This window comes from Juglans regia, chromosome 10 (genome assembly GCF_001411555.2).
Source record: "Juglans regia cultivar Chandler chromosome 10, Walnut 2.0, whole genome shotgun sequence".
NCBI lineage: Eukaryota > Viridiplantae > Streptophyta > Magnoliopsida > Fagales > Juglandaceae > Juglans > Juglans regia.
Window position 1 is genome coordinate 7,178,149 of NC_049910.1, and position 72,089 is coordinate 7,250,237.

The 72,089-nt window shown below is 36.0% G+C and overlaps 6 protein-coding genes and 1 pseudogene across 9 annotated transcripts; 4 read left to right on the top strand and 3 right to left on the bottom strand.

The window, feature by feature from the left end:
- Positions 1-8,783: 8,783 nt before the first annotated feature.
- On the bottom strand, positions 8,784-9,578 carry LOC108985507 (protein FAR1-RELATED SEQUENCE 5-like). The gene has a single exon (XM_018957832.1). It carries the CDS (start codon positions 9,576-9,578, stop codon positions 8,784-8,786), a length of 795 nt encoding a protein of 264 aa, XP_018813377.1.
- Positions 9,579-12,479: 2,901 nt separating this feature from the next.
- Positions 12,480-13,880, top strand: LOC108985508 (vinorine synthase-like). The gene has a single exon (XM_035695105.1). It carries the CDS (start codon positions 12,480-12,482, stop codon positions 13,878-13,880), a length of 1,401 nt encoding a protein of 466 aa, XP_035550998.1.
- Positions 13,881-27,596: 13,716 nt separating this feature from the next.
- LOC108985511 (60S ribosomal protein L27) lies at positions 27,597-28,341 on the top strand. Its single transcript, XM_018957838.2, has one exon. The coding sequence runs from the start codon at positions 27,685-27,687 to the stop codon at positions 28,090-28,092; it is 408 nt and encodes a 135-aa protein (XP_018813383.1). The 5' UTR covers positions 27,597-27,684; the 3' UTR covers positions 28,093-28,341.
- A 2,278-nt stretch (positions 28,342-30,619) lies between these two features.
- On the top strand, positions 30,620-32,519 carry LOC108985505 (scarecrow-like protein 23). Its single transcript, XM_018957830.2, has one exon. It carries the CDS (start codon positions 30,955-30,957, stop codon positions 32,248-32,250), a length of 1,296 nt encoding a protein of 431 aa, XP_018813375.1. The 5' UTR covers positions 30,620-30,954; the 3' UTR covers positions 32,251-32,519.
- A 4,616-nt stretch (positions 32,520-37,135) lies between these two features.
- On the bottom strand, positions 37,136-45,470 carry LOC108985510 (early endosome antigen 1-like). The gene is made up of 7 exons (XM_018957836.2): positions 45,306-45,470; positions 43,211-43,329; positions 39,179-42,424; positions 38,846-39,088; positions 38,550-38,708; positions 38,211-38,369; positions 37,136-37,654 (listed from the first exon to the last, which is right to left on the bottom strand). Exons 2-7 carry the CDS (start codon positions 43,292-43,294, stop codon positions 37,403-37,405), a joined length of 4,143 nt encoding a protein of 1,380 aa, XP_018813381.1. The 5' UTR covers positions 43,295-43,329; positions 45,306-45,470; the 3' UTR covers positions 37,136-37,402.
- Positions 45,471-47,949: 2,479 nt separating this feature from the next.
- LOC108985504 (DNA-directed RNA polymerase III subunit RPC7-like) lies at positions 47,950-52,000 on the bottom strand. Of its 4 annotated transcripts, XM_018957827.2 has the most exons (8): positions 51,788-52,000; positions 51,115-51,235; positions 50,872-50,991; positions 50,682-50,735; positions 50,070-50,116; positions 49,706-49,819; positions 48,703-48,760; positions 47,950-48,552 (listed from the first exon to the last, which is right to left on the bottom strand). In XM_018957827.2, the coding sequence occupies exons 1-8, from the start codon at positions 51,875-51,877 to the stop codon at positions 48,536-48,538; spliced, it is 621 nt and encodes a 206-aa protein (XP_018813372.1). In that variant the 5' UTR covers positions 51,878-52,000; the 3' UTR covers positions 47,950-48,535. The 4 variants fall into 4 exon arrangements, 3 of the variants coding, with proteins under 3 accessions (XP_018813372.1, XP_018813371.1, XP_035550256.1); XR_001995203.2 differs by having other exon boundaries at positions 48,522-48,552; positions 48,703-49,819; XM_018957826.2 differs by having other exon boundaries at positions 47,950-49,819.
- Positions 52,001-64,766: 12,766 nt separating this feature from the next.
- On the top strand, positions 64,767-67,820 carry LOC108985509 (annotated as a pseudogene).
- Positions 67,821-72,089: the final 4,269 nt, after the last annotated feature.

Here is a 72,089-nt window from a genome sequence, read left to right on the forward strand (position 1 = left end):
CCCTTAGACTCGGTTTGGATATACAATTCAGATGAGATGAGATGAGATGTTTTGAATAGTAGTGAGATTTTTTAAGTTAAGATGAGATGAGATAGTTTGTAAAAAAATGTATGTTTGGATGGTGAAGTGAGATGAGATGAGATAGTTTTGACTTTTTGGGATTTGATAAAGGAAAATGCTAAAACCACAACTGGGTATTCCCAACTAGGATCCCGACTGGTTTTGTTTTTACTTAATGGTTAAGTAAGTATTTTTTATTGATGTAGTGAATTTTTCTTTAAAAAAATATTTTAAAATGATAAAAAAATGCATGAAAAAAAAGAAAAAAAAATAAAGAAACACACTTGGCTGGATCCCCCATGCGTGTGTGTAGAAGTACTCTTTGATAAAGAGGTGGGTCCCACAAATGATTGAGTAATAGTTATGAATATATTAATAAAAAATAAAATTTATGAGTAATTAAAAAATCTATCATAAATAAATTTAAATTCCAAAATATATTGGAAAGTTGTTGGCCGAAATTACTCTATAATTCCAAAAAATAATTTCTCTTTTTTAAAAGATATTTTTATCTATTTATTTTTCTATATATAAGAAAATCGTCATTTTTTATTCTAATTATAAATTATAATAATTTTGATTATTGTAATAAATAAGTATATGAATTATGTTGTGGATTTGTTTTAAATAATTTATTAATTTCGAATTTGCTAATAAAACCCCAAAATGCACTTCTATTCAATACTCACAAAATTATCAATTTCTTTGTGAAAATATATTATTCTAATAATGACTTATTGATTATTCTATTTTAATCACAAATGAATTTTTTATACTGTGTATGAGTTTTTTTACTGTTTATGTCATAAAGTAATGAGTTGGGTTTGAAAACTTAGAAATGAAGTAAAGATAAAATAGATATGTGAAATTAAGTTTGGATAGACAAAATTATCTCATCTGTATAAAATAGATGAGATAGTTTCATCTCATCTGGCAAACCAAACCGGGCTTAGTATTTACTAATGACCTGTAATTTTGATATTTTTTTAATTTCTTTTTCAATGATATTAAATGTGAGATTCAATAACTAATTCATTGTGTTCAATAAAATCAACAAAGGCAGCATCAAGTACTCTAGGACATAAATAATGGGCCGTCAACCACTCATTAATTTGGAAATTGGAAACTCATGAATCACATCCTAAAATGATATTAATAAAATTGGGATTCCGTTAAAAAACAAATATTGCTTTATTAGAATGCGTAATGACTCGGCTTATATATGCTTTGTCTCTCTATCTCCTTGAATTGTTAGAACATGTAAAAGTCAATGTCATAGTCCCTTTCTATATACACGTCTATATATGGAATTTTGTAAAACCCAAACTTACAAATAAAATTTATCAAGGAATTGCATTATATATACATAACGATTATTTACGACAAATTATTTATTATAAAAATGACTATTTACAACAGAAATGACTAATTTTTATATCCCAGAGAAAGTCTACAAGAAAAGAAAAAATCATTTTTATTATGAGTAATGCTAGATATAGTTGTGAAGTGCATAAGCGTTACGCAATCATTTTAAAAAAGAGTGGAATTTACTATTATAAATTAATTTTTTTCACGTGAGTCTCATAGTTACTCACTTTTTTCAAAGGCATTATGCGACATTTGTACACTTCACAACTGCAAATACCATTTTTCTCAGCAATCCTAATTCATAGCTCATGAGTCCCTTTCTTCATCAATGAATTGTTAGCACCAATTTTAAACTTTGTGCTTATTTTTTTTTCGAAGATCGTTTGTTTTTACAACTATTCTCAACTCATCTAATCAAATCATTAAAATGTTCCCAAATTTTTAAATAAAATAAAATAAATAATTCAACCTTGTCAAATTCAAAAACAAAAATAATGTTAAAAATATATATATATACTAACAATATCTTATTTAATTTTTATCTCAACTCAGCTCATCTCAGCCGATAGAAACGGTGCGTTTCACTTGAATTGTAATGAGATTTTGCTTCCGTTTCTCCCATCCTCAGTTTCCCCTTCGTGCGATTCCCCTGTCCCCACCCACGAAACTAGGGCGACCTCTCTACTTCGCAGTGGCTAAGTGCTTCACCAAGGCGACCTCTTTGCTTCCCACCCACGAAAACAGTTTAGCATTTCCACTGCAATTTGAAGACCTCTCTGGGTTTCAATCTTCTTCACCTCGAAAACAGGTTTGCATTTCGTCAACTTCATCTTCTTCGTATTTTTTGAATAATTATTCTGAATCATCGTATTTCATCTTCTCCATGGGTTAGGAGCCCGAAACCGTAATCCACGAAGAGCTTCATTTCCACTACAATGTGAAGGGATACTTGACCACGAAACCCTTCCCCCTTCCCACAACGACCTTGCCATCGTCTTCCAACTTCCCACCAAACCCGAAACCTTAAGCCATGAAACCAGATTTTCCACCTTAAAAAATTGTAACACAAATGCTGTAATATCTTAATGAAAAAAGCCTAAAATATCTTAGGGATTCACTGTGATTGTGGTAGTGTTGATATTGAGACCACGAAACCCTTCCACCTTTCCACGAAACCCTGCCATTGTCTTCCAACTTCCCACCAAACCCGAAACCTTAAGCCATGAAACCAGATTTTTCATCCAAAAAAATTGTACACGTTTCTTGGAGATACTTGATTTTTCTCCCTTATTCACGAGTTGACCTGTAGAAGAACAGTAACACAAATGCTATAATATCTTAATGAAAAAAGGCTGAAATATCTTAGGGATTCACTGTGGTTGTGGTTGTGGTTGTGTTGATACTTAAATGTCAGGTCCATCGAGGCTCCAGTGGTATTGGTACCTTTGCAATTCAGATAGGTAAATACCAAGTAGCACAAGTGTTTGTCAAAACAGGTCCAACAACACGCTCATCTCATTACATAAAGTTAGTATGATTCATTCATATATTTCAGATCTTGATCACCAGGCCCAGTGATGAAAAACTAGCTGTTTGTAAGGATCTTGGTTGCTCTGTTTAATGCATTTAGGTCTTCTACTTGCACAAATTTGGTTTAATGCATTTCAATTGGCTGACCTCAAATTGGTTTTAGGATTTGAGATTTTTGAAGTATGTTTTCACTTGGTTACAAAATCTGTGTTGGTTGGTTGACAACTAATATATTAGTAAATCTTAGTACTTTTGTATGTGCAGTATTCCATTGATAATTGACATGAGTCATTCTCAGATTGGTAATATTGTGATTGTATGGGAATGAATGAAACTTGATTTTATTTGGTAATATTATGATTATGATTTTGGTTCAAGCTAGAATGTCATTATCATCGTCATTGTCTTCTTCAAGTCAACCATTATGCTATTGTGAGCTCGAAGCCACATTGAAATACTCAAACACTAGAAGAAATCTCGGATGGCCCTTCTTAGGATGTCCAAAGTACAACAAAGAGGTAACAACATAATTTTTTGTGAAAAATGCTTAATATACCTGGACATCTAATATTTTTGTATATATATAAAAATGATCAAGGATTGACGTACTGCACATTTTTCAAGTGGGCAAATAGTACTCAAGAGAAAGAGCTCAAACTCTGAGAAAGAAATGACGAATTGTTAAGAAAGGAAAAACAAATCATGAAGATACTTGACGATATCGAGAAGATGAAGATTGAGGTTCTTAAGAGTGTGGATGAGATCAAGAAGAGAGAGATGTTGGTTCGGGATCGAGAAGCTGAAATAAGTAGGGGTGTTCATCCGGGTTCCGACCCGGGAACCCGGGTATACCCGGACCGGAACCCGGATTCCAAATCCGGGTCGGAACCAGGACCGGGTTAATCCGGGTTCCGGCCGTTTTTAAAACCCGGAAATCTGGGTTCTGGGTTGTACCTGTTTTTTTTTTTTTTTTTTTCATGTAAAGCGTTTAGAAGCCTTTTTTTTTTATTTATTTATAAAAGCCTATGATTAAAATGTTGAAAAGTATAATTCTTCTATACTTATTAAAAAAAATTTTTAATAAGTGTTGAAAATCATAATTTTTTTACAAAAGCATAATATTTTATGAAAACAATTTCTGAGTCATCATTAAATAGCATAATACTAATATTTTCCAGAATAATAAAAATATATAAAAATGAAAAACTAAAATGCATGCAATCCACTACATATTACACTATTTTGTTATTTACACATTACATTACATTGCAAAATACAAAACTATAATGATTTATATTAGTACAATCAAGATATTAATTCCTCTGTAGAAAGATAAACATCTCTTTTTCCAATTATTTTTCCGAAGTCAATATTGAGCATCCCACTATAAGGCTTCAGCTTGATAATTTCTCTTAGCAAATATTGAGATACTCTTACCAACAGGATCTACAAAGACTTTCCCTTCGGCTTGAAATGCTTTTGCAGAAGCATGTAAGTTCCTCTTCATAAGATAATCAAATATATACACATCCAACCTATCATACAGGGACCAAAACCATAACACCAGTAAGAAATTCAGAAAATCTAGATTCTTTGATAATAATTTGAAGAATAATAGTGGCACGGACCAAGAATAATAAATACAAAAATCAAATATGATACAAGAGAAGTGCCATTTAACATCCTGTAACCATGAAGGACAATAATTTCCCACCATTCAAAAACCAACAACATGAAAGACAATAATGTCCAAAGGATAAAATCATGTCACCATCGAAAGTCAGAAAATCAAAAACTTTAAACAAGTTTAGAAAAAGAGCTAAAGGAGATTTTGCTAGAACTTCATAAAGTCAGAAAATTTTCAGCTTCACTGCATTTTTAGTACAGCAGCTAGAACTTCATAATTAAAGGCAAAGAAAGGATACCCAGTAGTACTAAAGGATATTTTGCTAGATAGTAATGAACAGCAAAAACAAAGAAGTATATATATATATATATATATATATATTTATATATTTTGAACACAGAGACATCGAAACCAGTATGGCCATAAGAAATTATGTAGCTTGAGATGCTGAAAGAAATGTGAGCAAGCAGAAAACCTTGAGAATGAGAGTGTGAGCTCAAGAGACATAGAACCAAACAGAAAAAGAGCTTCCCTGCCCCAACTAAAGCCATTGAAACCGTAGACAAAGGCTCCCAGAATCAATGAGGAGAGGGAGGATTTGTTCGAATATGAAGCAGGGTCTCATCCCTTTTACGCTTTACACTATCCAAATCCAGAGAAATTGGAACACTCTCTGCCTCATCAGCTTTGCTGCAAAAAATGATAATCAAAATTCAATCACTCGTAATCATCATAGCATAACAAAATAGTCTATGTTATACACATAGGTAAACAAGTACAGAGAGGGAAAAATAGACTTACTTCTTCCTCCTCTGCTTCTCCTTCACATTGCCTTCCCCCATTCCTAGAGATTTCTCTTTACCCACTTCAAGCAAGGGCTTCCTCTCTTTCTCCCTCCCATTCACCTCCCCCAAAACCTCAAATGACTCTTTCACCTCCTTTTCCTCTACACCCCCATGTCTCTTATCCACACTCAAACTCTCAATATTCTCTCTCTCCCTCGCCCTTGTTGCCATTCTCTTCAATTCATTGCAAATCTCTGTAATCTGATTAAGTATATCCCGTCCCATTAACAAGTTCCTTGTCGAGAAGTCATTGCAGCAACATCTCTCTCTCTCTCTCTCTCTCTCTCAACAAGTCATTGAAATTTTTCATTAAAAAAACAAATAAAATCCGAAACAGTACAAGAAAATTCCAAATAACAAAACCCTAAACCCTCAATCCACAATAAAATCATCACACTACTTCTAAATCAACATCAGAATAAAAAAATTTCAAACATAATTACCTATTTCTTGAAACTCACGGCAGGATGTGCTGGTGCTGCTGCAAGTGGTGTTGCTGAAAGTCCTGAAAGCGAAGGGCCTCAACTGGTGTTGCTGCAATGAACTGGTGTTGTTGCGACGGACTGGTGGTGCTGCGACGAACAAAACCTGCTGCGACGAAACACAAGGTGCTGGACGAAGGTTTGTGAAGGAGGGGGATCGAGAAAAAAAGTGATTTCGTAGATACCAGTAGGGGATCGAAAAGGCTGTGATATTACAAAGATGGAGAAATGGAAGAAACCTAACATAAAGGAAGAAGAGGCACTGACTTAGGGTTTCTTGCAAGCGTACGAGAGAGGAGAGTGAAAGAGACGGATTCGGGGGTTTTCTTAGGAGGCGTAATTGCGTAAAGATACCGGTTAAAACCCGGTACCGGGTTTGTAACCCATATACGGGCCGGAAAGGTCCGGATTTTTCAATCTGGGTTCCGGCTCGAATCAAATCCGGGCTAGAACCAGGAACAAGAACCCGATTTTCCGGGTTCCGGACCGGGCCGGGAAAAAACTCGGCCCAGTTGAACAGTCTTAGAAATAAGACTTCAAGAACACTACTTCGAGTGTATTGGATTTTTTCAGTTGTTGTGTCATGTTACCTATTAGTGTTGTGTAGTGACAAATGGTAACTGATGGTGTTATTTTTTATTGTAAATTGAAACGTGTAATATTGTGTGAATTGAAACGTATAATGAGAATTGAAGTATGCTAGTTTAACAAAAAGAATTAAAATGAAACAAAAATGAATTATTTTTCATTTTAATTCTTTTTATCTGCTATTTGAATAGGATTTGAATATTCCATAGAGAACAAGTCTATTTCAAACCAACTATGATCCCCTAAAAAAAAGCACAAATCTCTTCCTGGAACCAAATAAAGTCCCCTAAGATGTTGTAGACTATTCTAAGTCCTGTTTGATACCAATAACTTCAAATGCTGCATGACACCTTTCAATGACCAATAAATATCAAATAACCCAGGATTAAATAGGCTTGCCACAAGCACTTCAAATGACCAATAAACAAACACAAATATGTTCATATTCATTGGTCTACAAATCTATTCATGCTCATTAGTCTACAATATTCCATAAACAACAAATCTAGTTGGAACAAACTTCATATTTCCACCCTTTTACAAACTCTCATACCATCCAAAATAATATAGTAATTTGTTCCAACTCAGAAAAAATACAAATCTACCATATGTCAATGAATTACATTGCAAAACACATAAATATTCTAAGTATCAAAATTAAACTATTTCATTATTGCCGGTTAAGTCTTATCGACCCCAAGTTGCATTGCGGAAGGCTGATCCATCCCATACTGCACCGGTTGTGAGTCATCTAATCCATATTGCATCTGTAATGGATAATATTAATTTAAGAATGTGATATCGACATTACTATAAAAATATGTAATTATTTCAGAATTCTTACACTTTATGATGTGACAAATAAATTCCTACAAGTCGCCATTGTTGGTGTATCTCCTCCATCTCGCTAAAAAGCAAATAACAAAAAATAAAACATATTTGCCAATCTCGGCAGTATTAAATTTCAAATATACATGTAAATCACAAATAAACATGTAAAGCAAAAAAAAAAAAAAAAAGTCCACCTGTTTGTGTTTCCCCTTCACTGCTGTTTTCTTTGTTTTCGCTTGAACTTTATGCATGCGTTTCTCCTTCCCCGATGCTCTCCTCAGCGATGGGGGTTTGCCTTTCCCTCTAACAGTTAGTAGATCGAGTATTTTTTGTGAGCTACCACCTATAGTTGTGTCATTTGCCGTACAACCAACATTGGAACCCGTGACCTTCATCGATGGGGATTCTTGGTTGTCACCATATAAGTCAATTATTGTAAATAACTTCCCTGTTGCATCCGCATGATGCTTGTCTGAACCCGTTACAAGGGTAATCATTTTATAACAGATATTCAATAGACTTGAATATCGGTTTGCATTTGCCCGCTGATCCCCTGCATCAAAGCTGTGTATTAACGTATATCTCCTTTTGATGTCCTTCCTCCATCACTCTAAAATGTATCTTTCTGGCACAAATTTAATCTCGTTACATTTAAATACTACCAAAATGTGCCTACACAATATCCCTATCATCTAAAATAATCCACATGAACATTTTGCGATTATATCGTCCTCACTACATAGTATGTAACCCTCTTAGTAAACTCTTCAACACAAATTTCATCATCTATATGATATGTCTTTACAACACCGTCACTCTTAAGTAACTTCGGATCCATATCAATAATGCCGGTAATTTGCTGTTGAACTTCCTTGAATTTAGCATTCGTGTACAAATTTTAGAATCTTTTCTCAATTGGAGATCTAGATATACATGGAATAGTGACACTAAATGAGTGAAAGTCTGCTGCTGTTTATTCTCAATTTTCTTTTTAAACGCATTATTAAACTGGTTGACAAACTCTTTCAAGTTTGTCTTAGTATGTACATAACCGTCGAAAAAGGCATTCATGCTCTCGCTCCGCTGTGTTGTACTCATTCCAGCCCAAAATACGTCTTTCAAGAATGTCGGTACCCAATGTTGACACTCAGCATATAAACTTTGCAGCCATGCATTCTCATGTAAGTTGTTCGTGGTGATTAGCTGATCCCAACTCACTTCAAACTCTTCAACACTTCGGGTGTTATACACAGATTTCATCAATGCAGTTTTCATCCCATTTTTATACGAAGCATGTGAGCTAAGCTTTTCAGAGATTTTCTTCAGTATATGCCACAAACAAAATCGATGTCAGCTTATTCGAAATATAATAACAATTGCATTTTTCATCGCTCTGTTCTGATCTGTGATAATAGCTCTCGGAACTATACCATCCATACACTTCAACCAGGTCTAGAATAACCAGACAAACGTCTCCATATCCTCACTGGATATCGATCTTGCACCCAACAAAATTGACTGGCCGTGGTGGTTTACACCAACAAATGGTGCAAAGGGCATCCCATATCTATTCGTCAGATATGTGGTGTCAAATGTGGTCATATCACAGAAATACTGATATCCTGCCCTACTACAGGGGTCTGCCCAAAATACATTATTTAACCTTCCATTATCATCTAAATCCATCAATGTAAAGAACCCAGGATTTTTGTACCGCATCCTTAAAAAATATTCTTGAAGCACTCCAACACCACATTTTCCTAGTCGCAGATGTCTTGCCTTGTTGATATAACTTCGACAATCCTTTTCAAAAAACGGGAGGTTCTCGAATCCACCTGCCCTAACAACAAGAGATTTGAAACTCTTATTCATCCAGATGTCAGCCAAATCGTTTGTATCTAGGATTCTTTTTACGAAGTCACTCACTTCTCTATTACATCGGAAGAAGCAGGATTTAATTGGATTGAGGCCGTGGTTATGAATATTATGAACTGTTGTCAACTTAAACTTTCCATCAACTTTTAAGTCATTAATCTTTGCCTTACATTTTGTCTTTCTTGTCGGTCGTGGTCTGGCGACATTCAAGATCTTATTACAGGCCTTTCCACCACGGGCACAACCAAGAGTGGCATATCTAACATTACCATCCTCTCCCTTCTCAATCCTTCTTGTCATCACTCCAAACTCACATTTCTTTGCATACTGCTTATAATAACTCATTACTTCTTCAAAAGAATTAAACTCCATCCCCGACTTTGGCTCCTCAATCGTACCAACTTCATCCTCTAACTGAGATGTCCCGATAGTGCCATCCTTTGTATCTCATGAATCTGGTTTATCTTCGTCTTCATTTTCAACTCTAGAGCAGGTACATAGAATATCAGTTTCCCTACACTTGGATGTTTCCTCTACACCAACTCTTCTGCTCGTAGCGGAGATTGTAGTAACGAATGGAGTCGGGTAACCAATATTCTACAAAAAGAACAAAACATTACACTTTAACAAAAAAAAAAAAAAAACTTTAAAAAAAGAAATACATGAACACAGTTGCATCACCATTTGAATATTGCTTGGATATTGGTAGCCATCTGGATATGGCAAAAAAACAGGTGATCCGTAGCAATTGGTCCATAGTAACCATGCATGTAATTTGTGAAGTTTGGACAAGTTGATGGTATATCTTTATTACTTTTTCTCATTTTTCAATAAAGAAAAGATAACTTTCCAGGACCCTGAAACAAATAGTCACTCTTAAGTAGATAATTCATCATTACTATCCATGAGTAAAATAGTCACAAATAGCTACTATTCCAGGGGTTTGGGCATATCATGTCCTCTTGAGTTATTAAAGCCGCACCAAGCATTCAATAGGTTATGCGTATTACAAGTTTAGTTTATCAATATTACAAGTTTTCATCAAACCAAAAAAATAACTCAATGGTTTGGCATTGCCAAGGTTCTTAAGGGCTGCTTTAAGAACCCCCTATCCCCACAAATTTGGGCTGCTTGCTTAATGATAAGAATGATATCATCTTTTAGCATGCATAATTTTCAACATGTCCTTTCTTCTAGCATGCATTCATCTCATGCAACATCACTGCATCTGGCGTCAAATGAAATCACTTTCACAGATTCGAATTCCAAAGCAAACAGAAAAATGAAACAACCAATTGACAAGAAAAAGAAAGCTGTTTCAAAATTCATAGTGCAAAATCACTGTTTCATGATCATTTTTTTGTCATTATAAGAGGTTGTTTACACAAAACATAGAACAACACACTTGAATAACCTAAGAACATATGTTCCTTAATTTGGTTAAACATTATCTGCCTACAATTTACATATGACCATGACCAAAACATAATCAACATAATCAACAAAAAAATTACATATCAGGTTGTGTATTACATACTAACTCAAATGAATATTACCCCTCCTGAGTGCAAACAGATTTTCTCTTAAAAATATGGAGCCGTTGAGTATTAAAATCAAATGATGATGGAAGTACTCCATTTGAGTACTCCATTCGAGTACATAAATTACATCAAACTAAATACATTTACATTTTTCATTCATATGAAGATTAGTTTTAGTTTCTGGTTAGGCTTAGATGCTCAAAACAGAGAAATGATAAAATCATTCAAGCTCAAGCACATACAATAGAGCCTTAGGAAACTGATATTCAACGATGCCCGTGACAGCCACCCCCAACGACGGCAACGACTGCTACCCACAATGACACCAACACGAGATTCGGCTCACTTGCTACCCATAACGACGCCAACAAGAGATTCAGTTCAGTGTCTACCCACAACCACGCCAAGACTCAGTCGCTATCCACAACGATGCCAAGAATCAGTCACTACCCACAATGACGCCAAGACTCAGTGGCCACCGACAACAACGCCTACACGGGATTCAGCAATGACGCCTACACTGGATTCGACAACGACGTCAAAGACTGACGGGATTTGGCTGGATTCAGTGGCTTTCGGTTGTCAAGGGATCTCGTTCCGTTCTGGGTTAGCACGGTTTCATTTTGGCTTTTGTTCCGTTCAAGATTTTGATTTCTGAAGGAGAAAATGGATTCCCGCATTTTATGTTTTGTATTTTTTTTTTTAATAAATCGGTTGACGATTCCCCACGTGTACCCATCTCGTATACCTATAGAAAAACTGTTTCAAAATATTAATTGCTATATGGCTTGCTTTGGTTACCAAGATCATATAATTATTACAATTTTATCAAATTTCTATAAAACATAAAGAAAGAGGATTTTCTAGAAGGAAAATCGTTTGTGCAAACCCGGAGAGTGCAACCTCTTTCAAAAAACTGAAGCCATACCCCCGAAATTTGTAAAACGCCCATGGTTAGGGCCGGTCTGGTCATGAGCGATTAATTTGAGGAATGGAATATATATAAAACGGCCATAGTTATGGCATGTTTAATTTGGACAGAGCTAATTAACTAAGTTATAAAGGATATAGTACGTGGATGCATGGGCGCGCGGCTTAATTGGGTGCCGGTGCTGCATGCATATTGTTATATATGCCCTTTACGTGAGAGGCATCCATCCATCCAGCTCCCAGAATAGTTAGCAGTACTGAACAAGACAGCAGGCTTGTCTTTTTCAGTTGAGTTTTGATGTTATGTTAGGTAGATTTTCTCGCAGAATCCCTCTCAATCTCCATGATAATTTTCTCTTTCCCGGCTGGACACAACCGAACGTACATTATGCCTGCAAACAGTTTGGTACGTACTAATTAATCAGGATTTTTGATATTCTTTAAAACATCCATGCCATCTCTTTCTGATGATCAATATCTCTTCCATCGCTTCCTATCGGCCTTCTTCCCCATTTTTTTTTTCTCTTTTGATCTGATCTCAAGACCAAAGTACTGCAGCTAGCTAGCTAGCTAACCAGAAATCCCACTCACAGATCATCATCGATCGCCAGTACATTCTCTCCAGATCACAATAAAAAAACCGGTGGTTAATTATCAATGATTAAATCATGTCTTAATCTATTTGTTTGATCTTCTAGCTAGCTAGCCTTTGATCTTTACCAAGAGTACTGTTACAGACCTGATCCTGATCTATATAGAGACTGCGTACATGCTTTTGCAGAAAACAATTAGCTAGATGGCGATGGAAGTTGAGATAATCTCCAAGGAGAAAGTCAAGCCATCATCTCCAACACCATATCACCGAAGATACTTCAAGCTCTCATTCTTAGACCAATTTGCACCGCCCTTTTATACATCGACTATTTTTTTCTACCATTCTAATTATCCAGGCCAGAAGTACTTCAATCCGTTAGAAAGATCTTCTTGGCTCAAAAAGTCTCTAGCTGAAACCTTAACTCGCTTTTATCCCTTGGCTGGAAAACTTAACTTTGAAGATGTCTCCGTTGATTGTAACGATGAGGGCGTCAACTATATTCAAGCACGAGTCGCATGCAAGCTATCGCAAGTGGTAGATAAAGCTGATGGGAAGGCATTGCTCCCATTGCTCCCATTTGACGCCCACAAGGATTGCACAGGGCCCGGAGAGACAGTTCTCCTAGCAATCCAATACAGTATCTTTGAATGCGGTGGAGTTGCAATCGGCGTGATCGATTCACACAAGATCGCCGACGGAACATCACTTGCTACACTGATTAATGCATGGGCCAGCACGTCCCGAGGAGCTAGTCATGAAGTTACAAATCCCAGTTTTGATGCAAGCATCCATTTTCCTCGGACAGTTTTGCCGGAGTGGTTCAGTATGGTGCCACCGATGGAAAAAGAAAGGTTGTCGTCCAAAAGATTTGTATTCAAAAAATCCAGCATTGATGCTCTAAGAAAAGAAGCCTCCGTCGCGTTTGGTGCAGACGATAGGGGTCCGTCACGGGTGGAGGCTGTTTCAGCATTCATATGGTGGCGTTTGATGACGATAGCTCGGTCGAAACCAGGAGGCAAAGCAAAGCAATATGCAGTACGTCACGCCGTGAACTTGCGCCAAAGGATGGTTCCACGACTTTCGGAGCACTCCTTTGGGAATGTTTGGAATCTTGCGATCACAGCAGTACCGCCGACGGATGTTGAGAAAGATTATCCTTCTTTGACGAGACAGATCAGGAATTCTTTCAGCCAAGTCAGTGAGGAATACGTGAAGCATCTACAAGACGCAGATGCATTCTTGGAGACCACGAAAATGGAATTCATGGAGATGTTGAAGTTTGAGACAGAATTCTGCAACTTCACCAGTTGGTGCAGCTTTCCGGTCTACGATATAGATTTTGGGTGGGGGAAGCCGACTTGGGTGGCTTGTCCGACAAGGCCCTATAAGAATGTGATTCTGATTATGAGAAGCAGAGATGGTGAAGGAATTGAAACGTGGGTAAACCTTGAGGAGGAAGACATGGCCATGTTTGAACGTGACCCGAAGTTGCTCCAATTTATTGTGTCATCAGGAGCTAGAGATCAACGTCGAACTATCTTCTCTTGTCTGAAAAGCTATATTTGTAACTCGGCGTGGAAGAATTTTATTTATGTCTCAAGATGTTGACGATGAGCACCTGCCTTCTCTCAACGAAGTGAAAAGGAACAGATAGGAAGTGATTCATATTGGAAGTGATTCTAGATAAAGCCTGCTTGCAAGTCTGGCACAAATTATCCTTTATAAAAAAGTATATCTTATTAAAAAATAATAAATTTGAGCGAGGTTTGTACATATAATATTTCGTATTTATCTCTCAATTTTTTGGAACCCTCAAATTTATATTACAATTTGAAATAATATTTTTCTACCATATCCATCTTTTTAAATAGCTGCTAGAGATGCAAAAGAATTTCATAAAAGAATCTCTCACACTGATGTGACATACTTTCAGTGTGCCACGTTTCTTATTTTTTCTTTTTTCTTTTTCTCTGTCTTTCTCTCCACTCTCCCTATGCCTCATTGACGTTGCCGACGCATCCTCTCACCAATGTCGCTGCTAAAACTTCCTTGCCCCTTGCCGATGTCGCTGCCACACCCTTTACCTTCCTCAACCCTCGTAGACATTGCCCTTCACCGTAGCCCAATCATCTTTCTCGCCTGCTACTGCCCTCAAGGGTAGGTACTAGACTCTCTCTCTTTCTCTTCTCTCAGTCGGGCATAGGGGGTACGTGGGGAGGGGTTGGGAAAGGGAGAGGAAAGGGTGGAGGAGGGGAGAGGGGGGAGAAAGAGAGAGGAAAAAAAAGGGAGGGGTGAGACATGGCAGCTACATGATGAGTGTGTATTGGAATCCCTTTGTGGGATTCTTGTGTCTATAATATTTTTCTTTTAATTTTAAGGAAAGGGACAGAGACTAGCCAGGAGCCAAAGCCATGCACCTGCTTCTCCAACTCTTTTGAGTTATAATAATGCGGTGTTCAAATTTGAACAAACAATAACCATTGTTAACGGGATTATTGCGTGTCTATAGTATTTTTCTTTTAATTATAAGGAAAGGGAGATAGACTAGCCAGGAGCCAAAGCCACGCACCTGCACCTCTAACTCTTTTGAGTTCTAATAATGTGGTGTTCAAATTTGAACAAACAATAGCCATTGTTAACTATTTAGGGGATGTTTACAAACATTTTTCATCATATCTCATATCGTCCTATCTTATTTTTTTTTCAAACATCATTCAAATACAAATACTTTCAAACTAAATATTACAAAATTTTGAAACTAATCATTACAACTTTTACAAATTTTCATATAAAAAATAAAAAATAATTTAACTTTTCAAATTTCAAAAAAAAAATATTCTATTTTTTTATTCAACTTTTTTCTCTCGTTAATTTTCCAAACTCAATAAATACTTATTTCAAACTATCTCACTACTATTCATAAATTATCGATCTTACGATTATTCAAAAAAATTTCATCTTATCTCATTCCGCAAGCATCCCCTTAGTATATTTACTAATGACCTGTAATTTTGTTATTGGTTATATATATATGTATTTATATATATATCAAGTAGTGATTGCAACTTCTAACAATTAGTTGGATATGAGATAGTATCCTTTATAAGATACTTATAAAGTTGGGTATGAGAAAGTCACTCCAAAATATTATAAGATAGAGAGGATTTGTCTTATAAAGTTGGAGTATCCTGTATAAGATACATGTAGATGTATGGGTTTTATAAGATAGAGAGGAAGTATATGTAATAAGAACTTATAAAAAATATTCATCTGAAGTACATGTAGATCTATTCCGATTTGCTGATATCATAAGTACTTCTCTATGACTATTATTAAATGCTAAGTATATAGTACTATTGCCATATGCATGACCTTGATTATTTGTTTATGCTTTTATGATCTGTCATAAATGTGTGTTTATATATAATTTGGAGCTTTTTAATTGAAACTTAGTGCAAGTATCCATCATGAAGAGTTTGATATTAGTTTTGATATGCATTGTCTCAGCACATCCACTGTCTCCACAAAAAGATACAAAACTTCTCAAATCCATGTAAGATTGGGCTCCGACTCCGACGGAGTTGGAGTAGTTGTTTCCGACCTCCGACTCCAATTAGGGTCGAAGGTCACAATGTGTTCTGACTTTGACTCCGACTCCGACTCCGAAGGGAGTCGGAGTTCGACTTCAATCGGTGGTCGGAGCTCAGAGCCCAACTCAGAGTAGCTCACAGGATTCGGTGTTTATAGTTTACTTCCAGAATAAAAAATCAAGCAAAAACATGCAAAAAAAATCTTAGGCAGAAATAGAAAATGTATCTCATCTAATTCTCATGTTATAAAAGGAAAACAAATGTATGGATTAAAAGGGAGAAAGAGAGAGAAGATCGAAATGTTAGAAAAAAGTAAAACCTCTCAAGGCTTGGCATTGGACTCAAAGTGGTGCTCCTCGTCAAACTAAAACAAACAGTAGCACCAATTTGAAGAAGAAGTGAAGAACATTGAAGAAGAAGAAGTGAAGAACGGCGTAAGAGTCTAAGACTAGAGGAAGAAGTGAGAAATAGAGAAAGAGGTCTTGTGGGGTCTGACCGTCTGGGGAAAATAAATTGGGGATGAGTGAGTACGTTTGGGGGGGAGGGAGGGGGGGTCTTACGATGCCGTTTAATTAAAAGGCCTCTAAAATAAAAAGTGGTTCTCGTTGGGAAGTGGGGGGCCTCGAACTCCAGTAATGGAGTTGAATAAAAGGGCCAATAACCATTAGGCCAATGGAGCAACTTCTATTCATTTTTTAATATTAAATGTATTATATATATCTATCGAAGTTGTCCAGAGTATTGTTCAACTTCGAACTCCGACTATTTTTACTCTCTAACTCCGACTCTGAATTCTGACATTTCTTACTCCAATGGAGTCGGAATCGGAGTTGATGTCTGTTGGATTCGGAGTCGCAGGAGTTTTTGCCCACCCCTAGATCCATGCACACAATTTTTTCTGCTTTCTGGTTTAATTTTTCCCGTGCAAGTGGAGTAGCCACTATCTTCAAGTTTGATCTTTTCCTCTTCTTGGCACCATCTTGGCCAAGTCTAGATCGATATTATACTTATTTAAATGTGTATTTGGAGGCTTGATAAACCGGTGGGACCATGTTATGAACACTTGGGAATAGGTGTATGAAATCAAAGTGGTTGGATATGGCTTCAGTTTTAATTAGGCAGTAGGTTAATCTCCCGGATTACTTATTAGTCATCAGCTTTATTTTATTTGCTATAGTAATGTCCTACTAGCTAAGAAATAAATATTTTCTATTGGCTAACACAGTTAAGCACATGGTTTTTTTCAGGTAACTATGAGATACCATGCTGTGTGGATTAAGATGGGTTGTAGAATAACATGAATTGGAGAACACAAGAGCAACATGTGTTTGTTGGAGTAATGTGTGTAACGTCCCAAAATTATCATACATGTGCTTGGCAAAAGGATTTGTTATATTCATTCATTACAACAAATCTTGGTTTTTTCCGGGAATGATTGTGGTCGGAAAAAGTGTAGATTTCGTGGGAAATGATTTGTTTCCCACCAATTTGTGTGGTGGGAGACCTGTGGCATAAAACTAGTGGGGAAAAATTCTTTTTCCACCAAACTACAAGTTCATGGAAAAAGCTTTCTTTTACCCATGAACTATCGTGGTGGTTAAAACTTTTTTTCTTCCTGGCAAATAAGGTTTCATCTGGTGAGAAATAACATCATTTTCCATGGAAAGAGGTTAAGGCAAAAAGTATTTACCCATGACATGTTTTCGTGGGAAAAAATTATTTGCCCATAAAATACTTTCCTGGGAAATAGATATTTGCCACACAGTATTTCATTAGAAATACTTATTTACAGACAAATGTTATCGCGGGAAATAATCACTTCTGACAAAAAAAATATTATGTGCCACGAGTTGCATTCATGGCAAATGCTAAGAGATTTTAGAAAAAAAAAATTGTAAAATACAAAAATGAGACTGAGCCAAAAATAATCAAAACAAATAGTCTAATATGGGCTAAAATAAATGTATCGAAATCTTAGAGATCCAAATTCACGTTTATAATAATTTAAAAAAAAAACATGTAAAATTGTGCTAACATAAAAACTTCTAATTAGAACCTAAGAGAGGAAATTGTCCATATAATTTATACACATACACCATACAACCAGAAAACTTAATAAGTTACAATTCATGGCTCTACAAAACCACAATCATACAATCCATTCAAGCTTGGGTAATTCCTTCCTGTACTTGAGTTCTATTTGCAAACATTGATGTATTGTCGTGGTCTTAATTGACCGGTTAACCCAGTGGACTTCTATGTAAATTAATGTATTAATTATGTTATATATAATGTTGATTATCTTAATTTTTGGCTAGAATTATTTGATATGGTGTTGGTTTATTTGTTGATGGTTTGTTGAGTTGGAAGAAGTTCAATATAGTGATGTTTTCTGATTTGATTGTATTTGTTTGTGGGATAATTAATTATCTTATAAAAAAATTGTAGGAAACAAGTTTTTTTCTACAAGCAGATTTTGCTAGGAATTTCCCTTATTAAGAAGAGTTGATGTGGTCGCAAATAGGTTATTTGCACAATAGTATTTCCCACAACAAATTCAATTCATGGAAAAACTGCCTTTTGTGACTAATATTGGTAATGGATAATGTATATTCCCAACTGACCAAGTACTCTTGCTGATTGGTGGGAAATAATTATTTCCACCAAAATCAAAATTTGTCATGGAAATAACTCTTTTCCCATGAATGATGTGCCTAAAAAATAAAGTTGATTCAACTTTTTGCCACGAAGAAACTTCATGAGGTTAGTATCACACATGACTGGTGTTCATGGTAAATGCACATTTTTGAACAATGTTAGAAGTGGTAAACAACTTTTCCCGACTACCAAATTTTGGTGAAAAATACTAATTTCTACCAGATTTCGTCATGGTAGAATATCTATTTCCATGAATATTGTGCATGAGAAAAACATTATTAGACAACTTTTTTCACAAACAAGTGTCATGAGTAAACACTTTTGCCACAACCTCTTCTTATGGAGAATGATATTATTACCACATCATACTAGATGAGACCTTATTTGCCATGAAGAAAAAACCTTTAATCGCCTTGGATGTCGAAGGAAAAAGAAGGCTTTTCCCATGAACTTGTGGTTTGATGGAAAAAACTCTTTTTTCTCTAGTTATATGACACGAGTCTCCTGCGGAACAAATTGGTTGAAATTTTTTTTTTCTCACTAAGGATATACTTTTTCCCACGACTGTCACTCCCGAGAAAAAGTAGTATTTGTTGTAGTGGATATTAAATGTGAGATTCAGTAACTAATTCATTGTGTTCAATAAAATCAGTAAAGGCAGCGTTAACCACTCGTTAATTTGGAAATTAGAAACTCATGGAACCATATTAATAAAATTGGGATTCCGTTAAAAAAAATATTGCTTTATTAGAATGTGTAATGACTCGTCTTATATATGCTTTGTCTCTCTGATATCCTTTAATTGTTAGAACAAGTAAAAATGTAACACCCCGTATTTTAGTGTATTTTAATGAAGAAATTATTTATATTGATTCAGAATTTATTCCCTTGTTTTAAAATTATTGGATTTTTAATTAGGCTATTTTTATGATTTTTAGTTTACGAAAGTTATTTTTTGAAGTGCTTTCTTTAAATTAATTATTGTTATGCGTTTAAATTTCTTCTCGAATTAAATTAACTTGTTGGGTTTAATTATTTATTTTCATTTTAATCACTGGGTTTGAATTATTTTATTTCACTTGCTGTTTTAAAATCGTTTCCGTTGGATCATTTTTGTGACCCAAGTTATGAGGATTGGACCTCATTTCTTTCCCTATATTTTCTTTTTCTTCTTTTCTTTTCTTTCCTTTTTCTTCTTCTCTCCTGGCCATCTCCCGCGCGCGAGCTTCTTCTCTCTCTCTCTCTTGCCGTGCATTGGTCTCTTCCCCAGCCCGCCGCCGTCGCGCCGCCGTGCGCGACACCGCCCACCCTATCGTGCTCCCCACCGGCCGGTGACCTCACCCCTCCAATCTCAGCCTCCCTTGTGTCGTCGTTAGCCACCACGAACCCATTGAAGCCGCGACGTTCCATGCACCACTGCGCCGCCGTCGCACCACCTCCGGCCACCATCTTCCTATCACTTCATCCCCGACCTCTTAGCAACCCAATGGACCCAACCCCGGCTCCGATCTGTCACCGGTGAAGCACAACCAAGCCCATCTCCAATTTCGGCATTTTTGGCCTAAAAACACCCCTTGCGCCGCCACCCACGGCAAACCACCACCACCATTGGCTTCACTGACCTTTCTAGGCCCTACCCTATCAATCTCGGGTCTTCGTTTGCACCCGTTGGAAAGTAGGTATCTGTGACCCACGGCCACAGTGTATTTTGCACTGTTCCGCAGCTGTTTTTCCACTTCTTGCGCCTACGTGATCCTCCAGAATTTATTATATAGCATTGTAAGTATTTTTCGAAAAATTCTCGTGAATTTAATGTATTTTTGCACATGCACATTACACTGTATTTAATTGCTGATTGGTTTTGCCGGACTGAGTCCGAGGAGTAACGGGGTTGATTGGATTGGGTGATGGAGTTGTTAGTATGATTGGTTTAGATTATGAGATTTGTTGGCTGTTCGGGTTTAAATATTGGTGTTTTGTGTATGACGTGGGTTGTGGCGGATATTGATGATTTTAAGAAGTGATGATATATTTTGGGATTATGAAGGTTTTAAGTTTTGAGGAATTTAAAACAGGTTATTTAAGAAACTTAGGTTTAAATATCGAAATACATGATTGATTGGAAACTTACGGAAATTATGTGATTATCTTTATAGGTGACGATTTATAGTCGACTCGACATATTTGAGGAAAATTCTGGAAAAGTTAAGTCGTCCAGGTAAGTGGGGTTCCTATGCTAGATTTGCATAAAAAGAAACGAACTGAGGTTGGTTTGTAAAAATGTGCATGTTGTTTTAAAAAGAAAAAGTGAAAAACAACCTCAGTATATGTTTTGCATTCCCTCATGAAATACGTATGAAAGAGAAAAGAAATGCTTTTGATATGAAATGTGTAGACATGAGCAATATTTGACATGTTTATGAAATATGTAAAAGAGCGAATATGATATCATTGAAATTTTTATGCATGTGATATGAAATGATTTGGATCTGTTTTTGATCAAATAGAAATGATATGAATATGTTTCGCACGTGTTTTGATATGATATGGATATGATAAAATTTTGGCATACTTATCTGTTCTGAATATGGTTCTGATATGATGATACTGTTCACGTGATATGGTTGGTACCACCATGATATGATATGAGTGCACTCACTTTGGAAACAAAGTGGTCTTTTTACGTGTTCTTTTCTGTGTGCACACTCGGGACTCCGAGATTGAAAAAGGGGAAGTTCACTACATGATACTGCCTGGTTTGGCCACCGGGGATAGCACAACCCTACCACGGGGGTTAAACATGGTATATGATATGATATGATAAGATGAAGATGTTCAGTTATGTTATGCCAAAGCGTTTTTGAATATGAAATGGATCCTCAAATATGAATTGTTGACTTTAGTATGAAATGTTTGAAAAGTCGCTCTGATTTTCTGATAACACGTTTTCTGAGATCTGCATATAAAAATAAAATGTTTTGTTTCTGCATATTGAACTTTCTGAAAAGGCTCATGTTTACATGCTAGTATATGTTCTTTGCTTACTGAGTTGTTGATAACTCACCCCTTATCTCCACCATCTTTTTCAGATGATTTGAATGTTTCAGTTGAGGATCAAGGATTTGGAGCAAGGGTGATAAGAGTTAAGAATGATGGTTTAAGCATATATAGAAGGTTTATATGGGTAATGAAAATTTTCATTCAGTAAGCTTGTTGTGTTCTGATGTTGTGATTTGTCGGGAGATTGATGTTTATATTAAGACTTTGTCTTCTCTTAGAATCGTTATTCTGGAGTAAGTGATGTAAATATATGAGTATTTTGTGCGATAGAGAAAAATTAGAGTATGTACTATGTGGAAGAAAAATTATTTTTAAGTGACATGAGTTAACTCTCCGGATCCTTGGGTACGGGGCGTTACAAAAAATCCATGTTATGGTCCCCTTCTATATACACGTCTATATATGGAATTTTGTAAAATCCAAACATGCAAATAAAATTTATCAAGGAATTGCATTATATATACATAACGATTATTTACAACGAATTATTTATAATGAAAATGATTATTTGTAACAAAAATGACTAATTTTGAAATCCCTGAGAAAGTATACAAGAAAAGAACAAATCACTTTTATTATGAGTAATAATAGATATAGTTGTGGAGTGCACAAACGTCAGACAATCATTTAAAAGAAAGAGTGGAATCTACTATTAAAAAATTAATTTTTTTTTCACATGAGTCTCGTAGTTACTCACTTTTTTTAAAAGAATTGCGTGACGTTTGTGTGCTCCACAACTGCAAATATCATTTTTCTCAACAATCCTAATTCATAGCTCAGGAGTCCCTTTCTTCATCACACTACAACAGATGCCCCTTTTTGCGTCTAATCTTTTTGCGGCAATCATATTTATCGTCACTAACAATGCTTTTTCAGCATTTGCGAGGTGTTATCCATTGTGAAGGAATATCCATAGCAATAAAAATATTTTTGTTGCGATTGACTTATCGCCTCAAAAGACATTGTCGAGAAAAGCCTTTTGGAGCATCTATTACATTATTACGGCGATGCTCTTGCGTCGCTAATACCAATAGAGATTTTATTAAAGGTTGCGGCGACAGTGGGCTGATGCAAAAAGCGATGTCCCCCTTTTAAGATAATCTCTGCCCTTTCGATAGTTCAGTTTTATATCTTTGCTAATGTTTGAAATAGATCATGTTGAGCTTATAAGAGCTATATCTTACAACTCTCAGCTGTACTTTAAGGGGGGAGATTCATTGGAAGGGATAAGGGTTGAGTAGTAAAAGACTGATTGGTTATATATACAAAAGTTACTTCAAAATTATTTTTGTAGTATGGGTGGTAGTAGAGAGTTTATATATTTGTGTGTTTACAATACCTTTTTAAAAAAATGTTTTGGTAAAAAGGTAGTACCTTATTTACAGTCGGTTCTCTAAGTGGGAATTCTTGTAGTTATTATAAGGCTTCTAATTGATATATTATTTGGATGCGGCAAAAGTAACCAGTAATTAATACTGCTTTTTGTGACAATGGCGCGAACTATTAGAGGAAGAAGACGTGGAAGGGGTAGAGACTACACAGGTATTGGACCTTCGTCAACAATACAATACTCGCAATTGCCACCCCATAATGGACAAAGACTGCAAGATGAGAGTGAGTCATCCGATGACTCAAGTCAACCACCAGATGTTGTATTTGAAACCGAGTTTCCAAACCAAAGGGTGGATCCAGGTAGCCTGATTTGTGCAGGTTTGAATACATTATAAAATAGCTTAACACGTGAGATGAAGTTGTTTTATTTGAGGTCGAAGTTGCTATATAGGTGCACATTGTCTTTAGTACACAAATATGACCACTATTATTTTATAACGGTATTTTTTGCCACATGAAACATTTAGTATCTATGGGTAAGAAACGTGGCCGGGGACCAGCAAAGTCAACACTGTTTGACAAACTTCGAAAGGTAGGTCCCATTCCTTTGCTCATCAAGGATGGGGATACGAAGGTCTCATGAGAGAGCGCATCAATATTTGCTGGACATGTGTCATGGATAGTGAAACATCATGTGGACATGAGCTACCCTCGATGGAATGATGTGCCTGAGGTTGAACAAGAGGAGCTATGTAGTTGTGTCAAAGTAAGCAAAACTCTTTCTTCCTGCTATAGTTTACATTTAAACATTTTCATTGTTATAGCATTATAATATGGATGCCTCTGGCATTTGCATTTAGGCTGATTTTATAATTTCATGGGAAAAGTCAAACCATTGTAAGATGGTTTTAAACCACTGCAGAAGAGATTCCATGCCTTCCACTATGAGCTACATAAACTATACCTGGGCTATGGAAGTAAAAACGAGGCCCTCAATAACTGCCCATTGTTGGTTACTGAAGACATTTGGCGAGTGCTATGCAATCAATGAGGGAGTGAGGAGTTCAAGGTAAAAAGGCCACCTTAGAACTCAGATTTGTGTGAAGTCCTTCATTATGTTAAATCAATTATTACACATCATTTTTTGCTGAATATTTAGTGTGTTGGTCCAAAGCTTATTGGTGGTTGTGGGGGGAATCAATGGTTTATCCACAGAAATTGTCTGAGCAAAACAAGGCTAATAGGAAGAAGCAGCAAATAAACCACACAGCTGTAAGGAAGTCCTTTGTTCGGCTACTAGAATAAAATGTAATGATTGTGTATTGACGGTATTTTAGGCATGTAATTTTAATTTGTGGCAGCTTAAAGTAATTTATTAAACTTAATGGCCTTCACACTAATTTGTTATTGTTGGATCAAGCAGGGTGATAGTATAAGAAACGTTGTTGACTTCTTTAAAGAGTCACGCTGGTTAAGGAAGAAAAATGACTTTGTCACCAACATGACAGAATATCTTTATGTGAGTATTGTAAATATCTTAAGTTGGCATGTTATTATAATGAGGTGGAACGTCATTGCATTCATAATTACTTTTGCTATCCATTATGATTATAATTTTCCATAACCTAATTCTATTATTGTTGAAGAATCAAATGGTGGATAAGTTAAATGAAATGGACCCATAGAATCGGATGAGGAGGCAGCGGTAGAAGTCTTTAGGGAGGTTCTTGGGCATAGATCATGATATGCGAGGGGGTTGGGTGAAATGGTCATGCCTAATGCATCGAGTAGAAAGCAATGTGGGGAAAGTGCTGACAATGCATCGCAGGATGCTCAGTTTTACAAGGACCAATATGACGAATTACGATCAAATGTTCAAGACATTTTAGTGCAATAAGTAGAGTTTGAAAAATTCTTGACATTCTCCATTTCACAGTAACAATTCCAGGGAGAGTCTCCAAGGGAGTTGCATAAGTATTTAAAAATGTTGTTTTTTGGTATTTTTGTAAATTTTGCAGGGTCAAGATGGGAGGCCATTTTGGAAGCAATTGTAGACAATTACAAGTGGATTTCAGAACCATTGGCTAGTATTATAAATTGCAGTTGGGACTTTTGAAGGGTGCTTTATTTTGGAAGCAACTGTATAGTTTTTGTGGTGGCATGTTCAAAGTTGACTTCATTTGATTGTAATGGGAGGACTACTCCTATAGAGAACGTTGATTTATTTTGGATTGCCATGAACAATTTTCATGATTTTGTGGTTGGAGCACAGAAGAGGGACTGATCTCCTACAGGACATACCTTTAAGTTTTCTTCTGGTGTCACACAAACTCTCCTTATAAATTTGAAACTAGGGGTTTGAGGTAACTAAATTCCACAGCCTCTGAAATTGATGCTTGTAATGTGTTTCTATAAATTAGTAAATTTGTGTTGTTGAGGGGGAAGATATGTGTAAGCCAAGCTGTGTGATATGTATGACTAGATTTATATAAAAAGTATAAAGGTTATGAAAACAAAGCTGATAGTTTTTTCTTAATACACCAATTGGGGCTGCACGAGAATGGTAACTTGAAAGCTAGGATTCTGATGACCAGGAATAAACTACGATGTTTGGGCTGCAGACAAAGAGGGCTTGCTATATTTATGCAATATGAACTAATTCCCATGCGTCAATGAATAAGACAAAGGGGATTGTGCTATATGCAATTATAATGTCGGTGTTAAACTGTTTATTGTTGTTTGCTATATTGCTTTCACTAGTTATTTGTGTACATGATATTAAGTTCTGGTCCAATACTTGATTGAATGGTAGGAATTAATCCAATGCTCATATGAGATCTGTGTATAGTACTCTATATGGTTGGAATATAAATATAATATGACATATGTGTTCATTGTGCTATTTATTAGTAATTGAGATTTTATACGTGATTTGTGTACATAGTCTCATTTTCCCATACTCTAGGTTTACCAAATTGGTATGGTGGGATCTGTGTACCTATAAAATTAATTGTGCTAGTTTTACCAAGACTAGTATAAGAACAGATGCCCCAAAAATATTCACTATAATTTTATTCTTCATGCAATATAGGGTAAAAAAAATATTAACAACGTTGTTACTGCAATAAACGATGTTGCTAATTATTTTTTTGTGTCTAAGTTTATTTGCTATGAGAATATCGCCTGAAAGGGCCACCAAAATGTTTGGCTCTCAAATTAAGTCTTTTGTGATAGTTGTTAAATGCGGCGATTATTATTTTGTTTTTTGCGGCAACATACGATGATACATTTGCGATGACACCAGGTAGCCACTAATAATTCCTTGATGATCAGCTGACTTACATTTGCGGCACCAAATTGCAATTTGCGATGATAAAAATTTCGCTGCTAAATGATATATCTGTACCTAAACAAAATACAATTGCGGCGGCGAGAATTGCGCTGCTAATAATTAATTTTTTTTGGGCAAAATAATGACACAATTGCGACGTAAAAAAAATCGTAATTAGTTTTTTTAAATTATTTGGTTTTGTATATGCGGCATGGACTTCCCTTATTTGCAACATATTTGGACATAAATAGAAAAATGTGGCGAAGAAAGCTAGTATTTGTGGCGACAATATGCGCCGTGAAAAGGGGATAATGTTGTAGGATCAATGAATCATTTGCACCAATTTTAACTTTGTGCTTATTTTTTTTTTCAAAACTCGTTTGTTTTTACAACTATTCTCAACTCATTTCATTTCAACTAATTATTGTAACGTTACCAAATTTTCAAATAAAATAAAATAAACAATTCAGCTTTTTCAAATTAAAAAATAAAAATAATATTAAAAAAATATATTCTAACAATATTTTATTCAACTTTCATCTCAACTCATTTATAAAAAAGAAATTATGCATTTTCAAAGTAATATTCAAGTCTCTCTTTTAGCTTTTGATCAACGGATTTTGTTATTACGTATGAATCAAAATAATACGGTATTACCTCTTCTCGTGTTAAGATATAAAATAAATAATAAAATCTACCTCTTTCCATCAGTTTAAGTTTTTGGAACAAATAGTGATTTCACATGGTACTAGAGCAGAGATCTTGAGTTCGATCCCTGACTTTACAATCTATCACATCTAATTAAATATTTCACGTGTTGAGTCATCTATTGAGGAGGAGTCTGACTCGCACGTGAGAGTGAGAGTGAGTATTACAATATAAAATAAATAATAAAATCTACATTTTCCATCAGATTAAACTTTTAAAACAAACTATAATTTCACATCTTGCAACCCTTTCCAAACCTTCAAAAAGCTCAAACTTATTTATGCCATCAAAAAAATCAATAGAAATGCAAAAATAAGAAAACAAAAGTAAATGTTTTGGCCACATAACAAGGAATAAAAAATTATTACAGAAATTTAATTATAGGATAGATCGTCTAAAATTTTATTCTAAGACTGATAATGAATTGGATCCGACAATAATTAGATGTTTAATATTATTCAAAAAATTCATTTAGATCACTATATTTAACAAGGAATTCATGTACAAAATAATTTATTTTTATATTTTCTTCGTCATAACAACAGTTTATTTACAGAAATAAGGCCCAGTTCGTGTCCAGCCCAAGGCCCACTATGTAAGAACCCTAATCCCTTGAGCGACCAAGAGCTAAAGCTTCGTTATATAATGTGTCATTTTCTAGATCTCTAGGGTTTTACATCGCGGGGGGCGTGAAAGAGTCTGCGAAACTGCGAGAACAGCTTGTCCGGGGAAAATGGTGAAATTCCTAAAGCCAAACAAGGCGGTGGTCCTCCTCCAAGGAAGGTATGCCGGCCGCAAGGCTGTCATCGTTAGGGCCTTCGATGACGGCACCCGGGACCGCCCATACGGCCACTGTTTGGTCGCCGGGATCAACAAGTACCCCAGCAAGGTCATTCGCAAGGACTCGTCCAAGAAGACTGCGAAGAAATCACGCGTCAAGGCCTTCGTCAAGCTTGTCAACTACCAGCATCTGATGCCCACGCGCTACACCCTCGACGTGGATCTCAAAGACATCGTCTCCGTCGAGTCCCTCCAGTCCAGGGACAAGAAGGTCACGGCTGCCAAGGAAACCAAGAAGAGGCTAGAGGAGCGCTTCAAGTCTGGGAAGAATAGGTGGTTCTTTACCAAACTCAGGTTCTGAATTGGGTCGGTATCGTTTAGTGTGTTTTGGAAGAGCTGGGTCCGTTTCTATTTGGTCGTATTTCATGTTAGTTTGTTATCTGTCTATTAAGAAGACAGCTGTTTCTTCAAGTATTTTAATAGTTGTCTTAAGAAAGATTTTGGGTTTAATTTGATTTGTTCTGAACCGCTTTGAACATGTTTGGATGAGATATTCGATGGATTCTTCTCTCAACGCCGAGATTATACAATTTTATGACTTCTAGCTTACTTGATTCGTTTCGAAGTCTTTTGCTATTATTTTTGCTGGTTTTGTAGTGGGTGTTTCCTGATCTGCGTAATGTCCATTTGATTCTCATTGATTAGTGAGATTTCGCATATTATGTTTCTGTGGGGTTTGGTTTGATTTAGTATTTTCTCGTCTTTTTTGAAGATTTTTTTTTATCCATTTTAAAATTGATATGTTTGATTTCTGTGTATAATGATTCTCCTGGTGTTGGTCTTATTGATTGTTTGACTAGTATTGTATGGATCCTCATTTCTCGTGTACAGGTTGGGCTTGGATCTGCTGTTGATTACGTTTGTGTTTTGATTTCTAGTTATGCTTGATTTGGTTCGAAAGGTGGCATATTAGCCGATGAATTTGTTGATAATGTGGATATCTTCATGTTAGATACTTTTCGGTTGATTAAATAATGTTTCTTTGGATATTTAGATTAATAAAAAAGATGCACATGTCAAATGATATTACTGGGAGTTAAGCTTATACAGAAGCCTTATTATTTCACCAGCGATTGTTTTGCTTGGTTGCTCTTGGTTTGTTCATGTATATCCGATTTTATTTTCGCTTTCTGCCTATAAATGTACTTTATTAAGCAGGGGGCTTAAGTGATGAGTTTGTTTCTGGGTCTGATATGTTTCATTGCATTCTGACATTGTTCTTCGTGGATGTGAACGTCCTCGAGAGAGTTTGATAAATTTAGTTCCGAATATGTTCATATATTTTTATCTAGATAAATACGTAAGCCATAAATGAATTATATAAAAATAAACTCACAAAGTGATTTGCTTGATATGATACATCAGATTATAAAATTATTTTTATTATAAAGTAAATATAGCAGGATTGTATAAAGTCACGATAGTTAGCCTGAGATTACTTTTGTGTAAACTCTCTTGAGCTGCAGCACTTTTCTTTTATCTATGTTGGGAACGTTTAGTAGGTTAATAGAGCGATAGTGAAGATTGTTGTTAATATCTATTTGTCCTGGATTATTCGGCATGGTTTTGCAGTTTCTCATTAAAGCCTTTTCTTTCATTCATTGGAGGGAAAGAGAATTTGGTCTGGTTTCAGATTGTGACATTGTTCCTTTCTTGGCTGATGTGGGTGTGCTTTAATAATAGTAGTGAGAGTGTTCGAGGACTCTTGGTTGCCTATTAGTTTTAACTGTGTGATCTATAGATTCTACGAGCGAGGAGAGAATTTTTATGTTCTTGCGACAGTTTTGACATTTGCATCAGAATCTGCTTCACAAATCTCTGTTTTTGCTCAACAATCATGTCTTTGCAGTTGATACAAAAAGTAGTAGAAAGGGAATCGATCAATTTGATATGATGGGATGTTTGAGAAGCTGGGTTCCCGAGATTTGCCTCAATTATTTTTACAATTCTTTTCAATAAAATCTAATTATTATAATTATTTTAAATTTTTACATAAAATAAAATAAATAATTTAATTTTTTTAAGGTGTCGTTTGGATTCGAAGATGAATTGAGATGAGTTGTGAATAGTAATGAGATGAGTTATGAATAATAGTGAGATTTGTGAGTTAAAATTGATGAATAGAAGTGAATAGTAGTGAAATGACTTGAGATGACTTGAGGTGATTTGCGAATACAAACCACCCTTAAATCTTAAAATAAAAATAATATTAAAAAAATATATTTTAATAATATTTTATTTAATTTTTAATTTTAATCTTAATTCATTCTCAGCTATAAAAATGCAACGATTATTCCGTTTAATTCATTGCCTTCACGTTGTCAATGGTGTCCGAGCTCTCCACCTCCAGGCCAGGGCGATGGTATTCCCAGTGAGGGTCTTCATGAATATCTGCATTCCACCGCGGAGTTGGAGCACCTGGTGAAGGGTGCAATTGCTTAAGCCCCTAATGGAAGAAGGCCCCAAAAAATATATATATATATATATATATATATATATATATGTAAAATGGGCCAAGCTGAACCCCAACCGAAAAGAAAAGAAAAAAGAATAACCAGATAAGATTAAGGGTAGGTTTGGGGGGTGAGATAAGAATTTTGTGTTTTGTTTTGAAATTTAAAATATTAAGTTTTAATATTATTATTGTTTTGGGATTTGAAAAATGTGTATTGGGATTTGAAAAAGTTGAATTGTTTATTATATTTTGTATGGAGATTTGAAAAAGATGTAATGATGAGATGAGATGAGATGAGAATTTTATGTTTTGGTTTTGGCCCCAAACCTGCCCTAAGTGTCTGTGGGTGTGGGTCGGACGCTTGCTTTTGGTTGGTTAAAATATCCCATCATCCAAACATAAATAAAGACAAAGCCTCTCCAGTCTCCTCCCCCACCACCTTTCTTCTGTCCAAATTACTCCACATCCAACCAAACAAAGAACCAACAAACTAACTACCGCCAAACGACACCGCGGAGTATCTAACGAGTCGACGACCATTACCTCTCTCTCTCTCTCTCTCTCTCTAGCCACCTTTTTCCTTCTTTTATTTCTTTTCCACTCCCCTCCCCTCCCCTCCCCTCCCGACTCTCTGCACACACCATTCTCCTGCCCCTCCCATCCCTAAAAGCTTTTCCATACACACACACCTTTTCCATTCCATCGATCATGCTTCAGAGCTTGGTTCCGCAATCCCCAATGTCTAACCCTACTACTTCCTCTCCCATGAATACGAAGCGTGTCTACGGCGACGACTTCTCCCTAGACGAGGCCACCACCAAGCGTATAACTTTCTCCCACGACGCCTCGTTATCTGTCGACGACAGGACTGATCAACTAGACGACAGCGAGTCTACCGGCCTTAGACTCCTCGGTCTCCTCCTACAGTGCGCCGAGTGCGTCGGCATGGATAAACTCGACGACGCCTCCGACCTTCTCCCCGAGATCGCCGACCTCTCCTCTCCCTACGGCTCTTCCCCGCAACGCGTCGCAGCTTACTTCTCCCATGCACTTCAGGCACGCGTCATCACCTCCTACCTCGGCACCTACTCTCCGCTCACCTCCAATGACCTGAATCTCATTCAGTCCCGGAGAATCTTCTCCGCCCTCCAATCATACAATTCCATCAGCCCCTCGGTTAAATTCTCTCACTTCACGGCCAACCAAGCCATCTTCCAAGCGTTGGACGGCGAAGACCGCGTCCACATCATCGATCTCGATATAATGCAGGGCCTCCAATGGCCCGGATTGTTCCACATCCTCGCCTCTCGGAACAAGAAGATTCGATCGATGCGGGTCACCGGGTTCGGATCCTCCTCCGAGTTGCTGGACTCGACCGGCAAGAGACTCGGGGACTTCGCCACCTCGCTGGGGCTCCCCTTCGAGTTCCATCCGTTGGTGGGCAAAATCGGAAACCTGAAAGACGTGAGTCGACTAGGGGTGAGGCCGAGCGAGGCCATAGTGGTGCACTGGATGCACCATTGCCTGTACGACATAACGGGGAGCGATTTGGGGACACTGAGATTGTTGACTTTATTGAGACCCAAACTGATCACGATCGTCGAACAGGATCTGAGCCACGGGGGCGGCTTTTTAGCCAGGTTCGTGGAGGCTTTGCATTACTACAGCGCGTTGTTCGACGCGCTCGGGGACGGATTGGGTGGGGACAGTGTAGAGAGGCACATGGTGGAGCAGCAGTTGTTTGGATGCGAGATTAGGAACATCCTGGCCGTTGGTGGACCCAAGAGAACCGGAGAGGACAAGGTGGATAGGTGGGGTGAGGAATTGAGCCGGGTTGGGTTCCGGCCTGTCTCGCTTGGGGGAAACCCGGCAGCCCAAGCTAGCTTATTGCTCGGGATGTTCCCATGGAAAGGTTATACTTTGGTGGAGGAGAATGGTTGTTTGAAGTTGGGGTGGAAAGATCTGTCTTTGCTCGTCGCCTCGGCGTGGCAGCCGTCCGACTGAATTACTTTGATTAAATCAGATGATAACGGCGAATGTGACCAGATGATATGACGAATGTGACGAGGAAATCATTCGCCTTCCGAAGGGAGGTTTTGAAGGTGATAGCACCAAGTGAAACAGCTTTTGTTGTTCACTCGGTTGTAATTCTTTTGAAGTGAAAAACATTTATCCAAAACTGTTCTTATCAATTAGCTAGTTTGGGAGAAGGAAAAGCTTAGAGAGAAATCATTTGAACTTTCAATTAATGTAGCCTCAAGGGATCATGGGTGCACTATATTTAATTGATGTGGGTTTTCCCTTTGATGCACTGCTAACCCTTTTAGTATGGGGATTTAGCTCATCTGCATGATATATAGCATTATCAAGATGGCATATTGGGGAGAGCTTAGCCAAAAGTTAAAAACGGAAAAAGAACAAATATATGACAAAGTCCATGAAGCAATTATATTGCATATAGGAGAGTGAATTCCCCACACGGGATGAAAACGTGAAAGACCTGCTTGAGGTGAAAGACCTGCCTGCTTGTGATGTGAGATTGCCTTCTCCTTTCTCATCATACGTCCCAACTTTTAGCTTTCTAGTCAAGCTGAGGGCATCCAATGCGTGTTCAGGGGGACAAAGATCATGTTTTCTTAAAAGTAGAATCTATTGGCATAATCAAAAAATCTACTCAACCTCCTACTATTCACACAACCTCCACACTCCACATTATTTTTAATTTTTATTATTTTTTTTCTTTTATTAAATATTTATTATATGAATAATGAATAAAAAATTTGAAATAATTTAAAAAGAATAAACTCAAAAAAAAATTTAAAAAAAATATTAAAAATTTAAAAAATTTAAAAAAGTGTGGAGTGTGGAGTGTGGTGGAGGTTGAATAGCAAAACTCTTGGCATAATACAACCATAATTAAATTGGTGTCCAGTATGCCTGTGCCTTTGAGGGAAGCACCAAGATATTATCAAGCTCCCTTGTATTCTTCTACAATTATACAACAGCCATAAAGAGATTATATAAAAATAATTTTATAAATTGAAGTGAGTTTATGTGATCTATAGATATACTTTATAATAAAATTAACTTTATAATCTAACGAACCACATAAAACCACTTCAGTTTCTGAGATTAATTTTGTATAATCTCTTTGTGGTTAGAGTATTTCTCATTCTGATATGAATTAATTTGAGGGACCAAAGTAAGAGATATAGACACATCAAGTAAATCTTACACGGTTAGAGGTGAGATATAGGAGAGGCTAAAGTATTTATGATCGAGTTTCACTTTGGTGGTCGAAAGTGAAGGGTTCTTCTCAGCTAGGGATTGTGCGAGGCCTTGTTCTGTCTATGATTATTTGGGGATTTTGGTTTTTCAAATGTAAAATTCGTATGGAGGAGGATAAATTCACTTGAGAGCATATTGTGTCGGCTATTCAAATGAGGAGTCAGAATATGTTTGTGGTTCCTATGAAGGTCAAGTCTTGTTCTGCTTGGGACCAAGAGTTGTTGCGGGGTATTAGATGCCCTATTATTAAGCCTCAGATCACTATAGCAAAAGTATATGCTTGCCAGCCTCCTGATTGTGATTTTTGGAAATTAAATATAGATGGTTGTTCGCTTGGCAATCCTGGATTATTGGGTGGTGGTGGTGTGGTTCCTGATCATAGTGAGAATTTATTTGCAGGTTTGTCTCATCACTACCAAACTCAGTCTAATATTGTAGCTGAGTTTTGGGCTTTAAGAGATGGCCTCAAACTTTGTAAAAATCTGGGTATATCGGATATAATAGTTGAGACTGACTCGATGATGGTGCTTTCTTGGATTCAACGTAGTGAATATTCCAATTAGTACTTATGAGACTTTGGGAAAGAGGTGATTGAACTTATTCAAAATCTCAACTGTCGCATTTGTCATGTTTTTAGAGAGCGTAATATGGCTGCAGATTTCTGTGCAAAAGGAGTCCGCAATTCTTGTATGGATCTTCGTGCTCATAGTCTTATTCCTAGCAGACTTAAAGGTTTGTTGTGTCTTGACAAGTGCTCTTTGCCTTATTTGAGGCTGAGAATTGCTTAGTGCAGGTGTAGCGAGCTGGTGATCTTTATTCCACGTTTCATCTTCTTTTTTGTTTTGGCTAGTTTCATTTCGGTTTTGCAGGTTTTATGCATGTTTTGATATAGGTTCTCTTTGCTGGCTGTTTTATAGGCTGATTTATTTTTATTGGTTTAGATTTAATTGATTTGTGTAGAGCTGAATTCTTTTTTGGTCTATTTAATATTGTATAGTGCTTGAGCAGTTTTTTATTATTTTGATGCTGTTTGGTTTTTTTCTTGATTATTTGTACTCCTAGGTATCCGGATTTATAACCATGGTATTTCTCCGTCATAAGTGAGGGTTATTAATAAAGTTGAGGTATCGTACTTTTTTTAAAAAGAAAAAAAAAAGTGAATCTTTCACAGTTATTACTCATTTAATGATGCTTAGAATATTTTTAAGGATAATAATAAATATTGTATAGCTCTCATATGTCTTATTCTCTCGCACTAGACTTTTATGAGAGTTATGATATCCTAGCTTTCACAAGGATAGAAGTCTGCAACATGGTAATGAAACATGATGACATCCAAAGATTCTCTTCCAAGCATGACTGGGTCGACTCTTGAGCTCGAGCTTCTGTGTCGGATGAAGAACTGCTTTCATTTACTATTTTCTCAGTGGTCGAAGTTAACTTCTGTGACAGGAGAATCAAGAATCGGTTTCTGTTCACTATTCTTTTGAGGTATACTGTGGTCTCTATGTATATTACATGCGAATTTACATCTATATACAGCCCTAGTGCACATACATGTCTTTAAAGGTATATGAAAACAGTTGGTTCTTGAGCTAGTGTCTGAACAAGCTAGTGATCTATTCGTGTTGGTTCAAAGAATCTGTCATCTGTGAGCACAAGCTTTTAGAGTTGCATACCTCTACCCAATCAACCCTTAATTTGTTCAGAAAAAAAAAAAAAACTTGAGATGGGCTTGATGCCTTGAGGGATATGAAACTCGTGTTTTGTATCTTTCTTCTTGATCTTTTTTTTAGACTTCTCGAAATAAAAGTGGTATCTTGAATCACATTGGGAATTATTTTGAGTAGTGCCATACAACTTTACGCATAATAATATTAAACGTTTTGAGTATTCATCTCATTTTATCAGTTCTTTTTTCTTAATTCAAATTTTGGATTTTGAATTTCAAAATTTTCACCATTTTAATAACTGACACGTCGGTACGTATAGTATTTCGATTGATGCAATCGAAGAGGAAAAGGATTTCAAACTGTTATCAGTCTTTCAACCGTTCATTTTGTCAAATGCTTTGAGTATGCAAAACTATCTCACCTTGTGCATAAGGGTTTGAAAAGATGAAGATGGTAATAATAATACAAGAACTTAGTACAGAGACAATGCTTTTCGACACATATTGAATTGGGGGCAGTTGACACAAATTAAGGAAAAATCTTGTATAAGAGAGAACTGTCATGCAAACAAGAAAAAGAAAAGGAAAGGAAATCCACCTGAAAAGTGTACCCTTGAATATGAAAACTCAGCCCATGATGGCAGACATGTCCCTGTAAGCATAGAACAAATCCTCTTTCACAAATAAAACAACTTACTGAGTGTAGCTTCAAAATCCAATGTAAAGTAGCACTATAGCACTTGTATGATTGGAAAGAATGTGGTAAAACAGTAGCATATATTGATTTTGATTATGCAAAAGGAAAAAAAATGGCTACCCGAGATCATGAAGTCAATGTTTTCATCTTTCCATTTACGACTTAGAAAGAATACCTTTTTATAGGTCGTAACAACAACAAACATTGTGCAGTAAAGAAAATGATTAAAATTATGCCAAAGTTTTCTCGGATAGTATAATGACCAAAGGACTCTATGGTTTGAAAATAAACTTTCGAATGGTAATTGGGAGTTGAACAATACTAGTCTTTCCGCTGGGACTCCCGCCTGGGATTTTTTATTTTTTATTTTTTTTACTTCGTGATTATAGAAATGATTTTTAATGATGTTTTGAATTTTTTATTTTTTAAAAATATTAAAAAGTGTTAAAAAAATGTATGTGAAAAAAAAGAAAAAAACACACATAAAATACATTAGCAGGAGCTCCCAGCGGTGGCTCTAGTGTTGTTCTTGGAAGTTTTGCATTCCATTTTTTTACTGTTCAACGAAGAAATAACAGTGAATAAAGGCCATTGCCTTTTAAAAATCAAGTATGATCTTCACCATAATATTTTTCATAGAAAAAGTATATATTGGACCTTTAAACTATTAAGAGTTTTGCATTTTGCACTTTAAACTACCAAAAATTGATACTTTGCATTACTTTGAATGAAAAATAGTCTGACGTGGCACAATTTTGAAGGTTAGATCTTAATAAAGGGCGCAATGTATTAGTTTGATAGTTTATAGTGAAAATGCAAAACTCTTTTCCCATGAACCCCATCTCCTGTATCTGCACCAGAGCCTTGGAGAGGGGGAGTAGCCAGCTGCAAAGGACAGCTTATAAGCTTTTACCATCAACTGAAACCTCCAAATATTCTGAATTGATTAGTCTATTTGACACTATTTTCTCGTTTTTACAAGTCTCATTTGTTTTCACAACCATTTTCATCTCATCTCATCTCATTTAATCATTACAACTTTTTCAAATTTCCATACAAAATAAAATAAACAATTCAACTTTTTCAAATCCCGAAACAAAAATAATATTAAAAAAATATATACTAACAATATTTTATTCAACTTTTATCTCAACTCATCTCATCTCATCTACAAAAACAAACGAAAACGAGTTTTATCCAAGGACTTATTGGCATTTAAGAGATACTTCAAAGAACACAAGATTGGAAAAACTTCCACCCCATTAACAAATTAAATACAAGCTTGAATAATACATGAGCTATAATTTTGCTCTGCATGTGACGAAGGGATAAAAATGAAAACAAATTCCCTGACCAACCTCAAGACCTAAGTTTGAAAGCATACAAAGAAAGGCTTCGGATCTGTTGCACATTATTTGGCTTGAAGTTAAAAAGAAAAGAAAAACATAAACAAAATAAGAGAAAGAAGAATACCAAAACCAAAATCCACACTACCCAAGCTAATATCGTTTCCCAAGAATTATGCCGAGGATCACAGAGATCACAGCTACTCCCAAGATGAACTTATAGCTCGAGAGAGGAGAAACCTCAGCAGTTTGAATGTGGGTCTCTGAAGCAGATGAGGTTTGAGCAGAAGGTGCTTCTGACTTTTTCTTGCTCTTCCTTTTTGATGGAGTGGAAACGGTTGATCCAATGTCCCGGGATTTAACCTCCATCCCTCCCTTGTGTTCAGTTGGACTGCCAACATCTCCCTGCAACATAATTTACATATCAGCAACTCTTTAAGTACTGCAATAATTTGTTGTTCACTTGAAATGTTACAGGGTGTAGCTAGAGTGGATGTTATTCCACTTTGACAAATTGAAGAAACAGATAGCACAGTTAGGTGTATGGTCATAAATTCTAAATTTCAATATAAATCAATGACTTTTGAGCACAAGGTGATCTTGGAAATAGAAATAAATAGAAAAGGAAGCCACCAAAAAGTAAAGGTGGAAAGCGAAATTGGTGGAACAAAGAGGATTTCCTGCTGTTGATGATGACGGGTTCCGTTTTCATAGGTGGCTAATCGAGAGCTTCCAACCTTGACTGTGTTCTTTTCCATAATTACTACAATTCATTCATCTTTGATACAACCAATAAGAATTTAGGTTAAGAATTGCTAATAGATTTCAGTATTAAATACATGATTTTGCTATGATACAGAATTAGTTTTCAATCTCAATTGGCCTGAAGAGAATAAGAGATTTAATCCAACTTTGGTCTCTATAGTGGGTACAATGAAATGGTAAGTGGAACGGAAATAACCTTTCGTGACAGTTTATCATCAGCCAGCTGCAATTTCTGCTCAAGCTCTTTGACTTGCTTCTCTAGTAGCATGATTTCTTTTTTCTTTGCTTCAAGCACTTCAAGAGAATGCTCCAGGGCTGCTTCTCTTTCCAAATCCTTCTGAGAGTTCTTTTCATTCTGGTGGGAAGTTCAAACCAGGAGAAGTTCAAGAACAATCATTTTTAAAATCCTTCGATTGAATATCCATATAAAAATCTCCAAATAGAGAATCGTGACGCAGGCAATAAAAATATTAAAAGATCTACACAAGTAAAATCAAGTATGAATATATGTCTTAAACTATGACCACTGCCTAACCTGTTCGGCATGGGTGTTCTGAGCAAGTTGTAATTCCTTTTGAAGTTCTAACACCTTTTCATGTAATAAATCTCTATCCTCGACTTTATGAGCATGATCCTCTAATTTTGAAAATAATTCTGCCTCTTTTCCAGCCGCAGCCAACTGAATGCTTTGAACCTACAACCATCATATCAGTCAGAAATTATCCAAAAGTTCATCAAGTTTTTAACTGAAAAAGTGAAACGGACAAACTGAAGATGAAAAGCTTATTCTCAAGATTCCTGATCGTTGCAATAGTTGAGAGACTGGAATACCTCTTGTTTCAGTTGATCTTCAGATTTCATTAACTGTTCCTCAAGTTCCTTAAGACGAGTCTGCAACACAGGTTTCTCAGCAATCTCAGCCTTGAGATTTTCAATCTCAGATTTTAAAGCATCTTCTTTTGCATTCTGTTCCTTCAACTTTTCTTCAAGCTGCAATATCACAGACTGAAGTTCCTTCTTGGCATTTTGATGCGTTTCACTAAGATGATTGTTCTCTTCCATAATTGAAGATATCTGTGGTAACAAAATATGCTTAGGACATCATGGGACAAAAAAATATCATAGCACTTTTTACCAAGATATCTAATGAACTTTGCTCCAAACCTGAGATTGTAGTTTCTGCCCTTCAGAAGCAAGCTGATGTGTCAAATCTTCTATGGCCTTCTTTGAAGAGTTAAGCTGTTCAACTGTTTCGTCCTTCTCTGCAAGAGCTGCCAATAGATTTGCCTGTAAATTGCTCAGTTTGGACTCATACGTGGCCACTTCCTCTGTAAGCTTCATATTTGCCACAGCCAGTCCTCCAGTCTCTTTTTCTAAGTCCCTTGATTTGGTCTGCAGTTCCTCAACAATGCTTTCCAGATGCTTTAACTTAGAGAGAGTCTGTTCCAGCTCAATGTTTCGAGCTTCAGCAATCGTAGATGATTCTTGAGCCTGTTCTTTATACAATTCTATCTGGGTTTCTAGAGCATTCAGTTTCACACTCAAGTCCTTTGCTTCTGAATCTCTGTGACTGAATCTGTGAATGGCTTCTTGTAACTGTCTTTCTGCTTCCGCAATGCGCACCTCGGCTGCAGAATGTAGTTCCAAGGCTCTTGAGTGCTGGTCTGTTAACTCTGTGACAGTGTTCTTATGAGAAAAAAGTTGTTGGGTGGTGGCTTCCTTCTCGGAAAGAGCAGAATTAACCAATTCCTGAAGTTCATCAATCTTACTTTTGAGCTGAACATTGGTCTCAACTAACAGCTCATTCTCTGAGAGAGACTGAGAAGCTCTATTTTCAGCATTTGAAATCTGTTCTCTGAGTTCTTCATTTATGTTTTCTAAAGAAGCCAATTTCAATAAAGTCTGATCCAATTCTGCCTTCAAAGATACAGTTTTCCCTGCTGCCTGAGCTACCTGATCTTCATAAATCTTTACTTGGTCTTCATGAATCCTCAGTTTCTCAAGCAAAGATTTTGCCTCAGAATCCCTGTTGTTGAAGTTTTCTATAGCTTCCTGAAGTCTACCCTCGGAATCCCTTGATAGGGAATCATGTAACAATTCAAGCTCTGTGTTTCTTGCAGTAGCTTGCTCTATCACTCTTCCATGTTGCTCAAGTTGCTCCTCTGCATATTTAAGCTTCTCCATTACCTCACTCTCTCTCATCCCAGAAGCCTTAAGACCAATTTCAATGCTTTCCAACTTCTGTAGTGTCAGATTCAATTCATTTCTCAAGACTTCCGATAGATTTTCTGCTTCAACAAGCTTCTTGCCAGAACTGCTCGAGGCATCTTCTAGCCTTTTCTTCTCATATGTTGCTATATTCAAGGACTCTATCAGCTCTCTTTCCTTTTCGTTAGCCGTTTGAAGTGCAATTTCAAGACTTGATGCTCTGGCTTGGAATGCTTCGAGTTCTGATGCGAGTTCAGCTACCCTGTGAGATTGTTTCTCGGAATCTGCCTCTGCATCCCCACATTTAATTTCTAATGTGCTGATCTGTTCTTCAAGTTCCTGAATTCTATACTTCTCTGTTTCAAGTAACAACTCTAACTCACTCGCCCTTTTACTGGCATCCTCCACTTTGGAATGAGATAGTTGGATCAAGTCTTCTAGCTCAAGGCTACGCTGATGGTTCATACTGGCTCGATCCTCATGTTCAGTGCATTTCCCCACAGCAATCTTCAATTCCTCCACAAGCTCTGAATTCCGTAATGAGGACTGATCTAGAGCTGATTCCAGCAGACTAGTTTTTTCTTGGTATTCCAGCATTTGGCCATTCAGCAGAAATTTTTCTTCCTCAGCCACTCTCAATGTAGCATTTAGTTCAGATATTTTGTCAGAAACTTCTTTCATTTCTCTCTCAGTATCACTGCTTTTTAGTTCCACGAAATTTAGCTGTTGCTCAAGCTCCGCATTCTTCTGCTCTGCTGCTATAAATCGTGTCTCAAGCTCTCTTAGTTGCGATTTTGCCTCTTCTACTGCTGCATTTGAAGCCTGGATTATATCCTCGAGCTCAAGATTCTTTTGAGTTGTTGTCGCTGCTGCAGCTCCAGTTTCATTATGAAGCTCTTCCAGAGACTTCAACTTCTGTTCAAGCTCTGCATTGTTGGACAAAGCTTGAGACAAAAGAGAATCTGTTTTATTGAAATTCTCATCTGAGAGCCTCAATTTCTCCTCAAGATTGCTGTGCAACTCCTCCAATTGCTTTGCATTACTAGCCATTTCTGCCACAGCTACTTTGAGAGCTTCTTTTTCTTCGAGCACTTTGGCCAGTTCGTCCTGTACAGCTGAAACTTGTGCTTCCTGGGTTTTCAATGCAGTCTCAACCAATTCCCTCGAGTTTGTTTCGTCCTGATGCCTCAACTTGATTTCTTCCAGTTCAGAAACCTTTAATTGAAGATCTTCTTTGGTTGAGGCTAGATGATTTTCAAGCGATGAGACATGTTCCTTCACCTGAGATTCTGAAGCCTTCCTCAAGTCAAGGTCCTGGGTCAGTTCATTTATAAGATCTTCTCTTGAAGAAAGTCTCTGCTCTATGTCCAGCACTAGGGATTTTGAAAGCGTCAATTCCTCTTGGACGGTAGAAAGCTCCGCTGCAGTTGTCTTAAGTGCTTCTTCAACCTTCTGATTTTCAGCAATCTTGTCATACAAGCCCTTGAGCTCTTCTTGTAGGGAAGCCATCTGATCTTCCATTTCTTTTGCAGTCAATTTTGCCACTTCAAGTAATCTCTCAAACTCCAAGGCCCTCTTTGTTTCGGATTCGGCATGCGATCCACTTTGTTTGTGTAGATCCTCAAACTTTTGTGCCTCACCTGCAGAACATTGCAGATTATCCTCTAATTCCTGCATCCTCTTTCTTGAGCTTTCAAGCTCAAGGCTGAGACTATCAAGTGCTTCCTTCACTTCAATCAGCTCCTTGCTCTTTGCTTCTTGAGCTTGCAGTTCCTCATGCAAAATGTTTGTCTGTGTACTGTGTTTTTCCTCGGCTTCTACAATATGCTGTTTCATTTTGTTGTGGCTGAGTTCAAGCTCTTCATACTTCTTTTCTCTGTCAACCAGCTTCTCCTTTGTCAGAGAGACATCGTCCTTCAGCTGAGAGTTATCAGATTCAGAATGCTTAAATGCTCCAGCTACTCTTTCCAATTCAAACTCAAGTTCTCTAATTTTCTCTTGCGCTTCTAGTAATTCTCTGCTTGGATTGCTTGTGCTTCTCTCAACAACAGATGGGTAGTCCACTACAGGTACTGTTACATTTCTGTGCGAAGCATCTTTCACATCTATAGATTCCTTCTCAACTTTTATAAACTCTCCATCGGTTTCTTCCTCTTCTCTTTTTCCTTCTTTTCCTAATACGGGCAATTCTCCATTTGTTACCTGTTACAAGATCATTGAAGTCCACATCAAGTACAAAACAATCTACATAATGCATCTACTATTGGCATAATTGATTTCGCACAAAAATCATACTGTTTGTTTCTGATACAATCAAGAATTTGGAATTTTACCAAGTCATCTCCTTTCAATCAGCATAATTTCAGATGAGTCTGCAATTGTAAATTATACTAGCTCCAGTAGCAGGTTAAATTTTTGCTTTCAAATGATCAGCTAACGAACTAGAATAATTTTAACTTCAGGATTTCCCATAGACCCATAACCCTTGATTTTATACATGCATTAGAGACACTTCACTTTTGTGTGCACATTATAACAATAAGTTGACAAATATAATGAAAGTCACATTAGTATAGTTTGGTGAAAATGTAGGAAAGGAAGCACAAATTTATATATAAGAAGATCGACAGATGTTAGAACATTTGGAAGTTTGCTTATTTGATAGGACGTATAACAGGGGAAAAGATAATTCACAGATCCAATAATAGAGATTTCATGCATCCCATGCTCATGTCATCTGCGATCAAAAGTATGAAACGCAGAAATTCATTCTCTATATGAACTTCCATGATATGTAAACAAGAAGTAAGCAGATTTTTCTGTGCATTTCTTAAAGTTGTTTGCATTGAGAGATGGTGGAATGCAATGAATTTGCATAACACCCTTTCAATAGGTAACATACAGTGAATACTATCAATAAATCTATTTCATTCAGTGTGAGCTCACAAGTAGAAACCGTACAGTCAGCAAATATAAGATTGTGGTTACCTTGATGGCTTCGGCTTTACTCACAACATCCTCAGCAGCCTTCATCACTGGAACTTCTGAACTCACTAGTGTGCCTTCTTCCATGTCAAAACCAAGATGCAGCTAATACACTTGCTTGTCTGTTATTTTCACAAATTCAGCATTATCCAAATATAGAATAAGAAAACAACATATGAGGAATGCACGTATGCTCACTTAAATATACTGTTTTCTAGACAAGAAAGCAAAATTAAAAATCGAAAGAATGGCTGCATTTGTTGTCACCTCCAAGTCAGTTCTCGTTTCATTTGTATAATTGCTCACCGGTTTCACATTTTAAATTCATTCAGAGAAGACATGTTAAATAAAAGCACTTGATCCAAAGGAAAAAAGAAAAAGAACCACAAAATGTTCAAAAGTCTTACAGCAACCTTAGTATGCTACACTGTTTGAGATTCAAACATGGCATTTGATCCAAACATTGACTTCTATTGTTTTTTTTTTAAAAAACTTCTAGATGTCAGGTGAAATTGTCAAAAAAATAAAGTACAGCTGTTGAAAAGTTGTAGTGCCCTACCTGTCATTCATTATCTAAGCCTCCTGACCCATAAAAAAACAATAGTAAGGAAAAAAACAAACAAAAGAACAGCATCATAAGCCAGAAGTGATGGATCCATAAATACATTTTATAAAAATAAATTTATAAATTGACAAGACTTGATGGGTTTGATCTATTTTACAGTAAAATAATTTTAAAATTTAACGTATGACGATATTAAGACACATCTATTTATTAACATTATTTTTGTAAGACATTTTTTCGAACAGTGAATAATAATGACAGCTAAAGATGTGTCCCTTATAACTATTGACGACCTACAATCAAGTGAAAACTTCAATTCAAGGTTGTATCTGGACCGTTCGTTGTATCTGGGACCCACTATATGCTAGCATTCAAAGATAATTTTTTTTTTTCTGCTTAATGATTAAAAAAATGATTTTAAGTGTATTTTTCTTATATTTTAAAAATATTTAAAAATATTAATAAAATAAAATAAAATAAAATAAAAAACTAAAAATCAATAAGCGGTATAAACGAGCGGTGGCAGAGTAGCACCGCTCTAATTCTAAATCAAAGGCTTCCAATCGAAATGACACTAAAGGCAAAAGACATGGCGGGTGGGAGCCACTACCAAGCTAATCTTAGCAACTCCATCCATACTCTTTTGACTCTTTTCAATCCTGAAAATCAGATCTGGACAGATATAGTCTATAGCCTCTATTACATTATAGTTATATTTTATTATTAAAAATAACTTTTTTTAAAAAATATGAATTAGAGGTTCCATCCTATTTATTCATATTTTTTAATATTTTATTATTATCAATTTAATTTACTACGTCATAAAGACAAACTCTAGAAAATGAGAGAAAACCGTCAACCGGAAAATGGCCATATTTTGACCAATTTATTTATGAACCCAAGCCTTTTTGCTTATTCCAATTTCCATCCAATATATAAATAATGTTTCATTTTGACCTTTAACAGTACTGAGGAGTGAGGGAGAAAAAGCTTGGAGTAAAATATTATAATCTAATTAAATATATTGCAGTAAACAGCTTTCAAGTCTTAATATTTGCATCCATCAATCCCAGAAACGCAGTAGAAAAAAGGGGCAACTAAATAATTATTTAAAGTCCAGATCTCTCTTCCTTCTTTTATGAGAGAAACTGATCGGAAATATATATATAAGCAGATGTCAGATGAAATGATCATGATCATAGTGATCATATCAGATGAAACAAAACAGAAGATCAAAGCACATATGCAAGAAAAGGTCGAATTACATCAGATTCTTAAGAAAAATACATCACCCAAGATTCATGATCAGCATCCAAGATCAAAGGTTTACAGTCTTCACCAAAAGAATCGAGCGAGAATCACAACACAAACAATCTAATCTTTTTTGTTTTTCTATTCACGAAAGCGATAAAGAACATAGAAAACACAGTGACAAAGCCTGTATTGAATCCTGATCATTCTTCAAACATGATAAATATAAAAAGACGAGAGCTAGAAAAAGAAAATAGATAAGGGATGAGAGAGGCCGCTTGCCTGAGAAAGTTGGGGAGCACTTTTGCTTTTTTCAGCAAAACACTTTTCTTTGTTTTCTCAAAAACAAACAAAGATGGAGATGCAGAAGAACTGATGATGAAGATGATTGAGGATCATCAATGGCGAAAGGGAAGGAAAGAAATTTGATGACAGAGGAGAGAGAGGTTCTTGGTATATAAGTCGAAGGAGTAGGAGAGTCCACTTTTTATGTGCGCTGTGGGACAGCACGTGGGGCCCTTTACCATTTGGTCCGAACGCTGCCGCTTTTTTAATTCGAACTTTTGCCTTTATTTGGTCCTAAAACTACGATATTATACAAAAATATAAACTGGGAAATTTAATATTAATCACTATAAAATTTTTCGAAAATATATTTGTATAATATATTTTGTATTTTTATAATAAAACCTATTTTATTTTTTTTATTTTAATAAATTGGGAAATTTAATATTAACCACATGCAATAAAACTTCAAAAATATATTTATATAATCTTTTTGGTATTTTGTTAATAAGACCCATTTTATTGATTTTGAGAAAGATTGGTGAATTTACTCTTTTCGTGTAAAAAAAAAAAACTTAAAGGGCCGTGCTTTAATGATCCTTTTAGGGCTATAGCATTAGCATAGGAAAGTGGAAAATAAATAATTAGGTGAGAACATCTCAATAAATTAAGAAATAATATTTGTAATTTTAGAATGTAGAGTCTCGTAAGTTTTTTATTAAAAAATTATATAAATTTGAGATTCATATATAAAAAGATTATTTTTTTAATAATAGATCTAATTTTTCTTAAAATGAGTGTGCGGAGCATTACTCTAATAAATTATATAACTCCATTATGTTTAACATCTAAGTAAATTGTGCCTTATGTTTAATTTTGTAGTAACAATGGTTTGTAGGATTAATTATTATAGGATAGACCGAATTAAAAAATAAAAATAAAAATAAAAATAAAAATATGATGAAAGCATTATTTGTGCTAGGGGGAAAAAAACAAAAAACATTTTGCCCAAATCCTCGTATAATTATTTGACATTTAATCCAACAGTATAAGCAAAACAATGTTAAGTTCGATGGTAACAAGAGTTTCGCTGAAATCAACAAAACATGCTCACATGATGATAGTAAAAGGAGTGATGAACGAAGAAAAGGATGGTAAACGAATAGCAAGGTGGCAATGATTGGCATAAACCCACTAATTCATTTTGCTTTCTTTTCATTCGCAATCGTTTTTATTCTTACAAAATTAAATTTTTTTCATTAAATTTTATATTTACTCATTTTTTTAAAAAGATTATGTAGTACTTACACATTTCATAACTGTAAATATCATTTCTCTTTTTATTTGTTCTCCTCTTTACTTCTCATTTGTTCACCTTCCCTTCATCACTATGTTCTCAAGAAAATACTTCTATTTGTAAAGAATTTTCATAAAAATAAATTCACAAAATGACGTAATTTAATTTAATATTTTAGATTATAATTTTTTTTTTACTATAAAATAGATTTGATATATTATATTAAATTACATCTTTATAAATTTATTTTTGAAGAGATACAACGAAATATTTGCCATTCAAGAATACCACATTGGAGATTTGAGACAAAAGGGAGGATGGATTGGTCATCGAGCAAATACAAGAAATCTAATAGGCCTTTTTGGTCTCAAAGTATACATGACCGACCAAACCGGCCTTACATGCGTGCAAACGTGAGAACACTGTCCTTTCCTCCTAATTTATGTTTTATTTTTTAGCCGATCATGACATCTGCTTCATTATTTTTATGATTCAGTTCTTGTCATTTTTCTCTCGGATTTCAAGATTGAATCCAACCAGATCTTTTGATGCATTTACGGATTTTTTTTTTTTTTTTAAGAATAAATGCAATAGCATTCGGTGCTTAAATGTGTACCAAAAAGTTGATAAAAATATGCAGAGGTCCAAAGAATTAGGGTAGGGTTAGTGAGAGATGGATCGACAATGAATAGATATGGGCATGGTCATGTAGACTTGAGTGTGTGGTCCAACTTGAGTAAATCACAAGATGACTGCTATAACTATAAAGAGATTATATAAAAATAATCTCATAAACTAACGTGATTTCATGTGATCTGTTAGATCTACTTTACAATAAAAGTAATTTTATAATCTAATAAACTGCATAAAACTACTTTAATTTGTAGAATTATTTTTATATAATTCATTTGTATCTAAAATATTTCTTTTTAAAAAAATTAAAAAATTGGTGTTTTAAATGATTAAAAATATATTTGTATTTTAAAGGATTTTTTTTTTCTTTTTTAATTTTAGAAATTTTAAATGCACTCGAAGTTTGTGATGAAAACTTAGAATACACTTGAGGCTTCAACTTTTATAGTTAGGACTTAACCAAAGGAAAAGTATATATTATATATATATATATATATATATATATATCTGTAGTATGAAAAACAACAAAAGTTGCCAATCCCACGTTGGTTTATATTAATATTAGGTTGAAATTTGCAATTGTAATTTGTGTTACCAATTAACAAAAATGCTCTCACTTCTATTTGCTCGACCATGGAACAAACGTTCTAAAGCTTTGGACCGATAAACAAAAAGTTTGGCAAACTCAGCACAAGTGATGCATGGCAAGAATAAAAAACTGACTAAAAAAATCGAAATTCTCCGGTGTTTATATCATGCTTTAACAGATATATTTTGAACAAAATTAGTTACATGTAGATTTTTTTCTCTCTCTCTCTCTCTAAATAGCACAAGTAATGGGAAACCTCTCCAAGGCAGGGCTCTTTGAACCCATCCATGCAAAGTAAACCCCAGTCCCATGCACCGCACCCTCATAAGTTTTCCTACATAAAATTGGTTAAATCGCTGACTTTTCACCAGGAGTATGGCCCTAAAGAATTATTTGCATCCATGAGATTTTGAACCTTGGATCTTGAAGGGAGTGATACTCCAAGACCAAGGCCTTCACCACTTAGACTAACCCTTTGCGGTTAGCAACACAAGTAACACACTTCACCAAGACTAAAAAATGCTGACTAAAACTTCACTTCTCTACATCTTTGTCAAGCAGGAAATTCATACATTAGAAGCCTCATATGGTGACAAGGTGAAATTTAAGATCCCAAATTAATCCAATTAAGAAAAGGAATACTTCCATATACGCGAAACCTGCCTCAAGCTGCTAAAGAAGACCAGAAGAAAATTCTTCCCGTATCTATTAAAAAGTACCTTCATCTGCAATGTTTTGAAACCGTTAGTATTGTTTAGGTACTGCAAACATTGAGGAGTCAATTATCTATCATAAATGTTAAAAACCGGGCGATTCAAGTACAAGGAAAACTTCAAAAGCATTAGACGAGTTTAGCATCAGTCAAAGGTATATACCTTCACCACCATCATCAACATCGTTAAAATCATCGTCATCATCATCAAACTCGACATTCTGCAGGATTGCATAGTATATGAAAAATAGATGACAAATATCAATGCAGTTAATGGTGAATTTTCACTTCTCAGTATATGGGAAAACCTGTAATGGTCAAGTACGATCCCATACCAGGAGAAAAATCAATGAAAAACGAAACTTCCCCCTCCCCGCCGAAAAAAATAATAATAAGTGAAGAAAAAGTTGCCTCAAAGAACCATTAGGTTAAGTGATGCTTTCTTCTGCAATCTCATCCAGCAAATTTGTTATCCAATTGCACACAATTCTTTCAAATTTTCAATACTTGCATTATCCTACAGCTAGATAATATCAGAAGAAATATGTTTCTATTTGATTTTTGACGACCAAATGGCAGCTATCATGTAGACTTCAACAGAATACTGCTAGTCTGGTAGGCCAGGGTTCCACCTTACACAAAAGCCCCAATAAAAGCATTGTAAGTTGGTAAGGGAAGCTAATTCTCCAAATAGGAACAACGCAGAAGAGAAAGAGTGAACGTCTCATCATACCTAGGTAATCTGCCACATTAATTGCCTTATGATAGGAATCCTTTGCTGAATTTAGATAGTTCTATCCTCGATTTTTCGCCTATTGTAAAGATCATCCTTCAGAGGTTCCACGAGAAAGTTTGATTACCATGTAATGTACTATCTACCAAGGATGGATCCCCTTTTATGCAGAGATCCTATAGTAGGTTTTGTTCAACCTCATTACCTCATTTTTTAACAACTTACGTGATGCCTCAATATTTAATTTAGTTCCTAGGAATACATTTGTGCCTTCATATTTTAGAATGAATTCATCCGAACAGCATTGTGATGATAATGCCATCACATCATGGATAAAGCCAATGTGGGTCTTAAAGGCAATAATCACACCACGCATCACTAGGAACGCAAACCAATACAAATCCGGAACATAGAGCATATGTTTTTTAGGAACCTGAAAATAATCATCATCACTAGGTTCTTCCTCAATGTCTTCTTCTCCTTCGTTTTCATCTTCATCTTCATTTTCGCCTTCTTTCTTTTCCTTTTCATCTTTATTCTCTTGGCCCTACATAATTACATGGATCAGAAAAATAGGAATCCAATCAAGAGAAAACTGAAAAGGAGCATGACCTTGAACAATATAGGCTGACAAAGAACCAATAGGAACAGGTAAAACATTATTTTCTGTGATTATTCCCCTTAATCAAGGAGCATATCAAGATTGATTCATGTATGCAGTTCTAAGAAGTGATACCAAAATGATCTTTGACCAAGTAATGTATGTAGTAGAGTTACAAAAGTTGGAAGTCGTTTACCTGAGCCCTTTGTTCAAGCTTTTCTAAATAATCTAGCTTCTGCAGCTCTGTCAGAGAAAAGATTTCACTCCATTTAACATAACATCCAAAGAAACATACTTTGGTAGGACACAACTATCTACAAAGAAATATAGATCAATGGTATATAGAAATGTCATCTCAACATAAAAGTTGATGATGCTTTCCAAAAAATATATATATATTAAAGTTGGTGCACTCAAATTTTCATTTTACCATGTTGAGAATATCAGAACTAGTCATACGCATTTAGCTAAAAATATAATACATAAAAAATCATCAAAAACACGAGTAACCAAAATCTCCAAAAACTCAAGAAATTATCATAAACAATGGGTTGATGTGAAGTTGGAAACTGTAGCTGTTTGCCTTTTCCATTCATTAAACTGAAACTCAAGTGATTTCATATTGACAAAAGAAATCGAAATGCTTGCAAGGACAAATTTTTACAAACAAACACTTTGAGGGACTGATCTCCATCAATAACATATCAATATTGGGCACGTGAGACTTGCAAAAATATGAAAATTAGAAGGCATACATCCCAAAATACTAAAGCAAACGAAAAGAGAAAGGCATTCTATCTCATCAAACCTGACTCTGGATTCCATCTAACTTTTTTCTGACTTGGCCGTTGCCCCTTTGAACCTGGGAATTTCATTGTGCCATGAGAAAGGTCTATTGAGGCATCATGAAATACGTAAGACAAAACTACAAGGCAGATTAATGCATATAGTCTTATAAGACCACCACCCATTTTTAATTCATTGCTTAGACTACACACCTCCGATCAGTTCTTGAGGAAATCTTTTAAGCTCTAAAATTTGTGAAAGAGAATCACGAGTTATTGTAGTCTTTGGTTTTGTCATGTCAGAATATCTCTCTATCTCTGTGCTTCGGCTATCTGACACCAGAAATCCGAGAATTGAAAAAAATTACAGTGATATGATCTAGTGAAAATCTAGAGGTAGCTATATATTTGCTTATAAGCAAGCTGCCATTCCAACACAAAATCAAATATGCTTACTTTTAGAATCAGTCTCGTCAAGATAATAAGCAGAGGCCTTCCAAAAATTTTGCAACTTTACACTCTCCCTAACTAGGGTTTCTTCCTTATGCACGCTTTTGATGTTAGGCAATTCAATATCCTACAATTGCATCGAGAAAACTTTCACATGCACAACAATGAGTAGTAAGTCTAAAACCAAAACAGGTAATGGAAAATATTGGTCTAAGTTCAGGTTTTAATCTTTCACACGATTAAGAATTCAGCTTCCATGCAGAAAAATGAAAATATTTTAATTAAGTCACCACAATTTTTTTTATCCCATTCCATTAAAAATCAAAACAATGGCCCCAAGATTGTACCCAGTTATCACTTACAAGGCTAAGCAAGAATAAGCTATATATATCTATCTATCTATCTATCTATATATATATATATATATATATGATTTTGACTCCATGACTCAGTCCCAAGATTAACGCAATGTATCTAATTCGGAACGTAACGTATACTGTTCCAAACTTATTCAACATCAATATCAATAATCAATGTTTCCAGCTAATCCACCTTCATTGGAAATCTGATTAGAGAATTACTAATCCACCGTTGTCAAACAACCAGCACCAAACACAACCGGGACTTCAATCAATAAAAGAACAAGCATGAAAAACCAAAAACAGTGAGACAACCGTACAGGGAAAAGCTCAAATGGCTCTTGTTTGGCAAATCCATAGCCACCGGCGCCTCCATATCCCCGTCCCCGCCCCCGACCTCGAAAAGCCATCTACCCAAAAACACCGTAAACCAGAAATTAAGGAATTTGTTCTTTCCCTTGAGCGGGACGCTCCCCTGGCCAGTGTGAGATGAGTTTTGCGTTTGAGAAGGAAGAGGCAAACGAGGGGCGAGGTGGTCCAATAGGTTGAAAGGGGAAGGAATAGAGGTTTCCTAGATTTGGACCCAAAATGGATGGATTATTTTCTTACCTCTGGAAGTGGGCTGAGTGAGCGAAGGGTGTGGTCGAGTTAGTAGAGTTTTGGGCCACATTTCAAGATCGAACGACAATCCCATCACTGTTTCTTCAAATTCTATATTAATGTTACAATCAATTAACATTGCCTTTTTCGTAAAATAGGATGGTATTTCAATTTTATTTTATTTTATTTTTGATAGAGTCTCAATTTTATTAATAACCCTTAATTATAACAAATAAATACCATATTATAAACAGAAAGAATGTTATGTATCAGCTATTATTCATTCCCACATCACACATCTATAATTTTTGAAAAAGCTATAGGTATGAAGTATGAGATGTGGAGTGATGAATAGTGACCGATGAGAAAAAATTTTCAATTAACAAATATGGGGGTTACAAAAATCCCTAACAAAAGTTTCAAAAAGTCTTATACTAAGCTTTATAATATGTAAGCAATGAAAACAGTAACTATTTACAAAGGAACAAAAAGGCAATATAATACCAAAACTAAGATCCTGTTTGGATAGTGAAAGTGTTTCATCTCATCTCATCATTACAACTTTTCTAAATTTTTACAAAAAAATATAATAAATAATTCAATTTTTTCAAATCTCAAAATAATAATAATATTAAAATTTGGCAAACTTCTATGTCGAACTAAGTTTGGCAAACTAGATTTATCAATAACAAAGATTTTATAGAATTGTTGAGACAATTGTGAAGTAGAAGAAAAACACGAAGTAATACATACCTATTGTTAGTTAAACCATCTGTCATTCCATTGCCTTTTCTATATGTATGCTAAACATCAAAACTGAAATTTGTTAAATTCAAGTATATCTTCCCAGAGATACACATACCTACAAGGAGAGCTTTGCTTATTTTTATATCATTTAACTACCAACAAAGCATTTGATTTAACAATGAGGCCATAAAAGCCCAGTTGGTAACATAAAGAGATGCCAACTTTAAGGAGAGGTTTGGATTTAAAACCCACCTCAATTCATCTCATCTCATTATTATAACTTTCTCAAATTTCTACATAAAATATAATAAATAATTTAATTTTTTCAAATTTCCACACCAAATATAATAAATAATTCAACTTTTATTCTATCATTCATAACTCATCTTAACTCATCTCTGAATCCAAACCTCTCATAAATATAGGAAGTTCTGCAAAATCATTTGTATAACTGGAAAAGCGATGTATGAAATGACTACAGTGATTACGAAGGATCCCTCCACAACCAGCAAATTCCTGTTAGCCCTTTGAGACTCCATCAATGTTGAGTTTAATTCTACCAGTAGGAGGATTAACATCAAATTAAATTCTTTCAACCATTTCACAACTTTCCAAATAATGCATGAGGCAGGTTTAATCATACCTTCATATTAGGCTAAATTTCTAGCAAAAAATAATTCCCAGAGTATCAACCAACCAAGAAATTAATTGAGTTAGAAAATGAAGCTGATTTGAACCATGAAAAACCGACCACCAAGTGAGCAACTTATCTCTCTAGGCCAAGGTTGACAAGGTTGAGCTGTCAAAAATCTGAGAGAAATCAAACCAGACAGATATAATAAGGGAACAATCATTAAAAAAATATGTAAATCAAACTTAGCCTCAAAACCACAACTACATTTTGAAGCCAATCTTATGCCACATTTTTGGATATTAAAGTCCAAAGCCGATCCATTATTCCACAATTTCTAGACAAAAATATATATCTTTGGTGGAAGAATTTTGCTCCAAATATACTTTGATGCAGAAAACCAAGGATGGTGAACTCCAAGAAAATCCCAAGCTGACTTTGTAGTAGATTTTTCATCATTTGTATGCTTCCAAAATCGAACATCATCACCACTTCTTAGTTTGATATTGAATCTAGGAATTTATCAACATAGGATTTTGTAGCGCTTCAAGCTTATCCCTCTGCCAACTAGAAACATAGATCTTTTATTTGAAGCTTTGGCATAGAGATAGAAAAACCCAAAGAGGATCCATCACCCATCTAGTTATCATGCTAGACATATAATGAATCTTCCACTGATTTCAAATTGTAAAAAGGGAAAATTAACACATATAGACTTCCATATATGAGAGTGCCCTGGTCTAGATGAAATTAAATTTAGAGACACAATATTGGAGAGATACTTCTATCTCATAGAAAAAACCCAAAGAGAGGTCAAATTTATCAGATTCCCAGCAAGTTTGCATTGCAAAGCTTTTACAACATATAAATTCCTTATGTCCATGCCACCCTCTTCAGCAGGCTGACTTATCTTTGCCCAGGATACCCATTTTTTTAAATGTCCTTGGCATTCCCCCGAAAAAGAAAGATGCAAAATCTTGCTGAATTAATCTAGCACCTCTTTGGGAGGGCATATTACATAAAGAATATGCACTGGAATAGAAGATAATATAACCATAATCAAAGTTATTTTCCCTCAACAAAAGCTCCCTGTTGAGGAGAGACAAGTCCAGGCAATAAAGAGTCCAGCCTTGTTGCAAGAATCTTGGAAATTATTTTGTATAAAACTTGGCATAAGCTTATTGGCCGAAAATGTAATCAATGAATGCTAGAAAGAATTAGGAAGAGGAGACCCCCTAAAGAAAGCCAATACAACATCCCATACATCATTGCTAACAATGTCCCATCAACTAGAGAAAAAAACGGATGAGAATCCATCTAGTCCAGGAGTTGAATCAACTAGAATGGAGTCAACAACGACTCCTTCTAAAGTGGGTGACCACAACGTGTACAAATTGTCATCATCATTAACCAAGTGTGTAATAACTTGTATAATTCAGAGCAACATGAGATATGCTCTGAGCCTAAATGAATTTGAAATAAGCTAACTGCAACATATGGTATATCACCATGATTGGTAGAAACCATACCATTAGGCAAGGATAGAGAAAAAACATTTTGACTTTATCCTTTTATATAAAAGCATCTGATGAAAGAATCTCGAATTTCTATCCCCTTCTTTGAGCCAAGTGATTCTAGACTTTTGCTTATAAAACATTTCTTCTTAAAGTAAAATTTGATCATACTCAGATTCTAACTTCTGCAAATTAATGACTTAAATTAGCCTCTGAGTTTGATGATTGTAATGCTGATTCGGGCAATTGTATACTATCCCTTAACTCAAATCGCTTCTGAAAAATATCAGCAAAAACTGAAGCATTCCAATTCTTCAAAGTTGTCTTCAACCTCTTCAATTTAAATGCCATCATATTTAAACCAATCTTATGACAAACTCCAGAAAATTTGGGTGAGTTATCCACATCTTTTGGAATTCAAAAGAAGAAGTGCCTAGCTTTTTAGCCCCCTTATTTTCAATCAACATAGGACAATGATATGAATGTAATCATTCCCAACGTGATAAAACAACATGAGGAAAAGAACCAATCAAGATTGACTAACAAACTCTATCCAATCTTTCCCAAATGAAATGCCCATCTCTTCTATAATGCCATGTGAATCTAGAGCCAGAGTAAGAAAGATCGTACAAGGAGTTTACTAGTCGACACAGGAACACCCCTAACCTTCTCTAGATCATTTTTAATGATATTGAAATCTCCCACGACCAGCCAAGATTTATCAACAATTCCCAACCTTGAAAGAGATTCCCACAACTCTTTTGTCTACGAATAGAGCTGCATTTAGCCTATACAAGTAAAAAACCGAAACGACAGAAAAATACTATTAAAAAATGTTTAAGAAACCCATTTTAAATAAAAGATTAAAATAAAAAAATTAATGTAACATGCGAAATATGAAGAACACACTCTTTACACCATTGACATGACATGATTTAATTTGTAAGGTATTTGAATTTTATATTTAGCTTGTAAATCAAGTTTTGCTATGTCAACGACATGGAGGGTGTGCTTTACATACCAATTTATAAATAGAATTTTTTATATATATTATACATACGTATAAGGTAATTGAAAACCCAATGAAATTCTTGTAGACGAGTAAGGGTTAGTTTGGAAAAAAGATGGGTTACTGTTAAGTTTTCGGACGATATTGCCCTTTACATGCTCTGCTAGGGTTCCATCTCTTTGTTTGTTGTGGCTGCATGGCAGCCGTGGATGGCCATTCTTCTGGCCGTCCATCCTTCGCCGAAATGGCTGTTGCGGCCCCGCAACCCCTCCCTGAAATCACAGTTGCCCATCGTGTTCCAAAAGTAATGGACGGAGAAATATTTTTTCAATTCTCAAAGGAAGAAATCAACAGATCTGCGGAACCTTTCCGCTTCTCGATTGTGATCAAGTTCCTCAGCCAACGTCCCTCTCTGGATGCGATTCGTGCGTTCATTGCCAGTCGGTGGGGTCTGTCATCTACCCCGGTGGTTTCCTCTATGAAATTGCCCTGAAACGTCTTCATCAGATTGGCTACGGAAGCAGACTTTGTGAAAACCCTGTCCCGTGAATCATGTGAAGTGAATGGAGTGGCTTACCGTGCGTTCCACTGGTCTCCTGATTTTAATGAGGAACATGAACCTTCTAATGTTCCGGTGTGGATCCTCCTTCCCGGATTACCCCCCCACTTTTATCAAGAATCGTTCCTTCTGATCTTCACAGCTCCGCTTGGTCGATTCATACGCAGGGATAATTCCACGCGTTGTGCGACCCGAACTGATGGAGCTCGTCTTTGCTTGGAGATGGATGCTGCTAAGGAGCCGATTTCGTACTTCTGGATTGGCACTCCTGGTCTGGCTACGAGTAGAAAACAAGAGATTATTTTTGAGATGTTGTCGGCGTATTGTGGTAAGTGCAGAGTGCAGGGACATAACTCTAAGACCTGTCGAGCAGGTAAACCCAAGCAGGAGGAACGAAACCGGGGACGGAACAAAGAAAAGAATGAATCGGGTGGAAACACTTCATCTCAGAAAGAGGATGGTGAAATAAATAATCCTCTGTTTTTCCTTCCCGAAACAGAGGCTGCTGAACCCGTGGCGCCGTGTGAGGATGCAGGAAAAACTCAACATGGGGTTCACGATCAGGAACGTATGACAGGGGAATATGATTCTGGTGGACCAAGTATTGATAATAAAAAGGGCGGTGAGATTCCAGTTTCTAGTTCTCCTGAGACTGAGTCCGTTAATTTAACTGGTGCGCTACCGAATTCAGATGTCGGTCTGGAATAGCCTGGGAACAGCTTGGAATTTCACTCTGATCTGGGGAAGAATATGGAATTCAATGCTCATCGTATTAGAGAAGTGATAGAGCCTTCGGAGGCTGCAAGTAACCTTCTGAACCAAAATGATATTTTCTCCTTTAATGTTGAATCGCTTCCTACACTGATACTAGAGGAATCTGCCTTCATTACGATTGAGGATAATGAACTAAATTTACCTACCAAAAGTAGCAAGGAAAATATTGACAATTATCCTGAAGATATTGTCTCTGAGCCGGACCCTGATATTCCTCCAGATGTGTTACCTCATTATAAGGAGTACCATTCGGAGTTTGAAGATAAACAGGTTAAGAAAAAATATAAGAAAAAAAAATTTGAGAAAGTTAGAAGCTCCACTCAGGTCATCACCCGCCCCTCTACTTTATCTTTATGAATAATTCTATAATTGTTTGGAACGTCCGTGGTATTGGTACCTCTCGTCGCAGATTAAAGAATTTAGTTTCCAAGTTCAAACCTCAACTGGTTGCGGTTCTTGAACCGTTTCAAAATGTGGACAAAGCCATCCAGTTGCAGCATTATCTTCAGTTTGATTCATTTTCTTCTAATGTGGATGTTGGTGGTAAAATCTGGATTTTTTGGGCTAATTCTCTTGATATTCAAGTGGTGAGATCCAACTTGCAGTTTGTATCGCTTCGGGTCAACACTAGGTCTTTTCAGTTTTTATTAACTATCATCTATGCTAAGTGTAGTATGTACGAGAGAAAACTTATGTGGGAGGACCTTAGCTCCCAAGTTATGGGGCCGGCTCCTTGCCTGTTTGCTGGGGACTTTAATATTATTCAGAATAATTCGGAGAGAAGGGGTGGATCTCCTAGATCTAATGCGGCGATGGCGGACTTCAATGATTGGATTCACCAAGGTGGATTGGTTGAGATGAATTCTAAAGGCAGTATTTTTTCTTGGTGTAATGGGCAGTCGGGTCTTGCTAGGTCTTGGGCTAAGCTGGATCGTGTTCTTATGGATTTTTCTTTGCTTTCGTATTTCCCGAATGCGGTTTGCTCTTACTTGCCAAGAACAACTTCTGATCACGCCCCCATGGTTATTGAGTTCAAGTTGGATCCTTCTTCTTATGGCCCTTCGCCTTTTCGCTTTCAATAAATGTGGGTGGATCATCCTCAATTCTTGTCGTGCGTCAAGCAGGCTTGGTCTGCTACTTTTGATGGCCATGGGCTCTCTAAATTGGCTTTTAAATTGAAGATTACTAAGGTCGCCTTGCGTGAATGGAATAAACAGAATTTCGGTCATACTAAAATGCATATTATATCCCTTGAGAAGCAAATTGAGGAGTTGGAAAAGAAACTTCCACAAAATTGGGATGATTCTACGCAGCGAGATCTTATTGCTGCCTCAGCGGAATTGGATAATTGGCTCCGTCGTGAAGATACTAGACTAGCTCAAATGGCCAAGTTAAAATGGCATATGGAAGGAGACCGGAATACTAAATTTTTTCATGCATGCCTTGCTAATAAACGGCGTAAAAAAGTGATGTACATGAGATCATCGAATGGTATGGTCTTTAACTCGCCGGAGAGTATTCATCAGGGTGCTGTGGATTACTTTTCTTCTTTTTTGCAGGGATCCCAGATTAGCTTGTTACCTGATTTATCGACTCTTATTTCTCCTATTATTTCTGATTCTGACAATTCGATGTTGTGTGGGATGCCTTCTATGAAGGAAGTGTCTTCTGCTCTTTCTTCTATTCCTTCTAACAATTCTCCGGGACCTGATGGTTTTAGCTTGGGCTTTTTCAAAAGTTGTTGGGATATTGTGAAAGAAGATGTCTTGGAAGCCATTTCTGAATTTTTTAATTCAAAATATCTTTCAAGATTTTTCACTGCATCTTTTCTGGTCTTAATTCCAAAGGTTGATACTCCCTCTGGGTTTGATAAATTTAGGCCAATCAGCCTTTGCTCGGTGTTCTATAAAATATGCTCCAAAATCATTGTTAATCGGCTGACAGGTCTCCTCTCAAGAATGATTTCGTGGGAACAAGGAGCTTTCATTCCAGGGAGAAGTATCTTTGAAAATATTACCATTACTCAGGAAATGATTCACTCCATTAATAAAAAGGCCCATGGTGGTAATATCATGATTAAATTAGATATGGCTAAAGCTTATGATCGCGTGGATTGGTTGTTTCTTCTGGAGGTTCTTCGTTGTTTTGGGTTTTCTTCTAATTTTTGTGATCTTATTAGAACATGCATCTCGACTCCTTGGTATTCTATTATGATGAATGGCACTATTAAATGATTTTTCAAAGCTGGCCGAGGTTTACGTCAGGGTGATCCTCTTTCTCCTTATCTCTTTATTATACTTCAAGAGATTCTCTCTAGATTGATCATGCAAAGTGTGGAGGCTAAAAAATTTGGTCAATTCTCCCAGGCCCGAGGTACGCCCAGAATCTCTCATCTTATGTATGCTGATGATGTTGTTATTTTTTCTAATGGTAGCTCTCAAGCTATTAGGGAGATCTTATCTGTGCTCCATAAATATGAGAGCTGGTCGGGTCAGTGTATCAATCACTCTAAATCTGCCATTTTCTGCTCCCAAAAAATCTCTATTGCTCGCAAAAGCTTATTATTACGGAAGACTGGATTTTCAGAAGGATCTTTTCCTTTCAAATATCTTGGAGTGCCTATTATTTTGGGTCATCTCAAACAGGTTCATCTGGAAGATATGCTGGCTAATATCCAAAAGAAAATTTCGGGGTGGAAGATGAGATTTCTGTCGACGGGTGGCCGTCTTACCTTACTTCTTCATGTTATTTCTAGTATGGCTCTTCATCTTTTTGCTGTCCTTCAAGTCCCTCAAGCTACTATTAAAAACATTCACCGGATGATGAGTACTTTCTTTTGGGGGGAGCATAATGGCAAAGATAAGAAAAAATGGGTGGCCTGGAATTCTATCTGCCGTCCCGTGGAGGAAGGAGGTTTGGCGCTTAGAAACCTCGATGATATGCAGAAAGCCCTTCATGCCAAATTTGCTTGGAATCTTATTCAAGGTAATTCTTTATGGGCTAATTTTTTTAAGAGTAAATATGTGGGTTTGAAACCTTGGGCCCTGGTTGATCCTACTAAGGGTACTAGGTTTTGGAAAATGATTGCTAAATCTCTTCCTTTGATCTTGGATAACTCTAAATGGCATCTTAAGGATGGTAAGATTTTTTTCTGGTATGATAAATGGAGAGATAGAGGTCCTTTAAGCAATGATATGAATATTGTGGGGCATCCCAATCTTCTCGTGAAGGATTGTCAATTAAATAATGTTTGGGATGTCGATTTTATTCGTCAGTTAGTGGGGCCGGATCAAATTGATGAAATTTTAGAGGATCTTTGCAAAGCGAAGCCTGGTATGGATGTTCTAATTTGGACTAAAAATGATAATGGTCTGTTTTCTACTAAGTCGGCTTGGGATTGAGTCCGCATTAGAAGTGATACTATTGAGGGTCATTCCTGGATTTGGCATAAAAGTCTCCCTCTTAAAATGTCGTCTCTCATGTGGAAAGCTTGGTATATGGCCCTTAGTGTCGATCATCATCTTCGTCGTATTGGCATCCCTATTACCTCTCGTTGTGATTGTTGTGCTAATGGTCACTTTGAGGACCAAAATCATGTTCTTTTTGCAGGTGATATTGCTAATTATACTTGGCGTTATTTTGGGGCTTATCTTGGGATCCCGATAGGTCAAAATTGGAAAGATACAGTGAAGAGGTGGTTTCGTCGAGCTAATATTACGTCTCAAGTTGGCATTATTCTGGGAATTCTTCCGGTGATTATAACTTGGAGACTATGGCGGAGGCGTTGTTTGGCGCGTATGGAGGGTCGCTTTGAACCTGTCTCAGAAATTATTCATTCTGTTCGTCGGTAGATTAGTCTTATATGATGTGATATGCATGCTAGTCCTCACATTTCCAGTTTTTATTTGCAGGTATTGAAAAGTTTGAATGTCCAGACTGTTCTTATCCCAATTCGGCATTGCAAAACTATCACCTGGAATCGTCCTTCGGTGGGATGGGTCAGGCTTAACACAGATGGCAGCAGTTTGGGTAACCCTGGTGCCTCAGGGATAGGTGGGATCATTAGAAATAATCATGGAAAACTTATTCATGCTTTTTCCTCATTCATTGGCATAGGTTCTAATAATCGGGCAGAACTTCTAGCTCTTCTTCATGGGCTCCAGGTTTGTAAATCTTTATCTCTTAATTTTGTGCATATCGAGCTTGACTCTATGAATGTTATATCCTGGTGGAAGAGCAAGAGGTGTGGGGTGTGGTATCTGGAGGATTTCTGGGAGGAAATTATCGACATTATGGACTCCATGACCTACTCGATACACCATGTTTTTAGAAAGGGAAATAAAGTTGCTGATTGGTTAGCCAAACAGGGAGCTTCTGGAAAAGACTTAGCAGTTTTGCATTTAACGGAGACTCCCCGTGCATTGCGTGGTCTTATCCGTATGGATTACTCCTGTTTACCGTCTTTTACGTTTTAGTTAGTTTCGAGTATTTGTTGTTTGTCGTTTATTTTGTTGTTTTTGTTAGTTTTTTTCTGGCTAGGTGTTTCACGCATGCTGGGTTTATCGTTTGTACCCCAGATGCTTGTCTTTGTAACCACGGTTTTCCTCCGCCACAAGTGAGGGTTATTAATAAAATTGGGGAGGGGTCACTAGTGTACAGGTGACCCTAACTTTTCTTTAAAAAAAAAAAAAAAGGGTTAGTTTGGAAACGTAAGTGTTCTCAGTTATTCTTAGATATTTATAAATATTTCCTTCTCAAATTTCACTCAAATACAAAACACTTTTCAATTTTAAATCTCCAACCTTTTTACCCAATTATTACCTAATCATTACAATTTTCTCAAACTCCCAAACAAAATATAAAAACTAATACAACTTTTTTAATAAATAAAAATTATATTAACAATTTATATTCAAATAATTTTTTAATTTATAATATTTTTATTTAACTTTTTCTCTTTCATTTTTTTAAATCCACTAAAACATCTTAACTCGAAGAAGGGGAGAGATCTTAAACTTTTCCCATATTGAAGAGAATCTTCATGTTTTTGAATTGTGAGATTTTTCAAAAATATTAACACAGCACTCTATGATATCTTCCTTCACATTTTCTATCCTCCACCATTAATATCTTGCAAGTTTGCAACACTATGAAAACAATTTTCCTTTTTCTTGGATCGCCAAATCATATTTCGGCTTATATTCTTAAAGTTGATTAAAGTTTTCTTAAACTAACAAATAACAACATTTTCAGGTAATATGGAATTATTCAAAAATCATTTTGCAATATGTGAAGTCAAAATTTGACATCACAAGCATGGCCAATAACTTAGTTGATTACTTCATGCGTTGGATCAGTAGTACTTCAAACTTGAATTAGTGTCTTATATGTTTCATTAATGTCTTAAATTCAAAGTGCTTCAAGCATTTGTACACTTTTCCTCTCAACTGACAAAGTCAAATATTAGATTATTCTAAAATATATATATATATATATATTTTTTTTGTGGCCGATCATATATATAATATTCTATTTTTCTAGATCTCAACATCCTTGACAAAGTCTAGAATGATATTTTGCTATTGCTCTAACATTCAGTTGGTAATTGGTCGCGATTGCCTGTGGATTATTAAATTAATTCGACTTATTGCGACGATTAATTAATTATTCCGTTCAATTTGTTAGCTGTGAAATGAACCTGACTCTATATTGTTTACATCTACGTACTAAAGTTCCATATATCTGCTTTTGTATATTGTTTACTAAAGTTCCATCTATTTTTCCTCAGGTTTTCTTATTGTTTATTAAAGTTTCATCTACTTTTGTAAAGCTACATTGCTCTATATGTCGTTTATAAATGATAACACCGATTTAAAAGAATAAAAAAAAATACATTTTTATAATTAATATATTTATGTAAAGACTATAAATATATATTATAGTTATATTATTCCAATTAGTTTGGAATATAATTTATATATATATTGAATTTATCTATATAAAATCCATCTCTATATATTAAAACGTATCGATATCAAAATATTCCGTTCTAATTTTTTTTATTGAACGGAATTCAAAACTTTGCTCTATACCACTAATTCTCTTTATTTAAAAATCTTATATAAATTGGGCCAAACACGATAAGCGCAAATTATAAGTATGCATAATAAAAGTTCATTAAAGTGGTAATTAAGTTTCATAAATATAATTCTTTATTAGATAGAATTAAGTTTTGAAATGATAGCAATTAACTATATCTTAACTCTTAAGTCATTTTGGAGTTTAAAAGTTAAACTTTCCTCCAATATTCATTAGTATTAAGTTTTGCATTAAATATTTTGAAATGAAAAATATAAACACGGATCACTATACATACCATATTTTAAAATAAAAAATATTATTTTTTTATAACAAAAAAAAGAATAATTTAATAAAATATTTTATAAAAATAATATCACTTTATAAAAATATTTTCATTTTAAAACAATATGTTTGGATATCATTGCTCGTCATAAATTGATCACGTCCTGGAGAGTTGCAGCAGAGACTTTTCCACACCAAATAAAAAAGCCTAGTCTGGAGATCTAGAGAGAGAGAACACGACTTGGTTTTACAAATATAGTTTTTTTCCTTTATCTGAGATACCGTCAGTGCCGGCTCTTCCATTACGCCACTTAGACAAGTGGCAATTGCCTAAGCCACTAACGAAAGAAGGCTCCTAAAACAATTTATATATATATATATATATATATATATATATCTAATAATTTTTTTTAATTAATTTAATAAAAAAAATATAAATAAGATCAAATAGATATTATATCATTATTATTTTTTAAAAGTATTACATATAATAATTATTTTATCTATTCTCTTTCTAAGAATACACTTATCTTTTTTCATTATTAGTTTAATATATAATTAATGTGAAAATTATAAATAATAAATTTTAATTTTTCAGTATTCATAAAAAGTTTTGGTATAATCTTTTGAAGAGGCAAGGGTCTACTTTTTTTCGAACGTGTAAGTTGTTTATAAAACTTTATTGATAATAAAAATTATAAGTGTGTGATCTAAGAGTTTAAAGTACTTGTAAAACTACATTTAATAAAATTCTCTCTAAATCAAAATTTTTTTAATAAAGATTAAGTCAGGTATTAATTGAAAATATGATATAAAATCTTAATCAATAATTTTACTTTACAAAATGATAAGAATTATTTTTAAATAAAAATATAATATAAAAATAAAAATAAATTTATTTAATTTTACCTTTAAAAAAAAAAACATAACTCAAAATTTTAGCCTAGGCCCCGAAACATAGCCGGCGTCTTCGGCCTTCATGGCAACTTCCAGCTTTGAATTATCTCAACTACTACGTACAATATAAAACCGATCGAGGCCTTTGCCTTAATAATTCATCAAAATCATCACAGAGAAAGAGATCTTGATGGCATTAATGCAAATGGTACTGTTTCGGATGCTTGTGTTGGCCATGTGCTCAATCAATGCATTCGCGCGAGCGTCGAACGTAATAAACAGTTCATGTTTAGAATACTGTGGGGAAGTAAGCATTCCATATCCTTTTGGAATCGGAAATGGCTGCTACGTCGGATATTGGTTTGAGATAGTCTGCAGAAATGACTCTTATGATCTGGGATTTCCAAAACCCTTTTTGAAGATGATCGATCTGGAGGTGCTGGAGATTGACCTTGTAGGCAAAGTTCGCGTCAACTATACCATGTTTTGGAGCTGTACCAGTGGCACGAGCAGCAAAAATCATCTGGGTTCGAGAAAAGTCCTTTCGTCTTCTCTGACAACAAAAACAGCTTCGTTGTCATGGGTTGCAACAACTCTGCCTTGTTGCGGTCCTTGTTCCTTAATGAGGTGAATTCATCGGACGCTAGGTGCGAGTCTCCTTGTGACAAGGGTCCATTCATAAATGGAAGTCGTTGCTACGCCACAAACTGTTGCCAAACCACAATCCCTTCTAATGATCTCCAAGTATTCTCTACAACAATAGAGACGAAAGGTTCCGGCCGCCACACTATTGGTGGATGTAAGTACGCATTTTTGGTTGACCAGGATTGGTTTGAGACCAATTTCACAGAGCCGAGTCCAAATATGTCCGTTCCAGTGGTATTGGAATGGAGGCTTGACAATACTTCTTTCTATTCTCTTCCCACAACGAAAAACTCGACGGCAAGGGAATACGCGAACTCAACGGCCTATTCTTGTACTCTTTGGAGCATGAGGCGGAGGATATACAATATTAATAATACCGTTTGGAACAATACCACCTGGAACTGGAAGTGTGGGTGCCGGCATGGCTACAGAGGAAATCCGTATCTTCTTGAAGGATGTCGAGGTAAATTTGTCTATTTAATTCAAAATTCGAAACGGTCTCGTTTGTGTTTAGAGATGAGATGAGTTGAGATTAAAGTTAAAAATAAGTTAAATAAAATATTGTTAGAATATATTTTTTAATATTATTTTTATTTTAAAATTTAAAAAAGTTGAATTATTTATTTTATTTTATGTAGAGATTTAAGAAAATTACAATGATAAAATGAGATGAGATAAAATGTTTCCTAAAAACAAACGAAATTAATCGGTTTAGTTCTCCAAGTCTTTTCAGTTTTTCTGGTCCTATATTTATAATAATAATTAAACGCACCATTTTATAACTTTTATTACCCAAATTTTATATAACTGTGTTTGTGATCATTGTATCATATCTCAGATGTCAACGAATTATGTGAAAATATGGATGGGTCTTATTACACTTGTTTCGAGCATCCGAGGTCTGATGATCAGCAAATGAGTGCCATCATTATAGGTACGTACGTCATCTCATTTTTACCAGTTTGCTTGACCTTCGCTCGATCGTTGAAATTGGTTTCACTTCATGCTTTCCAGTTCCCAGAAAGATTATATATATATGGTACAAGTTAAATAAAAAAGTACATCTTCTGCGAGACAATATTATTGCTACACGATAAATATAGAATAAAATTATATGTTATAAGAGATTGGAGTTTAGAGGTAATTTGAAAGAGAAAACGTGGGCTCGTTTGTACTCATAATTCGAATATTTCAGAATATCGATAAATAGTAACGAATTAAGTACTTCAAATAATAGTTTAATTAGAATCTTAGATCAGTTAGGACGTCTCCTTTCACCTAATGCAGCTGATATAAATATATATTATATATATATGTACATGCAAAACCAAAATTATTAATATAATCTTTACGATAGCAAGGAGTACTAATGACATTTTCTTATTCCATTGAGTAAGCAGGTATTAGCACAAGCTTTGGGGTATTATGTTTGCTTTTTGGTGGATGGTGGTCACACAAACTTATAAGGAAAAGGAAGATGATTAAACAAAAAGAGAAGTTCTTCAAACGAAATGGTGGACTATTGTTACAACAACAACTATCTTCAAGTGATCATGTCAATATTGAGAGTAACAAATTGTTTAGTTCAAAGGATTTGGAGGTGGCCACTGATCAATTTAATGTAAACAGAATACTTGGCCAGGGTGGACAAGGCACTGTTTACAAAGGCATGTTGTCGGACGGAAGAATTGTAGCAGTAAAAAGATCTGTGATAATTGATGAAGAAAGATTGGAAGAATTTGTTAATGAAGTCGTCATTCTTTCACGAATTAACCATAGAAATGTGGTTAAATTACTTGGCTTTTGTTTGGAGACAGAAGTTCCTCTGTTAGTTTATGAATTCGTTCCAAATGGAACTCTTGCTCATTATCTTGATAATCAAAATGAGGAGTTTCTACTCACATGGGGTATGCACTTACGAATTGCTACAGAAGTTGCAGGAGCTCTCTTTTACTTGCACTCTGCAGCTTCCTCTCCTATTTACCACCGAGACATCAAGACTACAAACATACTCTTAAATGAGAAGTATAGAGCAAAAGTGGCCGACTTTGGGACTTCAAGATCTGTTGCTATTGATCAAACTCACCTGACCACACTAGTATATGGCACTTTTGGATACCTGGACCCTGAGTATTTCCAATCAAGTCAATTTACAGACAAAAGTGATGTTTATAGCTTTGGTGTTGTCCTAGCTGAGCTCTTAACCGGAGAAAAAGCGATTTCTTCTAAACGGACACTAGAAACCAAAAGTCTAGCCACATATTTCCTTAATTCAATGGAAGAAAACAATTTGTTTGATATTATTGATAATCAAGTTTTGAAGGAAGCTAAAAAGGAAGAGATTATTGCAGTCGCCAACCTTGTGAAAAGGTGCTTGAATTTGAATGGAAAGAAACGACCTACAATGAAAGAGGTGGCAAAAGAGTTGGAGGCAGTACTGCAAATGTCGCAAAACTTTGAAGATGTACTTGTATTCAAGAATGAAATGTTTGATCAGTATGATGTTGTTTCTACATCAACAATTGTAGGCATGGACAGCGGCATAGCCTCGTCTTTAGACACTGAACCATTATTATCGTCGAAAAATATACTAAGGCGAATAAAAACTTCTTAGACGAAGTATTTGCTCAATTTCATCTTGTGGGCTACATAATTTGGTCTTTTGGTTGAATATATCTTGAAGATAATGCCATGAATGTATCATTGAACATGGATTGTATATGATATATATGATCTTATGGTAGAATGAAGCATGCAGACATATACATGATTTTATGGTCTCAACTCCTCTGAGCAGCTCTTGACTACCTAGCCTTCTAGTTTTCCACACTACGGTTTCAGAATTAACATTAAAGTTAAAAAAAAAAAAAATCATACCTTTTTTATGTTCTTTATGCTAGCAGCAAAGCAAACATATTCTAGTTTTGTTTTATCTATCTCAGTTGGCTCTTCTAGAAATAGAGCTCATTTTGATGCATAGAGAATACACTGCAATACAATTTAATTAGTTTTCTCGATGATCAATTTGTCTTCATTCCTTTTTTCTCTCCCCCAACTCCATTTTTTGGTTAGTTCTTACCCATGATACTCTCCTGGGCATGTTTTGGGACTACTCAATTAGAATTTTTCTGTCTTTGGGTTGGATTAAAAAATCCATCTTCTTTATAAGACACCGTAATAATTTGTTTTTCATGTCATTACTCCATCTTATGATCAATCTCCTTGTCCAACGAGAAATCAATATGTTAAACACACTAAATTATTTTAATCAAAGGCGACCTTTTGAAAATCAAATTATATATATATATATATATATATGTTCTTCCTAAGTTATAATCTTGTTAACTCAAATAGAAACTTTTGGGTACAAATTGATGGGATATTTATGGTTGCAAACATATATATATATATAGAAGAATAATAAAGTTAGTATATGTGTGTGTGTATAAATATATATATATATATATATACATATATAGAGCTATCCAATGGCAAACTTGATAGACAAATTATTAAATTCTTCGCGCGCACATGTTTTTATTCAGTCTAAGCACCTATAAATACATGATCATAGACTGATAAAGTAGAAGAGAGGAAAATATTTGCAGATTTTCATTATAAATCAGGAGGAGTACAAATGGTATATATAAACACAAAAAAGGAATCCTAACAAACTTTCCTAGACATTTTTACAAGCAGTGGCCGTGCATAGCATAATATTCCTTAGTGCAACAGAGTTTGTTATATTGCTTTGCCAAAACTGTTACAATCAATACAGAGAACACACGTCATCCTAATATACGTTATCCCTAAAGGTTTTGGAAGAGTTGCTGTGTATGAACCTTGCTGCATTGCTTGTGATGTGGAGGAGCCTTGCTGCATTACTAGTGATGTGGAGGCCAGAGTGGATGGCTCAACACGCCCCTGCGGGCCTAACAGGGTGTCAATAACAATGAGGCTCGTTCGTAATGAATGAAAACGAGAGGAAACAAGTGCCTTTGTAAGATTGTTAGCCAACTGATCTTTTGAGGGAAGAAAGACAACTTGAAGTGTTTTGGCAGCAACCCTGTCACGAACAAAATGGAAATCAATTTCCATAGGTTTTGTGTGGGAGTGAAAAATGGGGCTAATGGACAAATAGGTGGCGCCAAGATTATCGCACCATAGAAAAGGAGGCTTTGGAAGAAAAATGTGAAGTTCTTTTAGAAGCGATTGAATCCAAAGTAATTAAGCAGTTATGTTTGCAAGGACCTTGTATTCGGCCTCTGTGCATGACCGAGCAACGGTGCGTTGCTTACGAAAACTCCAAGAAACTAGGTTGCGACCAAGAAAGATGCAAAAACCACCCGTAGAGTGGGCGGTCATCGGGACAATAGCTCAATCGGCATCTGAAAAAGCTTGAAGTTTAAGACAGAAAGATTTGTGAATGAAGAGGTCAAAATTTAAGGCATGTTTGAGATATCGTAGGAGGCGTTTGACAGCCTGCCAGTGAGAATGTTTAGGATTGTGCATAAATTGGCAGATTTTGTTTACTGCAAAAGCAATGTCTGGGCGAGTTAGAGACAAGTATTCAAGATTTCCTAGAATACTACAATAGAGTGTGGGGTCAAAAAAAGAAGGAGTGTCTGAAATGGAGAGACGTGCAAAGGCAACCATTGGAGAAGTGACTCCATTGACAAATAGCATATTGGCATGAGAGAGCATGTAATGGATATATTTTCTTTGAGACAAGAGGATGCCATTTTCTAGATAGGAAATTTCAAGACCAAGAAAATAGGATAACTGTCCTAGGTCTTTAATGGGAAAAACAGAAGCTAAAAAAGAAATGAGATGATCAATTTGAGGTAGATGAGAACTGGTGACAACAATATCATCAACGTAGACTAGGATATAATTAAGAACAAATTGACAAGAGTAATTGAACAGTGAAAGATTTGCTTTGAAAGGAAGAAAACCATACTCACAGAGGCGAGAGCTGAGCTATGTGAACCATGCGCGAGGCACTTGTTTAAGGCCATAGATGGCCTTGTGCAAGCAGCAGACATAGTCCAGATGCTCGGGATGAACAAATCCATTTGGCTGGGACATATAAACTGTTTCGGTTAGATCACCATGAAGAAACACATTTTGAATGTCAAGTTGCCGGAGAGGCCAACCGTGAAAAACAACGAGAGAGAGAACTAGACGGATTGTTGTGGGTTTGACTACTGGACTAAAATTCTCAGAATAGTCAATATTGTGGCCCCCTCGACCCCCATGTTCGGGAACACGGGAATCGAGATACCCGGATGGTGACAACACGGTCACGCATCCAAACGATAGTACCAAGTGTGTGTATATGCAACAGTGTACAAAAACAACGCAGTGAATAATTTAAGCTAGTCAACTAAGTACCAGAATTGTTAACACAATTTAAACATCAGTAAAAACGGTTTTAAAAAGAGTTATACAATCATCCCGAAATAAAATATAATACAAGTTCAAACCAAAACAAGTGATCTGGTTCACACTCAGCATCCTCTGCATCGAAATCTGTGTTACCATAAACGGTACCGCATGTAAGTAAGATGCAAATAACTCACGAGATTAAAAATGCATTAATGCAACCAACAATAATGCATGCATATGATGGAATATACATTATGCCCAAAACGTCATTTTCCTCGAAAATGAATATTTTCCAACACACGTCAAAATTTCATTTTGTTCCAAACATATCTGTAAAACATTTTCCTAGAAAATGATTCACACAAAATCCATATCCAACACACGCTATTTTCCTAGAAAATAGTCAAATATTCCATTTTACCGTATGCACCATGATCTCCCTAGGGATTATCCGCACACCATGATCTCCCAGTTCCGTGCTCAGCGCGTTCATGGTCAAGTATCCTCTACGCAATGAGCGATGCCCAATTCCACGCCCAACGCGTTCATGGCCAAGCATCCTCTAGCCCCCGCCAGCAGAGGGACTACGGAGTCGGCACGAGACCATCTCGTCCGATCCCAATGTCGCCCAGTGACAATCCAGAGGACGTCACTCAGTATATTCCGCTCCCGAGTGATCAGAGGAGCTCCACCGAGATAATGCCCCATCTCGGCTTGGGGTCGTGATACACACACACCCAAAAATCATTTCACATGAAAATCCAATTTTCAATAAACACATGAACATGAATGCAATTACACGAAAACCCAATTTTCTTTAAAAACATGATCATGCGTGCAAATATGCAATGTACATGAACAACACAATTCCCAACCAACAATTCAACACAGCCCAAATACACAATCAAATTTCATCCACTAATCCATCCGATCCCCGTACTCCTCGGACTCAGACCGACAAAACCAAACAGTTCACAGTAGAATGAGTTAGTGCAAAAATACATTTAAATCATGAAAGTTCTTTGAGAAATACTTACAGTGCTATTTTATAATTTCTGAATGATCACGGAGCTACAAGAAGTGGCAACGCAGCAACAAAACAGTGCCAAATGCATTGTGGTCGTGGGTCTCAAAAATTCACTTTTGAACGGGTACAAACGAAGACCAGAGATTCATAGGGTAGGGCTTAGGGATGCGGTGAAGCTAGTGGAGAGGCTGGGATTGAAGGGTGGTGGTCGCCGGCCGGTGGAGAAGGTAAAGAGAGGGGCGGTGAGGCACAAGGCGGCGCGCGGCGGTGGCTGGGTGGAGAAGAGAAGAAGAAAATGCACGGGGAAGGGGGAGAGAGGGACGTCGCACGCGGGAAGAGCAGGGGAAAAGAAATGGGGAGAAAGAAAAGAAGAAAAAAGGGAAAAAAGAAAAGTGAGGAAAAGAAATGAGGCTCAGTCCTCACATCTTGGGTTACAAAAATGATCCAACGAAAATAATTTCAAAACAG

What these genes read in the sequence shown, in the direction of transcription:
- LOC108985507 (XM_018957832.1), bottom strand. Translation starts at nt 9,578, where the DNA reads ATGGAGTTTAATTCTTTTGAAGAAGTAATGAGTTATTATAAGCAGTAT.
- LOC108985508 (XM_035695105.1), top strand. Translation starts at nt 12,480, where the DNA reads ATGGAAGTTGAGATAATCTCCAAGGAGAAAGTCAAGCCATCATCTCCA.
- LOC108985511 (XM_018957838.2), top strand. Translation starts at nt 27,685, where the DNA reads ATGGTGAAATTCCTAAAGCCAAACAAGGCGGTGGTCCTCCTCCAAGGA.
- LOC108985505 (XM_018957830.2), top strand. Translation starts at nt 30,955, where the DNA reads ATGCTTCAGAGCTTGGTTCCGCAATCCCCAATGTCTAACCCTACTACT.
- LOC108985510 (XM_018957836.2), bottom strand. Translation starts at nt 43,294, where the DNA reads ATGGAAGAAGGCACACTAGTGAGTTCAGAAGTTCCAGTGATGAAGGCT. An exon ending in GTAAAGCCGAAGCCATCAAG is followed by an intron (nt 42,425 to 43,210) that starts GTAACCACAATC and finishes ATCTTGTAACAG; the next exon opens with GTAACAAATGGAGAATTGCC. An exon ending in ATGATAAACTGTCACGAAAG is followed by an intron (nt 37,655 to 38,210) that starts GTTATTTCCGTT and finishes ATTATGTTGCAG; the next exon opens with GGAGATGTTGGCAGTCCAAC.
- LOC108985504 (XM_018957826.2), bottom strand. Translation starts at nt 51,877, where the DNA reads ATGGCTTTTCGAGGTCGGGGGCGGGGACGGGGATATGGAGGCGCCGGT. An exon ending in AGCCATTTGAGCTTTTCCCT is followed by an intron (nt 51,236 to 51,787) that starts GTACGGTTGTCT and finishes ATGCAATTGTAG; the next exon opens with GATATTGAATTGCCTAACAT. An exon ending in AGCTTGAACAAAGGGCTCAG is followed by an intron (nt 49,820 to 50,069) that starts GTAAACGACTTC and finishes GTAATTATGTAG; the next exon opens with GGCCAAGAGAATAAAGATGA.